Below are 72,089 nucleotides of genomic sequence, written 5' to 3' on the forward strand. Positions count from 1 at the left end.
CTCGTTCAGCTGACGGCGGTCATTTGATGCTCATTCGCATGTACCAAATTGACCAAACCATTACATCAAACCACATGCAGTACAATGCGTGGGGCGTTCGTGACATTGATGGCTATGGCTGCTTCGTGTTCGAGAAAGATCCTAGCTCCGTTGGGCCAGGCGTATTCAACTGGAGGCGGGTTTACAGCCTCGGCAACCACTCCTTGTTCCTCGGCCTCAATTATCCGATCATCCAACCAATCATCGATCATATCACCGGCGATGATTACTGTGCTATGCAACTTCCATTCGCGAGGGGGGGCTGTGTTTACACATCATACCATGGGTTTCATGAATCACCATATCCGGAGATTCGTCGACACAACTTGTTGCCAGATAATCTTTAGTGTGTGAAAGGCATCAAGCTTCCATGCGATGGATGGCTTTTGCAAACCCGACATGCGGCGATGTGGTTCATGCCAACAGCAAATATGCACAACTTGATTCGTGCTGATATCTAGACTGAGCCATGTATTCTGCTGCTGTAGCACGACCCTCTTTTGTTGGATATTATGTACTGTTGTTAGTTTGAAGCACTCCTCTAGTTTGAAGGATAGATACCTTCCTGGGATCAAGTATATATATATATATATATATATATATATATATATATATATATATATATATATATATAAGTTATGGTTCAAGTGCGTACTTGTTAGTTAAACCTATGTATAAATTGTGACACTAAATACGACTAGTAAGTAGTACAATAGCAGTACTAGTATACGTCGGTCAAATTATTGATCATGTCCACACATTGAATTGACGTGACAACACGCTGCGCGTGAGGTGACACAAGAATCCCGGCGGCGTGTTCGCGTATTCTAGACTTCAATTTGGAGTACCACTTATCTTTCGAAATTTTTCATCATTCACTTAAAACAGTCAATTGATCATACATTGAGTACCATATAACTGGAATTACCGATGCAAGTCGAAGAAGGATTGGCCGGTGCTGCCGGCTGGCGTCAAGTTCGATCCCATGGATCAGGAGCTGATCGAGCACCTTGAGGCCAAAGTGAGTGCTGACAGCGCGAGATTTCAGTCTCTCATCGATTTGTTCATACCAACCATCGACAGCGAGCACGGCATATGCTACACCCAACCTGAGAAACTTCCAGGTAAGACACCGATCGGCCGTCTACTTGCACAAACATATTCCTTTGTTTATAGCTCTATTTTTCTTTTTAGACGCAGACCTGGTGAAGCAATTAAAATTTGACAGTTAATAAAAAGTGAAACAAGTGACTACAACATGCCAAAGATGTTATGAAAATGCCAACTAGGTACACTAAAACCTGTATTCCACAATACTGCAGGTATCACACTGAGTGGCCTAAGGAAGCATTTCTTCCAGCGCAATTCCAGGGCGTTCAAAAGGGGCACGTGGATGCGTTGCAAGATACAGTCGGAGTGCGGCATGCACGCGATGTGGCACAAGACCGGCAATACCTTGCCGGTGATGGTCAACGGCCGGCAAGACGGGCAGCAAAAAAGGTTCTGGTGCTGCACACCAATAAGAACTTCGACCAGCAGAGGACCAACTGGGTGATGCACCAGTACCACCTCGGGGTCCTGGAGCAAGAGAAGGAGCGGGAGCTGGTCCTCTGCAAGATTTTCTACCAGACGAACACTAGGGCCAGGAGTAAAAAGATTATAAGTTAGTTTGGTATTGTTAGTTGTACTACCTTGTCGTCCGCAAGTTGGTATTGTTGTTAACGATCTTTTGGTATGAACTTGCATTTGCTTCCAACCATCATGCCGAGGGTCGACGTGGATATAAAGCTGAATCATTTGTTTCGAAACGAATTTTTAGGCACCTGATTTTTATTTGATGGGTAGCATAAGCACCCGCCGTTCGAATTCCCAGTTCTCCAATTTTTTCGAAACAAGTGCATGCACTTATTATCACGATAAAAAAACAATATCCGTGCTGCATCCCAGTTATCAGTCTGTACTTGCAGAATTCCCTCGTTTATTGAGCACGTATATTGTTTTTTCAGGTCGAGCAAGTTTCAACTGGGCTATAGACTGCCCAGGGTTGGTTTTGTTTTTAACAGGCCCAACCCATGACGACAACGGGGCACAAAGATCCAGTAGGTATCTACTGGCCTTTGGCCCTCCAGCGTTAGTTATATTTTGTCTTACAACATCCGCAGGCAGTTTTTTTTACTGAATCAAACACACAGCCCAGTTCTACTTTCCTCTTGAAACGCATGTCCTACATCCGTTTTCTAATCTCTACCTATAGTTTTACTAGTTCATATACACGTATCATTATATTGAAAACACATAAAATTCCCTTTTCATATTTACATCCTTATTTTTGTTGTTTTTCCCACCCAGCGCTGATTTTTTTACCACTGGTTTTTCCTTAAACCAACTCAATTGTCCCACGTCTTATTTGCTTACAAAAACAAAACGACTTTTTTGGCAAATCAATGAGTTCTTAAAAAATGTTTATCATTTCGGGATTACAACAGTTCGGACTCCACAGAAATATGCAAAATAAGGTTGAACTTTTTGACCGTGGTCCTGGGCAGAAAATGGGTTGTAATAAATTACTTAAGAATTAGCAAATGGGCTGCAAATTATAAAAAATAGCAAATGGGCTTTATGTTGTCTGCCACAGATTTGGAGGCTGACTTGTGGGCCTACTAAGTGCATAAGTACACAAGGTTTCTCAAAAAAGAAACTTAGTCAACAATCGACTCTACCAGCGTCAGACCGTTGGATGTCAATCTAACGGCAATCGTGCTTCTTCAGTCTCTGATCTTCCTGCCCTAGCCTCCCAAACCAGCGCCATCGGAACCGCCTGCTCCCGCCTCCCGTGGCCGGCAGTGCTGCCGGGCAGGCCTCACGGCCCCATCATACTCGCATCCCTGGCCTGTCTATCCCTCTACTCACCCACACCTCCTGTTATTTTCCGGCGACGGCAGCCGAACCAGTCAACCCTCGTACTCTCCACCGCGTGGGCAGCCACTGTCGTGTCTTCCCCGGCTCCGTGTCGTTCCCTTTGTAGGCCTTGCCGTCGTCCACCGCCCTGGTGCTCTCGGCGCGGCGTGGTCAACGATGTCCATCCAACGGCCGTAGTGCTTCTTCAACCTCTGGTCTTCTTGCCCCAGCCGCCCAAAGCAGCGCCAGTCGTGCCGCATGCTCCTGCCTCCCGTGGCCGGCTGTGCTGCCACGGAGGCCTCACCGTCCCCATACTACTCCCACTGCTGGCCAGGCCATCCCTCCACTCACCCACTCCCCCTGTTATTCTGCGGCGACGGCAGCCTCACACCGCAGCCGAACCACTGAACCCTCGTACTCCTCTCCGCGTGGGCATCCACTGCCGCGTCGTCCCCTTCCTAGGCCTCGCCGTCGTCCACCGCCGTGGTGCTCTTGGCGCGGCGTGGTCAATGTGGTCAATGACCGACTTCCATCGGAAGAGTACTGTACGTGGAGAGGCTGACAGCTGGGTCCACGGCAGCCGCAAAGAAGTGCCTCCTTATTACGCGCAAAATAATTATTCCTCCACCTGACAGCAGGGACCCACCGGACGGGCCACCAGTATTTCACGGAAAAAACGTTTCCCCCTGACTGCTGGGACCCACCGGACGGGCCACCGTATTTCGCGAAAAAAACGTTTGCCCTTGACTGCTGGGACCCACCGGACGGACCACCGTATTTCGCGAAAAGAACGTTCCCCCCGCTATCAGCTCGGACCCACCGGAAGTGCCTCCTTATTACGCACAGAAAAATGAATACTCCCCCTGCTAGCTGGGACCCACCATGGTGGGAGGCTGACTTGTGGGCCTACTAAGTTGACGGGGACGGAGGGCTTTGTCAACTTAGTCAATATGAACGATTTTAGCTCCAGTGACTGTACGATGTCCATCCAACTTTCATCGGAAGAGTACTGTACGTGCAGAGGCTGACAGCTGGGTCCACGGCCACAGCCCAGTTTTTTTGTGATTTGCCAAGTAAGTCGCTTTGTCAGGCCTGTTGGGATGCAAATCTTTCAAGACGGGGAGAGCTTTCATTCGGCTGGCCGAGAAAATGGCCCATCAGTAATGAGAAATGGGCTGTACATTTTTAAAACACATCAAACCGGCAATTAGTTTCAAATATCTTTTTTTTAATTTCGAGATTTTAAATTACATTAATTTTTATGCGTGAAGAATTTGTTGGATTTTATATTGATATACATTTATTTTTAAAATCAGTTTGAATGTGAGTCAAAATTTCGGGATTAAAAACAGTTCGGACCGCATCGAAATATGCAAAATTTCATATAATTTTTTAACCGTGGCCACAATATGGGCTGTAATGCTAACAAAAAGAATATGGGCTCCAAAAAAACCTTAATAATTAGCAAATGGGCTGTAAATTATTAGAAATAATGGCAGATGGGCTGTATGCTGTTTTCCACAGATTTGAGGCTTTCCTAAAAAAAAGGTTGACGCACAAGCAGTGACTATTGGATGGCCATCCAACGGCCGTCGCGCTTCTTCAATCTCTGCTCTTCCTGCTCCAGCCGCTCAAACAAGCGCCGGCGGGACTGCCTGCTCCCTCCTCCCCGCGGCCGGCTGTGCTGCCGCGCAGGCCTCACCGCCCGACCGTACTCCCATCGCTGTCCTAGCCATCCCTCTACTCACCCACACCTGCTGTTATTCTCCGGCGACGGCAGACGAACCAGTAAACCCTCGTACAGTTGTACTCCCCTCCGCATGGGAAACAACTGCCGAGTCTTCCCTACCTCCGTGTCGTTCCCTTCCTAGGCCTTGCCGTCGTCCACCGCCCTGGTGCTCTCGGCGCGGCCTGGTCAACGTGGTCAACGACCGACATGCATCTGAAGTGAATTGTGCGTGGAGAGGCCGACAGCTGGGTCCACGGCCGCACGCAAGGAAATGCCTCCTTATTACGCGCAAAATAATGATTCATCCACCTGACATCAGGGACCCACCGAAAGGGCCTCTGTATTTTGCGAAAAAACGTTACCGCCGCTGACAGCTCGGACCCACCAGCTATATCTTCGCACGCAAGGAAGTGCCTCCTTATTACGCACAAAAAAATGAATACTCCCCCTGTTAGCTGGGACCCAGTATAGTGGCAGGCTGACTTGTGGGCCTACTAAGTTGACGGGGACGAAGGGCTTTGTCAACTTAGTCAATATGCACGATTCTAGCTCCAGTGACCGTATGATGTCCATCCAACGGCCGTAGTGCTTCTTCAACCTCTGGTCTTCTTGCTCCAGCCGCCCAAACCAGCGCCGGTCGTGCCTCGCGCTCCTGCCTCCCGTGGCCGGCTGCGATGCGGCGGAGGCCTCACCGCCCCCTACTACTTCCACCGCTGGCCAGGCCATCCCTCTACTCACCCACACCCCCTGTTATTCTGCGGCGACGGCAGCCTCACACCGCAGCGAACCAGTGAACCCTCGTACTCCTCTACGCGTGGGCATCCACTGCCGCGTCTTCCCCGGCTCCGCGTCGTCCCCTTCCTAGGCCTCGCCGTCGTCCACCGCCCCGGTGCTCTCGGCGCGGCGTGGTCAACGTGGTCAAGGAACGGCTTCCATCGGACGTGGACTGTACGTGGAGAGGCTGACAGCTGGGTCCACGGCCGCAGCAAGGAAGTGCCTCCTTATTACGTGCAAAATAATTATTCCTCCACCTGACAGCGGGGACCCATCGGACGGGCCACCGTATTTTGTGAAAAAAAATTCCCCCTGACTGCTGGGACCCACCAGCTACACCTTCGCACGCAAGGAAGTGCGTCCGGGCAAAAAACAAAACGATTCGCCCCCCTGACTGCTGGGACCCACCAGCTATATCTTCGCACGCAAAGAAGTGCCTGACAGTCGGGACCCACCTAGTCGAAGCGTACATAGCGTTGTCATTCTAGTCGCGAACGTGTACGTACATATATACTGGTGGATGTAGAGGTGCGCACGTGTCGTAGTAGAGGCGCGTACGTGTCGTAGTAGAGGCGCGCACGTAGCATGTACACGTACGTACAGCGGCCAGGGTGCAAGAAAGAAAATACGACCACGTATGTGTACATACGGGCGGGGTCTCGAACGCCTACTCGCGCATACGTACGGCCAGGGTTCGTGTACATGGCTGGGTCGGAACGGAGAAACAGCGTCGTCGTCGTGTTCATGGGGAGGCAACGGAATGCGTCGTGTTCATGGGGAGGCAACGGAATGCGTCGTGTTCATGGGGAGGCAACGGAATGCGTCGTGTTCATCGGGAGGCAACGGAACGCGTGGGAGCCAACCGGCTGGGTCGGAACGGAATGTGTGGTCGTGTTCATCGGGAGGGCTTGGACGAAACAGGCGATGGAAACGAGGCCTGGCGTACCGCAGAACGGAGGAAACGAACCTCCTACGGTCGAAACGGGGGTCCTGTTGATCGGGAGGGGTGTGGCGTACCGCAAAACGGAGGAAACGGACCTCCTACGGTCGAAACGGGGGTCCTGTTGATCGGGAGGTGTGTGGCGTACCGCAAAACGGACGAAACGGACCTCCTACGGTCGAAACGGGGGTCCTGTTCATCGGGGGGGTGTGGCGTACCGCAAAACGGGACTCCACGAGATACTGTTCATCTCCACCGTCGACCTCCTCCAGCCTCCACGGGCTACTGTCGACCTCCTCCAGCCTCCACGGGCTCCTGTTCATCCAGCCTCCACCGCGCGCTACTCCACTGGCTACTGTTCAACCACCCCTCCACCGTCTACTGTTCATACAGCCCTCCACACCACGGGGTCCTGTTCAACCACCCCCACGGGCACCCCTCCACCGTCTACTGTTCATCCAGCCCTCCACACCACGGGGTACTGTTCAACCACCCCTCCACGGGCACCCCTCCACCGTCTACTGTTCATCCAGCCCTCCACCACACCACGGGGTCCTGTTCATCCAGAGGCAACGCCACCGCTCACTGTTCATCCACCCCCCCCCCCCGCAACGCTCACCGTTCATCCCAGAGGCAGCATCGATCGGCTTCAGTTAGCAGCAGTAGCGAAGGAATCGCTCGATCGGGTTCAGTTAACAGCCATCGATCGATCGCTCGGGTTCAGTAACGCGTAGCCTGCAGTGCAATCGCTCGGGTTCAGTTAGAGCCCAACGCCTCGCTCGGGTTCAGTTAGAGCCAACGCCTCGCACACACGCGCGTACGTGTACAAGAGAAACGCGCATCGCTCGGCCCCCGACCTCCCACCGTAATCGGGAACTCCCCGAAATTTTCCTCGCCCTCGCTTCTACCACGGTTTTTTCCGTCATGGACCGCCCAAAGAATGTCATGCAACTGCGTCTCCGGCCCGCCCAGGACGAAAAGCCCATTTTCTGTCATGATTTTTTGTCATAGAAGTAGGAGCCCACCACATCTATGATGATACCGGGTTTTTTCACAATTATCGTCATAGAAGTGTCACATGTATGACAGAAAAAAAATTGTTCGGCCCAAAATGTCACGGATGTGTCTTTTTTTTGTAGTGCCTCCTCGTCGGCTCCTCCGCGCTTCGTCAAGCCAAAGACGGAGCCGGGGCTCGCGCCGGTGAAAACGGAGCCGGGTCTCCCCGCCATGAAGACGGAGCACGACGACGTGGAGCTCGACGACGACGCGGCCCTGGAATGGGCGCGCAAGGCCTCCCTGAAGATGGCGAGGGAGCGCCAGTGCGCCGCCCTGCGGCGGTTCGAGCAGCGTCGCCGGGGCCGTGACGAAGGAGGAGTCGTCGTCATCGAAGACAGCAACGACGACGACGCGCCGCCGCCACCAGTCCGTGTTGGCGACGCCGGTCAGGGGTCCACCAGGGACGGCCGCGTCAAGGAGGAGAAGGCCGACGATGACGACGGCGGCGAGGATGGCGGCGACGACGGCGACTACTCCGCGTTCAGCCAGTTCCTTTTTTAAATATATTTGCTATGTAAAAAGCCGCGAACATGTCTAATATATGTTAACGTTTGCCGAAATTTAGATGTGTTTAGCCGAACTTCGCCGAACGTTTTCTTTTTTGAAAAAATTTAGACGCGTCTGGGGGCAGCCCTAGGGCCGGCGGCTGGCGGCCCTGGGGCCGGCGGCTGGGACCAACTCGCCTCCAGTACGTTTTTTTGCGTCGGCTCATCCCCAAACGGCGATTTTAGGCACCCCTGAGGGGCCAACGGCTGGAGATGCTCTGAACTTGGAGCTCCCTGCAGAAATAGAGGTTAACGCATCAGTCCTTTGGAGAGGAGCAGAGTGCGGTTTGTCCTCCCAAATGGAGGGTTCGACCGGCAACTCGCCGGCGGCGGCGCCGGCCGCCTTCCGGAACAGGTACTGGATCCTCCGCCACGGCCGCAGCGTCCCCAACGAGCGCGGCCTCATCGTCTCCTCCCTGGTACCACTCCCTCCACCCCAGCTCGCCGTCTTCGATTTCCCTCTTGCCACAATCGCTAAATCCAATCGGAAGCTTCAGTTAACTGCCCTGACCCTGGCAGGAGAACGGCACGAAGCCGGAGTTCGGGCTGGCCCCGCAGGGCGTCGAGCAGGCGCGCTCCGCCGGCGAGTCGCTCCGGAAGGTACGGGATCGAGCTCGAATCTATGGCTTCTTCTTGGATGGGGGATATGATTCTGTCCGTGCTTGGGGGAAGTGACCGATTCCGTGCGCGCAGGAGCTTGAGGAGATGGGTGTGCCGGTGGACTCTGTCAAGATCCGGTACTCGCCGTTCTCGCGGACGACGGAGACGGCCAGGGTGGTCGCCGGCGTGCTGGGCGTCCCATTTGAGGGTCCTAGCTGTAAGGTGAGCGGCTTAATCTGTCTGGAGGACGTAGCATTTGGATTCGTTTGGGCATGATATGAGTTACCTTTCTCAAGTAAGGTTTATATTTGCTAATTTTCCATGTGATGGTAGAAAAAAACATGATGATAACAGTGGTAATTTGTATACATAAGTGATAGGGTCATTATATCCACGCTCGTGTAAGACCAAACTATCTATAATCCGAAATTTCTGCATGCGGAAGTCCCATCTAATGGAAAAACAGAGTATTGGTGTTTCCCGGTGTCGAGAGCTAGTAGTCCTGCCACCTCTTATTTCTGCAGAAATAAAGTGCACAATTTCAGAGAAGTCGCAAGAGGCAGCAAATAGTGGCCATTCTGTAGAACAATTGTACTGTGAACGGAATTTGCAAAATATTGCACTAATAAAGACCTGTAAAACTAACTAAGAAATAAAAACTGCTGCAACTGAAAGCAGCGTTGTCTCCTAGTTGTCGTGAACCCAATTCTATCATTCAGTGGAACATCATGATCTTTGAGATGTTGTCTCCATGGTTAACAATACATAGTTGAGTCCTTCAAAGTTGCTCAAGCATTAGGGAGCACTTTGTTCATAAAATTAATAGTTATGATGTGCATTATTAAGCTCTGTTCTTATGACCATCTAGTCCGCTCATCAGAGTTTCTTTTGCAGGCAACCGTAGAACTTCGTGAACGTTATTTCGGACCATCATATGAGCTGCTTTCACATGAGAAGGTGAGTTTGTACTCATGTATTGGACCCTGGAGATTCTTTCAAGGATTGTAATGATGTGAATAAACATGCTTATCAAAACTCATAGGGGCATCAAATGTGCATATCACAGAGCATCAAAAGAGTACTATTTTAGCCAATAACTTCTCATTAGCATATTGAATGATGGTCTATTCCAACCTACTGATAGATCAATAGCACATAGTGCTCATGTACTGGTTATGTCGAAACTTCTACTTGCATGCCTATATATTGTTATTAGGTGTTAGTCAGTGCATCAATTTGCTTTTTACCCAGCTATTCCATTTAGTGAGAGCTCAAACGATGTTCAAGAGATACCATTGCCATGTATACCAATGATAATTGAGCAGCGATTATATGGGCAATGCCGAGTTGGTTGGTCTGCTGGGCACCATTAAACTTTTGTTTGGACAAGTTGTGTCCTTCAACATTTAAGAGCAAATCCTCCTTTTGGTGGTCCGTGGTGTCCCTTCTGATCTTATCTTATCTGCCAGTTATTAAATCTGACATGATGCGGTAGTATGCAGAGGTATGGGCAATAGATGAAGCAGATCCCTTTCTGGCCCCAGAAGGTGGGGAGAGCGTTGCAGATGTTGCTAGTAGACTTGCAGGGGTGCTGTTTTCTACAGACGTGGAGTTTCATGGGTACTTGTACTTGCATTACTATCGGAATCCAAATGATATATTTGTTTATTCATGTTCTGTTACATGTATTTGGTATTATACCATACCGAATTCTATATAAATGGCTTGCTTAAAACAATCAATATATGTCAGTTAATAAGAAGTAAAAAAAAACTATAGAGTATAAACCGACAGGCTGTAATTCAGTGTCCAGTGTTCTTTTAGTAAAGCACAGTTGCATGTCTTGCCATGCCTTTTCAGTTTTCCATCTACTTTGTTAGAGATCTTATTATCTGGAAAGAATGGTAAGGTTCACAATTTGGTACATAGTGATAACAACTCATACAATTGCCTTAGACAGTCTATTGAGTGCAGATAAGTACTTAAACATGAGGAACCACTAAAAAGGTTTACGTTACAGAGCTGCCTTGGCCAAGCTATCAATTAGTAGTCCAGAATGCTGAAGTTCTAACAGTTCCATGCAGATTTGATGCATGACTTGTTCAAGTTACAGCTTAACATTTCTTTACCTGTGCTTCTGTATATCACGCTGGAGCTGACTTGTATGTTTAACTGTATGCAGCTCTGCTGTTCTTATTGTCAGCCATGGGGATCCATTGCAGATCTTTCAAGCAGTACTCAGTGGAGCCAAGGAAAACCCATCTTTCCTCGATGAGGTAGCTGGCCTGAAAAAGGAAAGCCTGGTAGTTCCATCCGTGTTGTCACAACACCGTAAGTTCGCACTCAACACAGCAGAGCTGCGCCAAGTTGTGTGACCTGACGCAGATTTGATCCTGTACTGCTATATTGTAGATAATTCATGTATCTGTAGATCCTTGTGGACAGTCTATTGCCCCATGCATGATAAGATGGGAAAACTGTTGTTCGATGTTACTCCCTCGGCCCCTTTGTTGAGAAACATCAACGCATTATTTTTGATTGACCAGATTCAAGATCTGCTTGGAAATATGCGATGTTTTATAACGGTGAGAAAAGACATCCACAAGAGATCGCTTTTGAATGTTAATCCAATAGTGTCAATTTTGTGCCACCAGCTCTGCGTGATAGTATTGAGTTGATTGTTGGTCAAAGCTTGATAAACCTCATTATTTTGCCTGGAGGGTATTGCTTTCCAAATGAAATGCCATCGGCCTCAACAAAGCAGACACATCTTAGTTAGATCTTGATTTGGTGTGGTCTAGCTAGATATTCATTGCAACTAAATTGATGCCATTGTGCAGCTTGCCATGGAGACGATGAATGTCGTGTGGCAAACGACCAAGCCACACCATGAATTTGATTGTTTTTCACAAATTGCAAAATATTCATGAATTGAAAACACATTTGCTAATTGGGAAAATTATTCATGAATGTGGAAAAAAATCTCCGGGAATTCAAAAACTATTTGTAAATTTGAAAAAAAATAAGAACTAAAAAATCCAATAATCTAAAAAATCGTGAATTGGAAAACTAGCTAATTCAAAAAATATTTTTGAATTTAAAAAATGTTCACAATTTCTATAAATATTTTTGAGCTTGAAATATGTGTGATTTCAAAAATATATTCAATAATGTAGAAAAAAGTTATAGAAATTTGGAAAAATCATGACTATAAAGAAAAGGACGAAGGAAAAAATTACCAGAAGAAACCAGGCAATATCCATGTTAGCACAAAAATTCTCAAGAGCAAAGAAGAACGATGGTAGTTGTATTTAGCGTCATGGTTGGGTAAAACCATCAGAAGGGTGCGTTAAATTAAATGTGGACACCGCATTTGATTCGGATAGTGAATCGGGAGGATCCGGAGCAATTCTTCGCGAACAAACGACGCTTTCCTGGCTGCCTCATGCAGTCATATAGCGTTTATGGTAGATACAAAAACAGCGGACACTAGAGGACTTTGACATGGCCTCATTTTGACAGGTGACATCGGATGCCACAATCTTGTGGTTAAAGCTGCCTGCATGGGAGTAATTGAGGTGCTGCAGAGTGGTGGAAACTCCCTCGGTCTGGCGGCATGAATTTTTGAGGAATGTGCCTTTTCTCTACTCTTATAAAAAGCCGAATTGGTGATGATGGTGTGCCTGCCATCTTATAATATAGACCGTCCGATCTATATCTGATGGATAGAAAGCAAACTATGGCAATTTTGCAAAAACATACCCGCACCTCTCTCCACATCTATAGATAAGGTCTTCCCTCGTTCATCCTTATCTCCCACAACCTCATTGTTAAGCAATTAAAAGAGGAAGCCTCTTGAACAATCAGGCATGGTGGCCGTTGCCGGCGTCGTCCATCCCCATGCATCCGCTCTATCCAACTACCAATCACCACCACACCCAATCCCCCTCACCTTATCTCTCCTCTTTCTCAAGATATCATTAGTTTTTACACATGGAATTACTCCCGCATGAGTCAATCACAACAGGTGTTTTGTAAAAAAAATGCATCTTAATGTTCCGTGCAATGCACGGGCATCTTGCTAGTTATATCATAATTTCAACTCTCTATTAAGTTTAATCATTGCCCTAGAGAAGCCAATACGGCGGCGGATGTACTAGCTAGCAAAGTGGATGTTTCGCGAACCATTGTATGGAATTCAGAGCCTCCAGGTTTTTTGGTTGATGCTTTATCAAATGTTCATTTGGGAAGAAAAGTTCATCGAATTTTTGTAAAGTTCATCTAATTTTAAAAAAAGTTCATCAAAATTTTAAAAGATTCACCAATTTGGAAAAAAAATGTTCATTGATCCGAAGAAACTACAAATTTGTAAAAAATGTTCATTGAACCAGAAAAAGGAAAAAAGGAAAAGAAGATAGAAAAAAAAATTGAAAAGATGCAACTAATTACTACGGGTTTGTGGTGTTCTGGTTACTGCGTCGTATTATGGTGCATGAGTTCTTGAGTTCGATTCACTCTGCAAGCAATTGTTTGCGGATTAGAAAACAAAAAATATAAAACTACTGGATGGGCCGTCCAGAATGCAGGACGAGGGGGCAGGATGTGCGCGTTTTCCTGATATCCACCGCGTTACGCGGCAAATATGTATTTACCCGCCAGCGATGATGGTTGCTGTAGCAGCCCGGGAGAGAGAGGGGGCAGGACGCAGGAGCAGTCGGACACGGACTCTCCGGACCAACCCCACCGATTCCGATCTGGACTCTGGCGTCGACGACGAATTTTGGATGCTAGGTCGGCCCCATAAAATCGAGGACCCGGCCGGCCTAGCTACTACGTACACGATCAACAGCTAGCCATAGTCGAAGGGAAGCCTAAACGTTGAGTAGCATCTCTAGATCGATCGCCGGAAGGAGAGAAGCGATGGACGTCGTCGTCGCGGATGAGGCGGCCGAGTTGCCGGCGCCGGCGGTGGCCGTGGGGACGAAGAGAAGCTACGAGCGGGAGGAAGGGCAGTGCGACGTGATGATAGAGAAGCGGTACAAGTGCAACTACTGGGAGGACCCTGACTACGAGTGGGAGCTGCAGCGATGGAGCTCACGCCTCGCCCAGCTGGCCGCGCTCGACAACGAATGCGAGCGCTGGGCCGCTTCAAGGAGGGCACGCGCGGGGCGTGCTTGATTTTTAGTTATAGTAGTGTCTGTTCAAATTAGGGCGGCGCGAGCGCCTGCCACGCCGCCCTAATTAACAAGACTCTGATTTTCATCGATCATTTTGATAGGAGTGTATATATAGGCGTACGTACGCCCTGCTTTTCTAAATCCAACCATCGTTAAGCGGCGTGTGCTTGAATTTTAGTTATATATAGTAGTGTTTGTTCATTGTCTCGTCCAGTAGATCTGTCACTCGCAAAAAAAACAATATTGTACATCTGTCATTCAGCCATTGTATCACACGAATTGATTACAATCTCCCTCTTTTTGTCTTTACTCTTTTGCATTTGGTTGAAATTTCTAGTTTTAATTTTAGGCACTCAAACCATGATTAACGCTTAATCAAGAAATCAAATGACATTTGAAAAAATAAGTATTTCTAGTTATAATTAGCTACTAAACAATGTCCGTCATGCAACGTTTAGGCTATACCCAATGTAGCCATTTGACATTTCTAGAGAGGGGCTCCCGACGTCGTTTACTCGTTGTCGGAGGAGGATAGGAGCACCTTGTCGAAGTCATCGTTGGAGTCACGGTCGGGAGGTGTTAGGACATACATAGCTATGCGTGCACACATTCTACAGATGTTGGATGACAAAGGGATCCATGAAGGAGAACATGACATGCATGGAAGCAATTCTATGATTTAACCATTTGGATACAAATTGAATACATAAAAATAGTAGAAGTTGGTTGTCGCACCTAGTTTATAATACAAATGAGTCGTTTACATCATATATATATATATATATATATATATATATATATATATATATATATATATATATATATATATATATGCATACTAATTTTTCTTTTAGAGAATATACACACTAATTTCACTTCATAATCCCCGCAATTTTTTTTCACTTCATTACATGTCGATAACCGGATTTTCACACCACAAACCACCAAATATTGAATAAACTACAAATAAAATTTAGAAAGTACTCTCTCCGTCCTATAATATTAGATGTTATTCCAACCAATGTATGCGACTTTAGGAAGTAACGAGTAAGCTCAAACAATTCTAGAAGTTAATTTAGGATATATATTTTTGCACGCCCACCTCTTTTTCCGATGCATCCACCTCATTTAATTTGGACAAAACATGATTTTACCATATGGTGTATGTGGTAAGCAACCTCAAACAATGTCAAGAACATCATTCTAAACAATTCCGGTCCAACTTGTGGCCATCTTGTGAGATGGCTTCTGTCGGATTCACGCAAGCCAGTGCATTTGGTAAAAGAAGCCCACACTCAACTAAACATTGACGATTCTTTTCCAGAAATCATAATTTTGTTTATTTCTACTTTTTAACGGGTAAAATGGAAAATATGGAAACACTGTAGAAAAGAAAAACTACAAAGATTCAGGGTTCGTCATCTAATTGATGTTTTGGTGCTAAAATTCGTGCATTTATGACAAAGGGGTACGGCTATGGATCCGTAAAATTCCTGTGATTCAAATGCTCGCATTAGGAAAAGGAAAAATAAATAAATTAGTACACAGATTAGCCTATGTTGACAACTTTTTTGTGTTTTTTAGCAACTACTTTCTCTGTAAACTAATATAAGACTTTTCAGATCACTAAAGTAGGCCGCACTGGAATTGTTTGGAGCAGATGATAATGACGTTCGTGACCTGGATGGGAACTTTTGCTTCGTGGGTGTATATACATCCTAGATGAAAAAAAAGTAATTAACTAAAAAATTTAAAAAGTCTGAAAATATTTTTGAAATAAAGTTGACCTTTCATTGTACTTGTATAAGAAAAAATCAACAAAAAGAAAAAAAGACTTCTTTTCAAGAAAAGGACAAAATAATGTTTAATAGTGACCTATAATTGCAAAAAGAAAAAAGAAACCTGAAGTCAGAGCTGGGTTTTTGTTCACGAAAATTTGTACTAGTGCAAAAGAAAGTGAAGTTTATTCCAAAAAATACTTCTTATTTTTTACTTTTTTGTAATTATTAATTTTTTCCTCATATATGGTGTATATACACCCAGGAAGCAAATGGTATTTCCCTTCGTGGCCTCTATAAATAGTAATATGATTTTATCCTTAAAAATCACTGTACACTCTTGGATGGTTAGGTGACAGTGGTATTCCCAGTCGACCAGGGTTCAAATCATATTGTTCTCGTTTATTTGCTGGATTTATTTCAGGATTTTCGGCAATGCGCGTCCAGTGGATGAGACGTACCGTCGACTACGAGGCGCAGGGGTGAAGCCGGATATAAGGTCGCCGGGGTCAACACAAACAAATAACACTAGTGTTTCCCTAAACAAAGGCAATACTATATGGATAAAAAATATGTAGTTCGTATTAAGTAACATGTCCATAATGTTTTTTTAGTAACCTCACATAGATAAAAAATCATAGTTGTAAGCTTCGATAACAAAAGGTAGTTACCTCTCTATGTTTCTAAAAGAAATTCAGAAAACGACAATGGCGAAGACCGGTGGTGGCGTTGGCTGCGGATGCGGCCGGTGAAGTGTCAGATGAGAGGGCGGCGCCGGCGTGATTTGAAGTTCAAATGGCTGGCCGCGCCGCTATTTATAAACCAGAATAAGCCGAGTGTCATTTCGCGACCACTCGGCTTGCAGAGAGGCCAAGCGTTTTCTGATAATAAAAAGGAAAATCAAGAATATAAGCCCAGTATCCCGTGGAGCATACTCGGTTTACACCTACGGTCATCAGGCTAGCCGTTAGGTGCGCCGACATGGCCACGTGGTAACAGACTTTGCCGTCGTTGTTCTCTATGCCGAGTATATTTTCTCGAGCCTGACGGCTTACTCTCCTAAGCCGAGTGTCGCCTGTAAGCCAAATACCTTTTGTTCGTCCTCACGGCTTACTCTGGCGTAACTTCCTCCTGTTTGCCGTGTACATTTTGGTCGACACTTGGTGTATCCTCTCGTAAGCCGTCAGACCGTGTTTTAACACTCGGCTTACTGCATGATACTAGTAATTGTGTGTTTTTCATGCAGTGCTATTACAATAATCGATCAAATAGTTTAGGGACCATGCACTTTGCCGTTAGAGAAAAAAAAAACCATGTCGACGGAGCAGGCAGCTTCATGGGAAAGCTTGGTTAATACGCTGCGCTCTTTCCAGGAACAACAGCACGATCATTTCCTATTCATCTGCAGTTCAAGCTGATTCGTTCAAACAAAAGTCCGAAGTAATTAACAACCGGGTCGGCCGGCAGTTTGACGTCTTCTTTTCTTTAAGTAAGCAAAATTCCATCAAGAAACCAAATCGGCCTTTGAAACCGCACCCTTTTTTTTTCAAAAAAGGGATAGCCCCGGCCTCTGCATAAAAAAAATGCATATGGCCACCTTTATCGTCAAGCAAAATAGTTCGACAGTCGTCTCAAAGTCTCAACAGAGTAAAAAAAAGCTCAAAAAGAGCTAAAGATCAAAAATAAAGCCACCACTGGCTAGCAAGAAAAAGATAGGAAAACTAATTGCCTGTCCTATTACATGACCGCCATCCAAACTGTTGAAAATAATCCGTGCTACCATCTTCCATCAGATAGACCCAGTAACCAAACGCTCCCTGGCCTCCGTCGGAGTGAGTAGCGACCACATACGAATCAACGCAGTGGCTCGGAAGATAACCTGCAAAAAATGAGTATTTGATGCTCTGTTAAAAACCAAATCATTTATGCAATTCCAGATAGCCCATAACAATGCACATATTCCTACACGAATGTGTCTCGCAGTTTGGGGCTCAACCCCATCAAGCCACGTCCCAAATAACGTGTTGATATTATTCGGAGGAGTAATATTAAAGGCTATGTGTACAGACTGCCAAAGAATTTTTGCCAAGGGGCAATCGAGAAAGAGGTGTTTGATGGATTCATCCCGATCACAAAAGCTACATCTAGTGGATCCATGCCAGTTACGTTTTATCAAGTTATCTTAGTTAAAATGACTTGTTTGTGTACAAACCACATAAACACTTTAACTCTCAAAGGTACTTTGACATGCCAAACATTCTTCGAGTTAGGAATAGAGCTAGAGTTAATAACATCCAAATACATGGATTTGACCGTAAACTAGCCATTCCTAGTTAGCTTCCAACACAACTTATCAGATCGTTGAGTTAGTTGAACATCCATCAATCTTCTCACAAGATGGAGCCAAACTTCCCAACGGTTTCCGGCTAGCGCTATCCTGAATTGAATATTAAGAGGCGTGGACTGACATACTGTCTCAACGGTTGTATCTCGCCGTTGAACAATGCTATAAAGAGAAGGATATTGAAGCGCGAGGGGCGTCTCCCCTAGCCATGTATCCTCCCAGAATCTCGTAGAAATACCGTTTCCAATAACAAACTTTGTCCAATTAAAAATGACTGATTTAACTCTCATCAGTCCTTTCCAGAGAGGCAAATCCATCGGCCTCACTGTCACCTGGCCTAAACTAAGCTTTTTCTTAAGTTCAGTAGCACGTCGTTAGCTTAGCTTGAGAGTATTCTCGGTAGCGCGTGCTCCTCGCAATTTCTACGTACTCGTTGCCAGGAAAGGGGGGAGCCGGGCTAGCCATGTCATGACGTGACGCTCAACCGTCCGGTACTTCCGTCATGTGCCCAGCAAAGTTATAAGAGAGAGAGAGGAGAGTGCATTTTCTACCATGCACGGTATATACCGTGCATTGATCAGCCGCTTAATTATTTTAGGGTCCTAAAGAAATTACAATGTACTAACCTGCTGTGGGTCTTACTTTTCTTCACCTTTCTGTCACAAGGTCAGTTTGTGTGTGTCAGCCTTTTTTAAATAATGTTCTTCCGTTTGGATGCATTCCCCTTTTGCAACTCTATCCTAAAAATATTTTTTTTCTTTCTATTCAAAGATTTGGATGCTTGATATCTTCTGAAATAAAAGTTTGTGTTATATTCTATTTGGACAAATGTGTTTATGCAGACGAGATATGTTAAACAAAACTTGATCTATAAAAAACTCGATGAAACTTGGTACATACAATAGTTTTTTACAGTTCCGTAAGGTCTCTCCATGTTTCATATTTGAATTTTAAAATTTGTGAAAATATATTCAAGAGTGATCTTATTTCAATGTTCTCTTCACAAGGAACATACATTTGCAAATGTATCATAAATCAAACGTACGGTTCAAAAGATAAAACAAATTTAATCGTATGAAGAGAAAACCCTGAGTGAGTGTAGTACTACTCGTCTCTACTTTGTGAGTGAGAGGAGAGATATTGCAGGTAATAACTACGGGGAAAAGTTGTCAGGAGAAATAGTGACTGATTGATATGACATAGGTTAATAGAACAAGGGGTCATAAATTGAGGTTAACTAAGCAACACAAAGACTAGATGCATGCAGGACCCGAATCTCAAAAATAACCGGTGGCTGATACATGCACGGTATATACCGTGCATGATAGAATGTCTTTTCTCAGAGAGAGAGAGAGAGAGAGAGAGAGAGAGATGGAAGCGACGGCGGTGAGCTTTTGGCGAGGTCCGTGCTGGACGGCGTGCTGAGCAGCGCGGGCTCTGCGGTCGCCGACGAGGTCGCGCGGCTCCTGGGCGTGCCCAAGGAGGTGGACTTCATCCGCAACGAGCTGGAGATGATGCAGTCCTTTCTTAGGGTGGCCTCGGCGCGCCCGGACGCCGCAGCGCGCAACGACAGCGTGCGGACCTGGGTGAAGCAGGTGCGCGACCTCGCCTACGACGTCGAGGACTGCCTCCTCGACTTCGCCCTCTACTCCGCCACCGTCTCCTCGTCGACGTGGTCGTGGCTCCCGGGGCCCCTGGCCGAACGCCGCCGCATCGCCGCGCGGATCCGGGACCTCAAGGCCAGCGTCGAGGAGCTGAACCAGCGCAACCTGCGATACCACGTCATCGTCGACCACTGCCCCACGACGCGCGGCGCCGAGGTGGACGTTGTTCAGCAGCAGCTGATGCCGGACCAGGACGTGCTCTCCGCCGCAGAGGTGGCGTTCCAGGAGTGGGACATCATCGGGCGAAGCAGCGAGAAGGCTGAGCTCAAGGACAAGATCTTGGGTGGCGACGACGCTAAGCTGGGTGTCGTCTGTCGTGTCGGTGTGGGGCATGGGCGGCATGGGCAAGTCGTCGCCGGTGAGCATCGTGCGCAACGACCCGGTGCTCCTCAACGCGTTCGACTGTGGCGCGTGGGTGACCGTGCCGCACCCGCTCGACAACGCCGACGATTTCAGGCGGTGCCTCAGAAAACAGCTCCAGCTCGGAGCGGCAGCGCACGACGAGCCGGCGGACGCCATCCGGGTCCGGGAGCACCTCAAGGACAAGCGGTACGTGATTGTAGTCGATGATCTGCTCTCGCAGGAGGAATGGACGCATGTATGGCAAGTCCTCAACTTCCACAACGGCAAGGGAAGCCGTGTAATCGTCACGACGCGCCGCCAGGACGTCGCCCGGCACTGCGTCGGAAACGTTGGTGAGGGGTATGGCCTTGTCTACGAGCTCAAGCCACTTGGGGATAATGAGTCCATGAGTCTCCTGTGCAAGAAGGTGAAGTCCTCCCACTTTTATTGAATCTAATCTTAAATTATTGCATCACTTTTGTGTTGTACTTTAGTGGTGTACTTGTTTAAATTGTTTTACGTAATGGGAAGGCACTTATGTGTGTACCAGTCCGATGATACTACGTGCATCAACATAAATAAGTGCAACAAAACAAATAAAACTACCCAAACGATAAGTGCAACACGTGTTGCACGAAGCAACATGGTCCAAACGCCCTATTATCATCTACTGTATTTTGCCACATCAAACAGATGACATCAGTGAATTTTTTGGGGGGTTTTGAATTTAAAATGTTTTATCTCTTAAATAAAAAATCAATTAAAATTCTGTTTTCATCATTAAATCCGCCTCGAAGAGATCTTCAAAACTAGATCCCATATTGATATGTTTCAAAGTTTTTTTGGCCAAAAGTTGTCATGATGTTGCACTGAAGTTGTCATACTGTTTACAATAAAGTTGCCATGATATGTTTCATCAATTTTTTTCTTCTAGATTTAAAGCTACCATTGTATTTCGACTACTTTTAATGGTAAATTTGATTAATTGATGACGACAATTTTTAGTAATTAACCACGGCAAATTTAACTCATGAATCATGGCAACTTTTAGTAATTCATCATGGCAAATTTAGTTTACAGAGGCAATTTTAGTATTTTGACCATGGAAATTAATTTTTGTATGAACCATGGCAAATTTTAGTGCATATATCATGTCAATTTTAGTTTCTCGTTCATTGCAAATTTGAGTTATCGACTATGCATTTTAAAAGTAATTGACGACGGATTTCTTTTTACCTATGAACCATTTTAAAAGTAATTTTAGTAATTCTTCATGGCAAGTTTAGTTCCTTAATTCACTTTTCTATAACATGTCAAAATTTACTTTAAACGTAGAAGAAAAAATAGTTATAACATATCATGGCAACTTCACTCTAAACACCATGGCAATTTATGTGCAATAGAAATGGCAACTTTTTACTGCCAAAAAATATCGTTGAAACATATCGATATGAGATCTAGTTTCGAAGTCCTCCTCGCCGCCGATTTAATGGTGAAAGCGAATTTTCAATCGGATTTTTCATTCAATAGATAAAACATTTTAAAATGTTTTAAAGTTTGAAATATACAAAATATTCCTGCTGACATCATCTGTTTTTGTCTGTGTTTGCATGCATGTGTGAAAGAAACAAAAAACTGACATGTCACAATGAGTGGCTAGAAGGGAGTTTGGCCTGACCTCCTTGAGCCCACACGTGTGGGCAGAATTCCTTCGTGCCACCCGTGCGGCACTTACCAGGGTCCTAAAACTATTGCAAAAGCAAATGTAAGGTTGTTCTCCGTTTATATTTTGAAACAAGAAAACAACAAAGCATCTAACAAAACCATGTATAAAAAACTTTTTGATTGAATTTAACAAGGTGCCATTTTTTAACAAAATGTGAAGCATGAACCACACAGATTTGCTATGAACGTCCAACAAATATACCGTCCATGACCACACGAAAAATATTGCAAAACATTTGACTTATGATTGATAAGCATGATTTGTTGAGGTGGCATGGTTACATGGATAGACTATTGCCATAATATAACTTATGACTACATGCATTTCTTACTTATGTGGGCATAGCAACATAGAGTGGAAACAAAGCTAGTGGGTTACAACATTTAGGAATAGATAACAAATATGAGACCGAAAAGTTGGGTGCTAGAAAGCAATTAATTATGGCGCTATAGTGCTACCAACTTGCGGTAGAACTATCGACCATCGAGGTGTTATGAAAGTTTCTAAACTCATTTCTTGGATTATTTACAAGCGGTATTCAAGCTCTTATTTTTCAACATTAGCCGCAGCCTATATAGGTGATTCCATGGAGGGTCATTAATGTCGTATGTGAGCTGGGTTTAAAACGTCGTGATACAGTTCAGTCTATATCCATCTTTGATAATATTGGCATAAGATGTATGTATGATGTTAAACTAATTATATTCATTATTTACCAATTGAGCACGGTTTTCCTAAAGAGGAAGGGAAAATATACTATTCATTGAATACCTTTTCCTCTCATTAATGTGTGTTATGGTTATGAGCTAAATTTTGATGTATGTTAGATTATGTTATAGTCTATCTACCCAATAAAGTTTTAGTATTTTGTTAACTTTTGAGTAATCCCATCATGCATTATTAGCATGGTAGTACAAAATTATATCACTGTAGCTAGTAAGGTTCAAGTGGCCTCTGCATAAGCCTGCTAAATCCATTAGTCAAAATCAATTGAGCTAACTCCATCAAACTCAAGTTGCAACCAGAGAACCAACATGTGCCTGGGTGGTTAGTACCGTGGTTAGACCCCAACCTAACGGTGATCAAACCCTATATTCTTTTGGTAGGAGGTCATATTACCCTTGATGGAGAGTCGCCTATGGTCATTTTGTCAAATTTGAAGCTCCGCGGCTTTGGACTTTAGTAGGCGCTATGTGGTCTTGGGTGTATGGTGGTGGTGCACATGTATGTGTGCAATACGATGTACTTTATGCCTCTACAGTAAACTAGGTTACTTTGTAGTACTAGAGTTGTTCTCGCATAAGAACAAATAAGTGATGTAAACAATAAATGTTTGCGAGGATTAATATTGATAAAAGCGTTCACGAATTTGCTAACTTACAATTACTTGGTTAGTAGTCAAACCCAATTTATTTCCATTTTTATCGATTAGACCGCGTCTTTCTATTTCGCAAGCATCCATCTATTACACAACTCATGAAGTTAGTCATTCGATTGTATCTTTCCTCTTTGGGTAGTGAATACAAGGAAGTTGGGCTAGAATAGAAAGAAGATCTAATAGAAAAATAAAAGTACTCCAAAACTTGACCGTTTTGAAACGAATAGTAGGGTATTTAAATTGATTCAACACAGTACTTTACCAAAAGTGAAATTTTGGAATATTTTTTTCCTCCATGATATTTGGGAAACAATAAACTAGAGTTTGAGAGCTACATATTTATTAGGTCCGACAAGGTACCACTGCCATTTAGGGACATAAATTCTGAAGTTAATCCATAATATACAACTTCTCACATTGGCCTATACATGGTTTATTTTAGTGAGGCAAAGATATATAAATTTAGGTTAATGAGAAAGTACACTGCCTATAGATGTGATCTGGTTAAAATGGTGTTGGTTGGTTCTAAAAAAGATCTATTCACACTACATATAACAATGTGTCTAAATACTAAGTATCAACATAATATCATAGTATCAGTAAAATATCATACAGTAAAGTACATATCTACCACGTGAATTTGAAGGACGCTTCAAAATTCAAAGTGTTCACATTCTCAGCTCTTGTTGGATAGTGAAATTGCTAGGGCATGAATCCACCAATAAGGGTTCATATCCTATTAGATTGGAGGGATGGATGAACATCATCTAACCTGATGTGGATGGACATAATGTAGGGAGAGAGAGAGAGAGTTGAGGCCCTAGGGAGGCCAAATAGGCAAATACAATATATAGGACAAACAACTCACCAATCTCTACCCTTCCACACCAGCAAATGAGATGTTGAAAAACGAAACCACCATATCCTCCATCAAGTGCCAACATTATATGATCTTTGCAGCTTTGTTTTGTCGAATGCTTGTATAATTTGAATGCATGTGATGTCACTCGTGCTCCCCTATTGCTGAACATAGCGAGTGGTATATGTGATTGACAAACCTGAAATTGGAGTTCTAACTTGTTAGGCAGTCCATAAGAAATTACACGATGTTATTAAGCTGATTAGTCTACATGATGAATTGGTATCTGCCTCTTAACTACTGCAATATAATTTCTACATAAGTGTTCACACCTTGCGACATGATAAAGAAGTGTTTGAAACTGGAAACCTTCCCATTAAACTACTAGGACATGTGCATGTCAATTGACAAGAATTGGATACCTAGGTCCTCAGTTATCCCACAGTTATTTCTGGTAGAATAAAAAAATCCATTATATAGCACACAGCTGCCTACTGTAGCTTTTAATATATTTATTTTATTTTTTAGAATACTAAGAATATGTTATGTTTGCATCATTTGTAGGTCTATAATGCAAGTAATTTTAATTTGCCTGTTGAAATGGAGGAGCAAGCCAGCCGTATTTTAAAGAGATGTCGAGGTCTTCCACTCGCCATTTCCACAATAGGTGGTCTCCTAGCCAATAGGCCGAAGACAAGCATTGAATGGATGAAGATGCATGAACACCTTGGAGCAGAGTTGGAGTCTGATCTTCGCAACATCACAAAGGTGATTGTCTCAAGTTATGATGGATTGCCGTACCATTTGAAATCAATCTTCATATACCTCAGTATCTTCCCTGAAAACCAAGAGATCAGATGCACCTGCCTATTGAGGCGGTGGATGGCAGAGGGCTACATAGGAAAGAACCGTGATATGCCCGTGGAGGAGGTAGGGGAACGTTTCTACAATGAGCTTATCAATAGAAGCATGATCCAACCCTCAAAGAAGAAGATTATCCCTGGTGCGAGAGTTGCTCGCTGCATGATTCATAGTATGGTGCGGCAGATCATCCTATCCAAGGCAGTTGAGGGAAACCAACTCTTCCTCGTTGAGAAGCAGTGCAATGAGGTACCACAGAGTAAGATACGCCACTTGGTAGTATCTAGGTGGAAAGGCAGGGAGGAGAAGCTAGAAAACATAAATTTGTCATATATTCGATCATTGACGATTTTTGGAGAGTGCCCTGTTTCCCTCTGAAAGATCGTGGATGTCGCCTAGAGGGGGGAGGGGTGAATAGGCGCTTTAAAATAATTATGGTTTAGGCTTGAACAAATGTGGAATAAACCTAGCGGTTAATTTGTCAAGCACAAAACCTACAACAACTAGGCTCACCTATGTGCACCAACAACTTATGCTAAGCAAGATAAACTACTAGGTGATAGCAAGATATATGACAAGAAACAATATGGCTATCACAAAGTAAAGTGCATAAGTAAAGAGCTTGGATAAGAGATAACCGAGGCACGCGGAGACGACGATGTATCCCGAAGTTCACACCCTTGCGGATGCTAATCTCCGTTTGGAGCGGTGTGGAGGCACAATGCTCCCCAAGAAGCCACTAGGGCCACCGTAATCTCCTCACGCCCTCGCACAATGCAAGATGCCGTGATTCCACTAAGGGACCCTTGAGGGCGGTCACCGAATCCGTACAAATGGCAACCCTTGGGGGCGGTCACCGGTACCCGTAAAATTGCTCAGGGCGATCTCCACAACCTAATTGGAGACCCCGACGCTTGCCCGGAGCTTTGCACCACAATGATTGAGCTCCGAACACCACCAACCGTCTAGGGCGCCCAAGCACCCAAGAGGAACAAGCTCAAGGGTATCAAGCACCCAAGAGTAATAAGCTTCTCAACTTGTAACTTCCACGTATCACCGTGGAGAACTCAAACCGATGCACCAAATGCAATGGCAAGGGCACACGGAGTGCCCAAGTCCTTCTCTCTCAAATCCCACCAAAGCAACTAATGCTAGGGAGGAAAATGAGAGGAAGAACAAGAAGGAGAACACCAAGAACTCCAAGATCTAGATCCAAGGGGTTCCCCTCACATAGAGGAGAAAGTGATTGGTGGAAATGTGGATCTAGATCTCCTCTCTCTTTTCCCTCAAAAACTAGCAAGAATCCATGGAGGGATTGATAGTTAGCAAGCTCAAAGAAGGTCAACAATGGGGGAAGAACACGAGCTCAAAGGATTAGGTTCATTGGGGAAGAAGACCCCCTTTTATAGGAGGGGGAAAATTCAACCGTTATGTGCTCAGCCCGCACACGAGCGGTACTACCGCTCCACGAGCGGTACTACCGCTCGGGCGGAAGAAGCAGGGAAAAGGAGCAACAAAACAAGAACCTTGGGGCGGTAGTACCGCCGATAAGCAGTACTACCGCTCACCCCAGCGGTACTACCGCTGGAGGAGCAGAACACGGGATAAAATGAGGCAGGACAGAGCAGAGTACGATGGCAGTAGTGCAGTAGCGGTACTACCGCTCGACCGGAGCGGTACTACCGCTTATAGGCGGTACTACCGTGCCTTACTGCCGCGCGACTACTGCTGAACCCGACACGAAAAGAGCAGACCCAAAATCGAGGCGGTAGTAGAGCAGTACTGGAGCGGTACTACCGCTTGATGCTACAAGCGGTACTACCGCTGCCACCGCGGTACTACCGCAGGGAGAAAAACAGAACTGCCAAAACTTCTTCATATGAGCTCCGAATTGAGCAAACTCAAGCTTGTTGGATACAAGAAGACGAGTAGCATCAAAACAGCGGAGTGAAACCTCCAACAGAGAAGAACCGACATAACCTCCAACAGAGAAAACATCATAGAAGATGCGAGTGAACTCCGTTTTCGATGAACTCGAGCTTGTCAACAAGATGACCAAAAGCTCCAAAACTCACAAAGAGAAGAACCAAACAAGAACCAATAAAGATGATGCAAGGATGCAATGGTTTGAGCTCTCTACGAACGATACGATCAAGCTACTCATCGAGAGCCCCCCTTGATAGTACGGCAATGGATCCTATAACCCGGTCTCCCACAACTACCATGAGACCAATAAAATAGAAAACATATCAAGGGCAAACCTTTGCCTTGCGCATAGTCCGCTTGAGCTGGATGATGACGATCTTGACTCCCTCAAGCTGGACCACCTTTCTTGATTGCGTTGGCTCGGTGAAGACTAGTGGATTGCTCCCCCATACTCCACTATGGGTGAGCCACTCTTCGGCACATCTTCACAAATTCATTGTCACCACAATGGACGACAAGCTTCAAGCATAAGATCTCTTTATGATGATCCTACTTGAACTTGCACACCACAACCTAACCCCACAAAGAACTCTCACGAAGACCATGAGTTAGTACACAAAGCGTAATTGACAATGCTTACCATACCATGGGATCGCTTGATCCCTCTCGGTACATCTTCTATGCTTTGTGTGTTGATCAACTTGATTCACTCTTTGACTTAGTCTTGATCAACCTTGAATCTTTTCAACTCTCTTCATTTGGATGATATTTTGAAGGTAAACATGAATGATCACACACTCTTCTTCTTCAAGACATGCTTGCAATTAAGCTCAACCCTCACAAGACCAAACTTTGGATAATTCCTTAATAGCACCTTGGTCATCACGAACTCTTCTTGAAACCAACAAATGGACTCCAAGAAAAGCCTATGGACAAACCCTTCAAATATAACTCAAGGCAACCATTAGTCCATAGAGATTGTCATTAATTACCAAAACCAAACATGGGGGCACCGCATGTTCTTTCACCCTCATCTCTCCTAAAATGCGGCTTCTGCGAGTGCTGGACCTAGAAGACACAATCAATATGAGGAATGAAGGCCTTAGGCACATTGGGGAGTTGCCTCACCTTAGTTACCTTTCCTTGAGAGGAACAGAGATTTCAAAGCTTCCATCTTCTTTGCAAAAACTTCGTTACTTAGAGACACTAGACATTGAAGACACAAAGGTGACAAAGCTCCCTCATGGAATTTTTAAACTTGATAAGCTACGTTATCTTCTTGCTGGAGTGAACTTCTCAAAAGATCTATTGCAAAAGCTGGTGCAACCAGAGATGAATAACAAAAACACAAACCTGTTGGGAAACATGGCACCTTTTCTATGCTGCAATAGAATGGATTATTGCAATATTTCCAACATGGACCAACTTAGTGTAAGGGCTCCTGAAGGCATCGAGAAGCTAAGGAACTTGCATATGTTTGGTTCATTCAATGTTGGCCAGGGCAATTGTGTAGGAGGGAGGCTCGGGAAGCTGACTAACCTGCAAAGGTTAGGGGTCACAGTCACAGGTCTCATTGAGGAAGAAGGCCAGGAGTTGTGCCAGTCAATAGAAAAGCTTGGTCGACTGCAGCGACTTGAGGTGCGATCTCATTCTCTTGAGTTGCTTGCGAAAATGGATGAATCATCAACACCGAAGCATCTAGCTTCACTCAAGATGTTAGGCAATCTATTCATATTGCCCAAATGGATTACGTCGCTCAATGATCTGGCCACGGTGAAGATGGTAGGAACAAAACTACAACAGGGACAAGTTGATATCCTCGGAAACTTGCGCAGTCTCGCTGCCCTTTGCTTGTGGGAGAGATCCTACACAGGGGAGTCATTGTGTTTCAGTGTTGGTAAGTTTCCAAAGCTCAAGTTCCTTGATATTGATTGGCTAGAGAATATTGAAACTATGGAAATCAAGGATGGTGCAATGCCTGAGCTTGAGCGTCTTTGGGTGAACAATTGCAAAGCACTATGTGACAGTGGTGAGGGCTTGTCCGGAGTGCCGTATTTGCCAAACTTGAATGAGCTTCTTGTGAAGGAATGTGGCGAGAAGGAGAAATTGATGGAGATACTGCAATGGCAGGTTAGTGAACACAGGAGGCGCCCTAAGTTCCTAATTGGCAAGTCCATTTTACCTACAAGCTCAAAGCCAAGCACAAGTGCATCAGATGTACAGTGAGGATCGAAGGCCTTTCAAAAATATATTTTTTGTTTGTGCATGTCAATTATGTAAGCTCCTTATGTTTTTCATTTTAACTTGGTTGCAACTCTAAGAATATTTCCTGCAAGCTTGAGAAAAATGAAGTGTAATATTTCTCTGTTCGAATCTACTTATTTAGTTCAACAGAAATATGGGTGGACGAGATATTGACACACTCTTTACGAAAACCTAGAATAAAGAGAGGGTGAATGCATGTTATATTGCCTTATGAAATTCAAGTTCAATTTTTTTTTGTTTAAAAATAAAAATGGTAATGTGGAGGGTTTGCATGTGCTTGATGATAAGGATGGCTTGCATGTGATGGAAAGTGAAAAGTAGAAAGTTTGCCTGCGCTTCATGATGTGGATGACTTCAGGTGCATTTAAGCAAGTGATCTCATTCCGACTATATTCGTTCGATGGGGGAGCATTCTTGTCGACTACGAGCCGCATGTGATGACTTTGTCAATCTCAAGATGTTATGTCGGCTAAGTATCTTGAAGGTGCTCATAGGATAGAATGTGCATGCTTATGTTTATAGGGATGAGTGTATGCACTGACAGAGCTTTTCTTGGGCAAGGTAGTGTGCCGCCCTACCTTGATGGCGTATACATGTTTATATGGGTGGAAGCTCATGTTCGACGCCTTAAGCGCTGAACAATTCCTGGCGCTCAAGTGCCCCTCCGTCGTGAGCCAGCCTAATATGAAGACGATGGCTCGTTCACGATTGACTGTAGACTTTTCAAGAAAATGTGAAAAATTTGAATAATAATCCAAAAGAAAATTTTCCCAGATTAAAAAATACGTGTTAACAAAAGTTCACGAATTTCAAACAAGTACATGAACCCAAAAAAGTTCATGAGCTCAACAAAAGTTTGTGGGATTTAAAAAAGTTTATGAACTCAAAAAATTTCACAAATTTTAAAACGTGAGATTTGAAAAAGAGTTCCCGAAGTCAAGAAAGTTCATGACTTCAAACAAAGTTCACTGCATTTGGAAAACTTTCGTGGGATTTCAAAAAAAAAAATCCGTATTTGGAAAAGTTCACAAATAAAAAAAATCACAAAAAAATGTAAAGGAAAAAAATGAATAGGAAACCAAGATAAATGGATGGAAGCTTGTAGAAGCTTCCCAAAACCACCTGGAAGCTTCTAGAAGCTTCTCACAACTGGCTGAGACTCTACAGAAAAAATAAACAGTGTCGCACATGTGGGATTCCCTGATTCACGTGCAAAAAGTGTGCATGCCCGAAAATAAGGTCGAACGAAAATAGGAAAATGGGCCGAGCTCAATATGGCAGGGGTGTAATCATGTATTTATATTCAGTTAATCCAAGCATTCGAAAAAAATGTTAAACAAGTATTTGAAAATTGGTAATCAAGCATTTACAAAATGTTAAATATGTATAGAAAAATGTTGACTAGGTACTAAAAAATATTAAACTTGTTGTGAAAAATATTTAATAAAGCATTTGAAAATTACTAAATGTGTACAGAAAAAATGTTGACCATGTATTAGATAAATTTTAAATTTCTACTAGAAATTTAATAATCAAGGATTTGAAAAATTGTAAATGTGTGTAGAAAAATGTTGACCATGTATTAATATTTTTTAGTCTAGTATTTCGAAAATGTTAATTGAGCATTTGTAAAATGTTAAATGTGTACTGCAAAATGTGGAGCATCTATTTAAAAAGTGTAAAACTTGTATTAGATAAATGTTAAGGATTTGAAAAATAATAATTAAAATGTGTGTAGAAACAAAGTTGACCATGTATTCAATTTTTTTAATTTGGTATTTAAAAAGCTGTTAATCTGGTATTTAAAAAATGTTAAATTTATATTGAAAAATGTTACAATGTATTCAATATTAGACATATACCAAAAAATATTAAACACATATTAGAAAATGCTATTAGACATATACCAAAAAATTATATATAAGAACAAATGAAAACCAGAGAGAACACACAAGAAAACCTGTAAAAATGAGAAAACAACAAGTAAAGCCAAAGAAAAATGTAGTAAAAATCTAGTGAAAACAAAGAAAAAACAGTAAAAACAATGAAAAGAAAGAAGAAAAATCGGTGAAACAACAACAACAACAACAAAAGAAAAATAACCTGAAAACCAGTGGAAACCCCACCCTTTTTATTCGTTGTGACCTACTAATTAAAGACGAACCAGTTGGTGGCCCAGTGGCTAGCAGTGCAACGTTGCAGCCTCGCCAAACATGCTTTTGATATGGATTTTGACACCATGTGTGGCTCATTAACCCTTCAAATTTGAATTGTATCCCTATGAACGTTAATCAATAAAAGAAGTGTGTTTGGACTTAAAAAAAGGAGATCGCGGGATTGATTGCTGTGGGACCCTTTTTCTAGTGTATTATTTTAACACGAATGGGCGAGCCCGCAACAGTAGACGCTTCAGGTGAGGCCGAAGAAAAACTCGCCATAAGCGAGATAAAGCCTTTGCGCAAGCTAATAACTATGGCTGGAAAATAGCTAGATAAAAGATAAGGCCCTTCGTTGGCTCAGCCATGCTAGTTGAGCTCGGCCTAACCAAGTTTTTTAAGCAACTGAGCCTAACCCCTCCATTCCTTAATGTAAGGTATATAATTTTTGGCACGGTGACCAAGGCACATAATTTTACACAATTTAGGATGAAATTAACCTTGGCTAAATCAATGATTAGCATCAAGTAAATCATTTAGACTTGGAGAGGAAGAGATACACGTAATCTGGGAAGAGATACTTTCCTTTTCTTCACTATAGTTAGAGATATATGCAATCAGAGGAGAAATTCTTTCATTTCTCTGGAGGGCTAAAGACGAAGTTACGAGGAACTACAAGAAATGCACCTTACATTGTGAAATTTTATCAAGAAATAAATACACCTTATATAAACGAACGGAGGGAGTAGTTTCGAGCGATGAAAATAACAAATTTTCTCTCTAGTATGTGGATTTTGGGACATAACTCTATGCGCACCCATTTAAATAATTTCATTTTTTAATTCTTAAAAAAGTATTTCATTTTTAATAGTAAAAAAAACTTGAAACTTTTTGGTGATAAACATAGTATAGCATAATAAACACATTTAAGCTCTCAGGACAAAATGAGTTATGTAGTATTCTGAGCGAAAAAAGGATAATTGCAGCTATAAAACTGTGAGCTGTAGCGGTTATATAGTATTGGTTCTATCGTATTTTGCTATGAATATGGGAAAATAATTTTGTCCCAAAACTTGTTTTTTGCGGGAACCCGAAACTTTAAACATGAGTATTATGATTGACATTGTATGTTGCCAAAAAGTTTCAATTTTTTTACTACTTTTATTATTTTTCTTTTTTTTTGAGTTCAGGTGTGTGCACACATAGGTTTCACGATGTATTTTGTTTTCTCTCAAAGAAAAATAAAACAAGAACACATCGAGCCAGCCTCGGTGACTATCCCTACACACACGCCAAGAACCAAGCCAGCCAGCAAACTTCGGTGACTGCGCACGCCACGAGCCGAGCCAGCCAGCCAACCTCAATGGCTCGTAGTGTCAGCAGCGGTTAGGCGGACAACGATTGACGGCGACTAAGAGCAACTCTAGCGCACCCCGCATCCGATGCAAACCTGTATAATTCCGGCATTATACGGACTCGGCTCATTTTTCTGGCCAGACCAAAGCCTGCATCAGTGTCCGGCCCGTAAATATTTTTGCCGCAGCTCGCAAACGCAACCCCCGAGCCACTATAACTGCGGGTTTGCGGGGCAGATGCGGGTCGAAACTCTATCCGCCGCAGCCGCGTTCCCCTCCAATTCCCCACCGCGCCGCTCGATTTGTCGCCGCCGGCGAGCCTTGGACCGCCATGGACGACTCGGGGGATGAGGCGGAGCGCCGCCGCCGCGCCAAATCTGACGCCGCGCGCAAGCGGGGGGCGCGTCGGTGGCTCAACCACGGTGCGCGGCCGCCGCCGACATTCAACCGCCGCGAGCTCAAGGAGTTCGAGCTCGAGCGCGGCCGTCGCCGCCGCGCCTCCTCCGGCAACTGGTCCGCGGGGAGCTCATCCGGCCATGGTTCCGCGGGGTGCTCATCCGCGGGTGCATCGAGCTCGCGGCTCGTTCGCGTGAAGAGGGAGCCGGAGGAGGCCGTGCCCGATGCGCCGCCGCGCCGAGGCGTCATCGGACCCGAGGACTACCTCCCCCGGGGCAGGAGGAGCTCCTCGAGCACGTCGTCCTCAAGCGGTCGGCAAGGGATCAGGAGGAGATGGAAGAGCGCATCCGGTGCGAACTCGAGTACGAGCGGCTCTTCCTCGAGACGGGCGTCACGGCATCGCAGCGCACGCATCGAAGGAGGCTGACCTGCGCGTGATGAAGGCGGAGTAGGCGAAGCTCTACATCTAGGTCGACTTCGACTCCGACTGATCGCCGCCGGTGGGCAGCTACCGCAGGAGCTCCGGTGAGCTCAATTTTGTTGTAGTGGTGCGGTAGCGTAGGCCCTGTCTAGCATCTCTGACCTTTAATATGTATGTATGTGGCGTGTACGAACTTATTATGCAAAGAAGAACCATCTATGCGAGCGAGCTCCGGCGAGCTGCTGCTTAAATTTCTCGCGTGAAACAACTTTTTTTTTTCAAAATTACGGGTTTGTTTGCGGTTTCTAGTCTGCCGCGGCAATTTTCAGCCTGCATAAGCGCCCCCGTGCGACCTGCAAACACAGTTTACAGGTCGGCAAAATGCGGGGTCTGCTAGAGTTGCTCTAAACAGGCCTACAGACGCAGTTGTGGAGGACAACGATTAGCGAGCAAGCGAGTGCAGTCGCATATTTTGTTCCGAGTTAGACACCCAAACTTAAGGAATATTTTCAAAGGTATGTAGCCCCAAGACCGATTGGGGGTGAGCTTCCCCCCTCCCGTCCCTCCCGCGACGCGCCCGCGCGCGCCGGGGGGGGGGGGGGGAACCCTAGCCGCCGCTCCTCCCGTTCCCCTCCCCCTTCCTCCCCCGCCGCCGCCGGCAGGCGTTGACGGGCAAAGCCCGGTCGGCGCGGCGGCGGCGGGGCATCTCCTTCCTCCTCTACTCCGGGGTCCGTCGCGGGGCGGAGCTCGCGGGTGGCGGCGCTGGGCTTCGGCAGGGCCCTGCGGCACGGTGCCGGTGGCGAGGGCCGGCGGTGCGGCCTTCTGGTGGCGGCGCGGCGTCGGTGTGTGCCCCGGTGATGGTGCGGCGGCTGCTGGGTGGTCCAGATCGGGTGGCGGCGCGCTGGTGGGCGTCGGGCCAGATCCGCCCGGATCTGGTGCCTGGGGTCTGGCCGGCGGCGCTGGGAGGTGGTGGGAGCTCGCCTGAGCTCCCGTGTGCTGCCGGTCGGCGGCGTCTCGTGCGGGGCAGCGGGGGGCTGTGGCGGCCGGCAACGCGTGATGGTGGATGCGTGTCCAGCCGGGGGATTTCGAGCTCCCTGTTGGATGGCGCGGGCTGCGCTGGCCTTGGTCTGCGGTCGGGGGCCTCCTTCATCTCCGGGGAGGCAGCGGCGTGGTGGCGGTGCTGCCCTGGGGGGAGTGTGGCCGGCGGCTCCGACGCGGGGGCTCACCGGGCGGCGCGGGTTGGGCAGTGGCCGGGGTGGTCGCTGCTCCGACCGTGGTTGGCTCCACGGTGGCTTGGCAAGTCGGCTTCGGCGACGGCTGGCACGTCCTGGCGTCGGTTCGTCCGTTTGCGGCTTGTATCGGCCTTTGACCCCTCCTCCTCGTCGTCCGGTCACTACGTTCGGCGAAGGGCTGGCCTTCTCCCAGCTGCGGTCCATCACTCGTCTCGCGCCCGGTGCGCAGGTCCGAGCTCGTCTCGCGCACGGTGCAGCAGGACTGACCTTGTCTCGCGCACGGTGTTACGGGACCAAGCTCACCTCGCGCCCAGTGCTGCAGGACGGGTTGATGGAGGCCAGGTGGCCGGCCTATTGGGTCTCGGCGCTGGGGGTCGCCCAGGGGGTGCGAAAGGTGGGACCTTTCTGCTCGTCTCTTTGGTTGGGATAGCGGCAGGTCTCGGGTGAGGTGGTGTCAAGGTCTTGGATGCCGGGGCGGCGGCCCTGGTGGGGATTGCGCGGTGCTCTCGGGCGGAGGCCGTGGCTTGGTGCTGCCCGATGGCCATGGCCGTGTGGGCAGCGTGGTTGCCGGGGTGTGGCGTTCGATGGCAGTGAGTGTTGGCCGAGGTGAAAACCTGTTCTATCTTCGGACAGACCGGCGGCGGCGAAGATCGTTCCCTTCCTGAAGGCGTCGTCGCGGCTCTCGTTGTCCGTCATGTGACTCTAGGGGAAACTCTGATCCTTGGATCGGGCGGTGGCGGCGCTCCGGTGCCGTACCCTTCCTGAAGGCGCCGCCTTGGAGTGCATGGTTCGTCATATGTGGCTACTTCTCTTAGTGGTGGTAGTGCTAGGAGTGGTGTTGTTGCGCTCAGCGCCTATGTATCCTGCCCTGGGTGTGTGCGTGTGTTGCGGTGGCGTGCGTTTGTACTGGATGCTTGATGATCGGTGCTTTATATATAAAGCGGGGCGAAAGCCTTTTTCGATAATATTTTCAAAAGGAGAATAGAATACTATCATTGCCCTATTCTTCTAGATGTTATTAAAGCTTTATCATTGATATGTTGTTGTTTGTTTGTATTTAAACTAGTAAGTTTGCACGTGCAATGCACGTGTAATGTTAGTCCAAATTTTTCTTGTTCATCATAGTTAGGAGGCACATGTATTCAAATTGCGTCATTTAATTCTTCTCTTCATTCCGACAATTGTGCTCACGTATTGGCCAATGGAAAATTCAATACTACAGATAATGCACTGATTGATTCCCGGCCTGACTTAACTGAACTTCTGAAGGGGACAACAACATACTTGCCTTAGTCATTGCCGCTCGCGCTCTAGACGGCCGAATGGCGACCCAACGTGACTGAGAGCTGCCCCCGTAAAGCAGCCGGCGCTGCCCCCGTAAAGAACCCCATTAAAAATCATAAGCACATTTGACATGAAGAAATACACAGCAAAAGAAAAAAGCAGACAACGAAACAACACATGAAGAATACATACCAAAGTGGATAATTATAAACTCGTGAGTTTGGATCCTCTTTTATTTTACCACTATTAGCATAAGTAGATCCTCTTTTAGTTGGCTACTATTATTGTTAGCTTAATTTTTTAACACGATTGGATGCATGCCCCAACTGCCGAAGAAAAAAATAGTTGCTGCAGCGAAATGTTGCAACTGCATCTATACATAGAACAGAAAACAAATAATCTGATATTTGACTACTCAGCTCTCCTCAAACTGAACAAAGATGGAATGGTGATGGGCATATCTTTTCCCGATTAACAGGTTCAAATTATCGGCAATCCTAGGACGAAATGCACGGACAAATTCATGCCAATAGTTGTGAATCAAAAAAGAAAAAGACTCACCTGCTTGTGCAACGAATGACCGAGAATACAGCTGCAAATACTCATGTGAATCAAAAAGGAAAAATACTCACCAGCTTGTGCAAGCATGGCGTCATACACGATTTATCCAGTGACAGCTGGTGTAGGAACTAATTCTGAATTCTTTGAAACCCAAAGAGCAATCTAAAAAATAATTTATTCCGATCTAGAAATCTCGTTCAGTTTGAAAACAGATAATTAAAAGAAAAGAACACATATGTATCAGACAGAGGGAGTTTTTTTTCACAACAATGGGTGGAAAATATAGTGCTACATCCCTGTAATAGCATCTATATATAATGGCCATATAGAGATATGAACAATAAAATGGATGATAAAGGGAACTGCACGGAGCAATGCACTGCTATAAGATCCTTGAGCAAAGTAAATATATGTACGATCTTCAATCTTGCAGTCACATAATGTGTTGGCTTTGTTTGTCAAGAGTTGTGTAGGTCATCTTAGGAACATCCGGCTTCAGGCTTTCGACTCTTGACCTCAAACCATTTTCCTTAGTAAATAATCTGCAAATAAATCGACATTGAACTAAGATGAGATAAAAATAAGACTGAATTATGCTTATAAAATCAAACCAAAGGGTGAATAAATCAATTCTGATTTCTATGTTACTAAAATTGGATCTAATCCAGATGCATCTCACTTCGAGGCAGGTTAAGTCCCAATACCATGTATTTGTCTATGTGAAGAGCATCGTGCAAATTAGGATTAACCATCATGGTTGGGACAAGCGTCTTACATCCCAGGTTGCTGGAGTCCTATTGGTGCTGGTACGAATGGCCAAGATTTGGCGCGGTGACGGTCGGCCTCGGTGATGACCCCGTTAAGCTCATTTCGAGGCTAGCGAGAGCAGCCTTGGTGGCAGCCCGTCCTCTCAGCCGGCGCAGAGATGGTTCCCCCTAGTACCTCAATGGGGTTAGGTGCCGGCGTAGGTGGTTCCATCTAAAACCTCGCGGCGAAAGAAAACAACATAAGGAAAAAAGCAAGGTTTGATTTACATGCTCATCCCCCTCCTGGTTCCTCGGACGCATAACATTTCAAGAAAAAAGTCAGTATGTACACTAAGCTCCCAAACCTGGCGGCTTCAGCCTCACCATCTGAAGCATTTTCCATTCAGCTCTCTAAAAAAAAGAGGTGAACGGCTGAACGCAGTTGTAATATTTAACATCTTTGGGCTATTTAGAACACCGCACAATTCATACTATGAAGACATACATTGTTGAATCCTTTATGGGTTCATTTCTATCCAAAATTTAAGATGCGTTGTGAACATTGTCATCAAATAAAATGGAACCACTCACCTTTTTCTCCAAGCTCAATAAAATTGATCTCTGCAAGACAATCTCTTCACTTCTAGTATATGCACAAAATAACATTCAGACGTGTTCAAAAATCTTCCTCCTGTCTCCATCATTGTATTTCTGAAATAATCATGCTGCACAAAGAAACACTAAGTTATGCGGTCATTCAAAGTACACCTCGAATCGGATCTATCACCTATTGTAAACAAAAAAGCATCATCCCTCAAATTGTGTCATTTCGTTGAACTACAGAAACTGCGAATAGTAGGATGGATTTATAAATAGACACGATCGACACTCCTCCCCAATTATGATGATCCGGTGGCATAAAACCTTTTACTTTTGAATCATCTTTCATATCCCTCACATAAATGATGAACGTTCATATTGCCTTTAAAGGGTCATGCTTGGAAATGAAGGGAACATGAAATCTTGAATATTGTTGCCAACGCCATGACTCGTTTGTGAAGATGTGCCATGGTCAGTCCAGTTCTGGTATGAATCCATGGTCCACACTTTTCCCAATGATCCCAAGTCTGAAACAGACAAAATAAGGAATCCATAGTCGACACTTGTACATCTGTTTTTACACAGGACTAACTAGAGCTTGTGCCTGATTCTATTTGATTGCTAAAGTAACATAGCTAATAAAATGAATACAACATGAGAAAAAAAATATACCGAAGCTTGCAGTTGATTACCATATATTGAGGCGCTACAGATTACACTAAAACTGTCCAAGAAAATAGCATAGAAAGGTTGCTCAAAATAAATAGTATGGCACAATGGCATAGAGGAATGTCACATAAGAATATAGTAAGCCCTGCAGTTTAGTTTCTATGCTTCTCTAATACTGAAAGCAATACCAAATATAACTGTATAGTTCTTTGAGAGTCATATAAAATGGCGGGGTCGCTTCAATATCCAATCATAATGCACGTGCCTCACTCAGAATTGCTACATGATTAGGTAATTATGCATGTAACCTTCGTTGTCCAGAACACAGGGGGCTGATGCCTATTAGAAATGGAATTGGCAAGATGCAGAGCCGCCTACTTGCCAACACCATCAAATGTGACATAAAAAATACAGAATAGAATCTTCATGAAACAAATCTGCAGACAATACCGAAACAAGAAAAATATCGAGTGGTGATAGAACTTTCGTTATATTTTGTTTGTACTTAAATATATCTGCACTTTCATTGTATTTTTTTTGGATTACATAAAGAAAGTTTTGTGTGGGGACACATAAAAATATTAGTGTGCATTGTTATACTGACCGACTATTTTAGTTATTTTTGTTCTGCATCAAAGTTTTTTATGCTTCAAAGTCCGCCCAACCTTAAAATTATTTTGTCTCTCTGCCACTGAGTATCTGTGCCTGTACTTGTTAAAAGAATCCTCACCCCTAAAAAAAAGGCAAACCCTAGCCCCACCTCACCGCCGCCGCCGCTTCGCCACGGACGAGGGCGAGAGCCGCGACTGGGCCGGGATGTAGTCAGACGCGCTCTCCACCGTATTCGGGAAGCTGGACGCGGCCGACCTCCTCACGGGAGCCAGGCAGGTCTGCCACGCCGCGCGTGGCGCCGTCTCGCTGACAGAGACACCACGCTGTGGCGTCGCGTCGACATGACCCACCATGGAGATATCCTGAAGGCCGGGGCCATGCCTGCGCCGCTGGCACCATGAAAGCCTTCTGTGCCGACACCTTCGTCACTGACTGCCTCCTCCGCTACATCTCCGACAGGTTGCGACATCTTTCCTCTTCACATGGTGGCCCAAATTGTTGCCATCTGTAGTGAGCTACAACCTACGAGGGGAGCAACGGCGTTTTTTGCTAGAACCAGGCTTCGCGGGTGCTTGATCCAGCGAATGCGTTTTAGCTAGATCGTCGTTGTCTTTTTGGTGGAATGGAGCGCCGTCCGACGACAAGGCGGCGAGCGGGGCTCTGGTTGTCCAATCCAAGCTGGGGACGGGCGGGTGTAGCGGCGCGCTGAGGCGCTACCACTAGTAGAAAAAGGGCCTTTAGTCCCGGTTCATAAGGGACTAAAGGGTCGTTACTAAAGCCTCCCTCTTTAGTTCCGGTTCTTACACGAACCGGAACTAAAGACCCTCCACGTGGCCGCTACCTTTTGGTCCCGGTTGGTAACACCAAGCGGTATTTTTTGTTAAATTTTTTTAAATTGTCAAATTTCTGAATTATTTTAACCTCTAATCTTTAATTACCCCTCATCATTGCTCAATTTAACCTCTAATTTCTAATCACCCATCATCATTTCAAATCATCTAACTTTCCGGACGGTCACCCATCCTCTCACTATTCCAGCCTGAGCACGCTTAACTTCCGGGTTCTATTCTCCCTCATTTCCAAGTCTGCACTTATTGTTTTCCTGACAATAATAAGATGTCAATCCTATTAACCCTCAGGAATTTAGCTTGAGCATTAAGTCACACATTTCACTGTTTGAGTTTGAAACTATTGTTCTAAAAAACAATAATTATTTAGTAACACTAATATTTCTTGAATAATTAGTTTGATCATTGTTTGACCACAGTTTGACCAGATTTGACCAAAATTTGAAAAAACTAAAATAATTATTTAGTAACACTAATATTCTTGAATAATTATTTATTAACACTAATACTTCTTGAATAAGTAGTTTGACCATAGTTTGACCAGATTTAACAAAAATTAAAAAAAAACAGAAATTTGAGCATATTTTTTTCCTTTTAGAATTTGAAGATTCTAAAAATTTGCAAACAGGCCATAAGCTGTCAAAATCAGATGCGGATTTTCGTGCTGAACATTTTGATATATTATACGTTTTTTCTGACATCGTATGCAAAAGTTATAGCCGTTTTACATTTTCCCTACACCTTTTGCAAAACATGTCCAAATTTAAGTTTTTAAATTTTCCTAACTAGTACATGTAGTAACATAACTACATCTGGAAGGATTTTAATTTTTGAAGTTTTTATCATTTTCTTTTGCTTTTTACAAAACTGAAAAGGCGATCCACTGGGGGGTAGAGTTTGAAAATGGGACCTTTAGTACCGGTTCGTGCCAGGAACCGGTACTAATGCCTCAAACCCCATTAGTACGGGTTGGTGGCTTGAACCGGGACTAAAGATCTAACCTTTAGTACCGGTTGGTGCCACGAACCGGTACTAATGTGCATCGCACCCTTTAGTCCCGGTTCGTGGCACCAACCGGGACTAAAGGTCCCATTTGAACCGGGACTAATGCCTGTACGGTGCCCTAGCCGCTCGAACCGGGACTAATGCTCACATTAGTCCCGGTTCGTAATGCAACCGGGATTAATGCTCTTTTCTGGCCGAACCAAAGCCTTGTTTTCTACTAGTGTACCGGCACCTAGCGCTGCCCTTTTACAAATGTATATGTATTTTATTTCATACTCCCTTTGTTTTTATTTACTCTGCATATTAGATTTGCTGAAGTCAAACTTCATGAAGTTTGACCAAGTTCACAGAAAACAATATAAACATTTACCATAACAAATTTATATGATGTGAAAGTACATTCAACAATGAATCTAATAGTATTGATTTGTTATTGTATATGTTAATACTTTGGTTTATAAACTTCATCAAAGTTTATAAAGATTGGCTTTGACCAAAACTAATACGCGAACTAAATAAAAAACGGAGGGAGTATTTATCAATGCCAAATCTCTTTAAGGGAAAATTTAGCAATGCCAATTTGATGGTACCTAAATATGTTCGAGGGGCACAAATCTGTTTCTATATTAGCTGAGAAAAAATTGTTTCACTTCTCTTTCTCCCCGCTTACTTTTCTCACCTAAGGCCAACTCTAACGCACAAATCCAAACGGGCGTCTGTTTTATCCCGATTTCGTCCGTGTGGGGGTGGCAAATGGACACGCTTGTCCGGATGCGGTCGTTTGGCCGTCAGTGCACCCAAGGCCGCCGCATCCCAAATTGTCCTCCAAAAGGACTAGCAAATTTCACCCAAATCTATCCCGAATAGACATTGCAAAATAATTTTAAAACCTTAAATATTCACATAAACCGCCCAATTCTAGTCCAGCACATTCTTAAACATACTTCAAATTAAAATGACATAAAAAAACTAGAAGCACGTTGCCGCCATGGCCGCCGTTGCCTTCAGTTGCCGCCGCCGTCATCGTCCTCGTTGCCCGTGAGGTTGATGTAGGGCGGCGGGGGTGTCCATAGGTGGGGCGGCAGCCCCTGCCATGCGGGAGGCGCGGACGGAGGCGGGTGCAGAGGCGCCTGCACCACCTCTTCCTGTGGTAGGGACGGTGATCGGACCTCAGCGTGCATGGGCCGGCGGTCCCTGCCAGGCGGGAGGCATGGGCGAAGGCGGCTGCACCACCTATTCTTGTGGAGGGGACATTGACTAGGCCTCGCCGTGCACGAGCTCCTGTGTGCACGGGACCGTCTCCATCCAGAACCACTTCTGGCCGACCAGTGTCGGGTTCCATTGTGCGGGCTCCTCCTCCTCCTCATCCTCCTGCTGCACGTCTTCCATGGCCTCCTCCTTCACCACGACGTTGAACTCTGAGGTGACGACGTCGCCGGCCGCGGAGAAGGCTATCATGTGTTCGAGGCCCTGCCACTGGGCCTCGTCGTGGGTGTGGAGGGAGTCCTCCATGACCCGCCTCACCAGCTCCTCCTCCTTTTCGGCTATCATCTGAGCGGGTGGTGGCTGGGACGGCGACGGGTATATGGCGTTGGTGTCATGCCGCAGACCAGCCTAAATCCACGTGGTTGGGGAGGGCTGGCAGTGGCGGGGCGGGGCTCGGAGCATGACTGACAAAGAACGATTGCCGACGTAGATCGTGCTTGTCGCGGAGCCACGTGTCCCACAGCGGGGAGTCCACGGCGTACTTCCAGTCGTTGACGAGGTCCGACGGCAGGCAGGCCTGACGGCGGGCGATCTCCTAGTGCCGAGTGTGGCCACTCACCGGGATCGGTGGGATGGGCACCTGATCCGCGGAGAGATGCCAGTTATTGGGGAGGTGCAAGTCACGCCATGGCAGTGGCGTGCCCGACTCCCAGTAACGCTTGCAAATCTCCGCCTTCACGTACGGCCTCATGCGAGGTCAGGCCACCGACGACGCGATGTGGAATGCGGGTGCCGGAGGTGAAGGTGGAGGTGAAGGGGTGGAGCGGCGATAACGGCCGGAGGAAGAGCCGGCCTCGTGGTCGTGCCTACCCTTGCTGCCGGAGATTGAATGCCATCCGATGGTGGCCGGCGGCGAGGTGGAACTAGGGTTTGAAGAAGGCGAGCGTGTCGGTCTTTGAGGAGGCACGCATCGCCGGGAGTGAAAGTGTGGAGTCCCACCAGTCCACGGCTTCCACATTAAAAGAACCACCCGCGCGTGCGCTATAAATGTGGACGGTGGAGGTAGGTGGACGACTGCCACGCGGGCCTGAGGCGGGCGCGCAGGCATCCGTTCGACGTCCGTGTGAATGCAAACTAGACGCAAGTTTGCGTCGGAAATAGAGCGGGCCAGACGCCAAACAAATAAAAAAACGGATGTGGTCACGCGTTGGGCCGTGCCGTCTGTCCGTTCGGGCCCGGATGAGGCGGTGCGTTGGAGTTGGCATAACCCCCAAGCCGACCACTTGCCTATTCTTCCTCTCCTGGCAAACCCTAGCCCCACCTCACCGCCGCCGCTGCCTCGCCACCCATGGAGGAGGAGGAGGGCGAGAGCCGCGACTGGGCCGGGATGCAGTCAGACGCGCTCTCCACCATATTCGGGAAGCTGGACGCGGCCGACCTCCTCACGGGAGCCGGGCAGGTATGCCACGCGTGGCGCCGTCTCGCCGACAGCGACACCACGCTGTGGCGTCGCGTCGAGATGACCCACGATGGAGACGTCCTGGAGGCCGGGGCCATGGCCTGCGCCGCCGTCGACCGCGCCGCTGGCACCATGGAGGCCTTCTGGGCCGACACCTTCGTCACTGACCTCCTCCTCCGCTACATCGCAGACAGGTTGCGACATCTTTCCTCTTCCTCCTGTTACATACATGCCCATTTCTTTCTTGAGATTGCAAATAATTTCGTTGATTGGCTCTGATGACCAAATTTATATGTAAATGCGAGTCTCTGTTAGTTAGTACCTTTTTTGATCGTACTCCTCGTAAATTAAAACGCATATCTGTATCTTCTTAACACATAAGCTGCTGGTGATATATGTTTGCACTTGCTTAGAAAATGGACCTTTCTGTTGTTTGATTTGACAACCCTTCTGCATCCTTTTATTTCTGCAAGGAATTTGTTCTCTGTTTCATCCTCAAACCTTGTGGTGGCTTCTGATGTGAACCGTTGGTTTATCAAATTGGGGTTCACCAACACAAACGAACTTGTCTAAAATTTCTGAAATTGTGCAAGTGGTAATCAGTATTTCCTACAGAAGATTAGGTGTTGGTTAGGTTAAGATCAAATGGCATGCTGATAGCACGGGTGGGTTAATCGGCGCAAGATCAGTATATAGAGTATGTAAATATCCTTTCATTTCTTATCTTTTCTGACAATTCTACTTTTAGTACCAAAAAAGCCTTTTGTAATAACCTAATAAAATTGGAGGGAGTAAAATGGCACTCAGCAGTAAAATGCTTAGAATATATCGTGCGAGTCTCTAGTGCTGTGTCTCAGTGTGACTCAATGTACCTTGGTAAACGCTGCTTGGCGCGTAGCTCGGGATAAAAATGGGAGCAACCCAGAAAATGTATATAGAGTAGAATAGTGAAGGTTTGTCATCCCAGAGTGAATTGACCTGTTCCTACTACTCTCTGCCAAAGTGCCAATAGCAGGATTGCTGAGACTTACAAATATAGGGATTGATCCCTAAAACATACAAGGGTAGGTGCGTTTCAGCATGGAGACTTCACAGGGCAAAAGGCCATCTGAATATTTTTGTTGGTTGACAGCAAATTACCTTCTCCTGTTGATTTACTTGCTGTAAAGATCCAAGTATTCTTGAACTGTAGACCACAAATAATCACTTTAATGGTCTGAGCTGCATGGTTAACTAGCATTATATGTTATTAAATGTTTTTGAGTAGATGATAAGAGTCATACAGCTGACATGGTACATGTTCTACCTTCTGTATTAACTGGAGTGTAGAAGGAACACTTCAAAATAAAGATGTAGGTTGGCTCTGTGCTGATTGTGTGACTTCTGTGTGCAAAATAACCATTGTACTTAAAGGCTGGACGTTTTAGTGAGCCTGCACATTTCATTTAGTTAACTACACACTCGAATTGGTTCATATTTGTTGCACTGGGCCTCCTCTTCAACATTTCCTTCATACAAATTGTTGAAGGCCCTTTGCTGAGTGCACATTCCATACCCTTTGTGTAAATCTGTATCATGTAGTAATAACAATCAGTCAACAACTATGTAGTGAACAAATAAATGTGTAACTGCTAACTGTTAGTAGCTACTTTCTGACATGGTATTGCAACTTCTATATCCCCTCTCTGAAGCAAGAAGCCTAAGCTGACCATTTTTTTTAATATTCTTGTGGCCATCTTTTTATTTATTTTTTTGCGAAAAGGGTATGATTTTATTCCTCTGAAATAATGTTACAGTCCGCTAATACAAAGCAACCATCTTTTTGCTTGGTAAGCGTAGTGCTAGTCAGAGTTCATATTTTCTTTTCGTTGTGTTGATCTGTTGGTGCATTGAAATAAAGTGATCTCAGTTTTATTGATGATGATTGAATTTGCTGGATATACCAAGTTCGATTTCTACCAGAAGCATGGTGTCATAGGCTTGGGGTATAAAGGTTTTGGTTGAGCGAAGATTCTGATTGTGGCTGATAGGACTATAGGAGGGACGAAACTGTACACCTCGTTTACCCATGGTTTTTGAGCAGAGAGAGAAAGAGCGCCCGGCATGATAGGAGTAGAAAGTAAGGAACTCTCTTCTTGGACCACACGTCATTAGCGGAACCTAGTTTAGGCTTGAATTTGCGCCTGCTGTAGGGCGGACGCGACCTGACACATGTTTCATTGCCCTCTTCTGCTCTTCTTCTCATCGTTTGACTGAATGTGATATGTAGAACACACAGTATCAAGTCATGTGGTACTTTGTTAGAACTGCACGTTAAAGTTCATTTGCATGTGACTGCAGTTATCAACCTTTTTGAAGATTATGATGAGTCCAACATCATAGAATGTTTTGTTTTCACATGGATTTCAATTGGTTATGTTGTTCCAGTGATATTTCTCATTGTAAGCTTGGAAAGCATGTTTCGATTTGATATAGCTTAAATGTTTGGGCTGGTTAAAAACTTGCCATGTCTCAATGCAGATCATTCTCATTGAAGAGCCTTAAAATCAGCTTTTGTGATAAAGTATCTGATAAAGGGTTGGCAGAGGCAATTAATCTCCTTCCTCAGCTTGAAGAACTGGATATTTCGTTCTGCTCATTGTATGGCAATTTTTGCGAGTTAGTTGACAAAAGCCGCTCACAACTGAAATGCTTTAGGCTAAATGAACGCTGGGCTGATTTTCATAAGCGGTTTGATGCAACCTATGAGCGCATGGAGATTGACCCAGAAGCATCATGGATTGCTAACAGTATGCCTCGTCTCCAAGTCCTTCAGTTGATTGGCAGCGAGATAACTAATGATGGACTGATGGCAATCCTTGACCATTGCCCTCACCTTGAATCACTTGACATACGCATGTGTTACAACCTCCAAATTGATGATGCAATGAAATCAAAGTGTGCTAGAATTAGAAACCTTAAGCTTCCTCATGATTCCATCTCTGATTTCAAGTACTGGGCCTACGTTGACAGTGAGGATTACAGTGAGGATTACTCTGGTTCTGATTTTGAGGTTGATATGCACGATGATTTGCTGGATGTGGTCATGGATGATGATGATGCTGATGCTGATGGTGAATTCAATTATGTGGATGATTATGATGATGTCGGCTCAGAATCTGCCATGTATGATGATGTCGATGACACCTAAACGGTGACCATGGGCTTTCACTTTGGCGGGATTTGGAGCTGAAATGATGTGCTGTTCACCTGTTGTTGAATGAAATCCTTGAAGTGGGGTTCGAGCACTCTGTTATGTGTGATTCTCTTGTGTTCGTGTCACCTGTTTGTTTCTCACATTTTTTGCAAGAAACTAATCCATCCTCTTGCTGTGAGACTGGGTTGTTCAATTATCACTCTTTTGACTTGTTGTTTGTGCTGCCTTGTGACTTGTCATGGAATTGGATTCTTGTAATGAAGTATGGCACCCCTGTTATGATTTAGGTTTCTTTGTGTTTGCCCCCATCGTGGCCACTGAATCCTCTCAAAATGGCGCAATGCCATAGACGTCGGTGGCCAGCAAAGACCGCAAGCTCGTCGTAGTTGCTTGCAATAATGGGATGTTGTCTCGTGCGCTCAGTCGCAATAGGCAGCCATTATTTGGTTTGTCACATGGAGTAGCTCAAGTGGAACACTAGAAATGGTTATTATTTGATTTGGAATATATCTGTGCAACACTAGAAAAGGTTGACGTTGCACATCCTTTATGCTAGATTGAACCATGTAGTTAGAAACATACTTATCTCCCATGGAGCGTTTCCTTATTTGCCCTGCCTCTTGGCTGACATAATAGGCGGGCGTTTTTGGATGGATTAATCCTAGTCTAGATGGTTAGTAGAATAGTAGAATTCCTGCCTAAAGCTTGTAGAGATCAAACATATTCTGTGTGTCACCAGTCACTTGCGGAAGGCAAAGCTGATTTAACCATGCGCGTGGTTCATTTTCTCATATCGAGATGTTCTCAGTTTAAGATATCTGATATATGTTCATCACAGAATCATAATTTATCAAAATATCATTTGTTTAAGATATCTGATGTATGTTCATCACAGAATCATTATTTATCAAAATATCATATGATCGACCATAAAGGATAATCAGGTTCGAAAATACACAAAAAAACATACTAAGTTGATATAACCCACATGGATTGCTCAGAACATATGAGCTGCACATAAGAATCCTACCAAGACCTCCTCTTACTTGGGGTGAAGATTAACATAATCACGGGGACCATATACCTCAAATAATTCAGCTAAAATGCTATTCTTCCTTCTCGGGTTGCATCCCATGTCCTGACATAGTTGATCATTGTACCAGATGTGAAGTAGCCCAATACAGGACCTCCTGAAGTAGACACGAGAATAGCGCTTCATGAACTTCTCCCACTCAAGGATATCACTCTGCATTGCTTTCACACTTGGTAATTTGAATCCACCATCAATGAAATGTGCCATCCATTTGGCCCGAATTTCTGCAGTGTACAGATTCGCCAAACTCTCTGAATAACCGAGGACCGCGAGCTGTGGAATCTTAGGATGTATGCACTCCCTGAATAAAAAAAATGAAGAGTATATTCAATAACCTGATCTAGATTGGAAATCAGGTACACATGTACACAAAAGCCAGGTAGCAATAGTAAAGTAACCTGTAGAGAGGTACCGTCGAGGATGTTGGCCCAACTGCAATACTCTGAAAGTATTCTGAAGTAAACATGTTTGTGATCTTTTGGTCTCCCTTGAATCCCGTTCCGAAGATCACTATATCGCTCTTTATCGGCGATGATTCACCTTCAACAAGTACACCTTCCTTGCAGAAGCTAAAGGTCTTGGACTTCTTCAGAACAATGCTGCCTTCGTCTAGTCTCTTGTAGTGATCCTTTGGTGTAATGGCAATCAAGCATGTCGCTAGTGCCTCAAAGAAGCTATGCTCAGGCACCATGTCATGCTTCTTCATGGGGATGGAGTAGTAGCTCTCAGCAAACTTTGAGAATAACCACCTCTATTCATATACAAACAAGAATTAAGCGTATGCCGATTTAGTTTGAAACCTAAGTGTAAATTACATCAACGCAAAATAACATGCTGACTTTCAGTACCAGGGGAGTCAAGATGGTGGCCAAGAGCCATAGGAGGAAGCCCTCGCCGGGCTTGTGAATGAGGAATTCAGAGAAGCGATTTAGATACAAGTTTGATATAGGAAAACCCCAAGCATAGTAGCTTGGTATGATCCAGTGCTTTGTTCGGACAACCATTGTACACAGATGTTCAGTACCTGCAGGACCAGTAAGTTTTATCTAAGTTCTCATCCAGGATAAATGTTAGAATTCAGGCAATGTAATAATGACAGACAATGTACACAATTTCATCGAATTGCTAAAAACGGCCCTATTGTTTGTCATACCAACAAAAATCGTGAGAACTTATAGTTACTTCTGCGCAAGGGAGAAATAAATTATAGCCGTAGGATTGTGTACCATTTACATCTGCACATTCAGCGGCTACGTCAAGGGCTGATTTCAAGTAGCCAATGACAGTTACGCGCTTGCCCTTTAACATCTCATTAGCTTTCTTGGTGCCCATTTTGGCATAATCCATGGTGTGGATCACCTGCCCATCAAATTCTTCTGGACCTTTGCCCGGAGGGAATGTGGGTATGTTGGGCACACCGCTAAACCTCCCAATACAAAGGACCACAAAGTCTGCCACGTGTATCTGGAGATAGGAAAAATATGATGCATCTAATATATCATTATCTTCACTGATTGAAAAGGGACATTACAAGCTAGGGGTTGGAAAATTGATGGAAGCAAAATGGTTTTGACTTTCAGTTTCAGAAATCTTTTAGCAACAACAGTGATATCGGTTCGCATTTCGGTTAAAGGACTGAAACAGTAGGATTTAACCAAATTTTTTTGTTGAAAAATATTTAATAAGATATTTGAATTGATGTGTACTACTGAAATTGCTTATGTATTTTGGCCGAAAGCTAAATATTTCACTTTCTACTAAAATTCAATTAATTTCATCTAAATCTCATTGACCGTGAAAACCATACAAACACGGTCGACAGAGGCATGGATGATGGATCAACTAGGTAGTACTTCATCTAGAAAAACTCTAGTTCGTCGATCAATCCATATATGTACCTCGATGTTGCCCTCGGCGTTGGCCACGTTGAGACGCCACTCACCCTCGCCAGAACCAAACGCCTCGCCGCACCCGGCCCACTCCTCCCACTCCACCACCTCCTCCTCACCGACGCCGACATACTCCATTCCGACCACCCGGTGACCAAACCTGACGCAATCGAGCACACCGAAGTGGCGGGCATAGGCGTCGAGGTAGTCGGCGACCTGGCGGCGGTCCGGGAAGACCTCCGTCACGGACTCCGGCCACGGGAAGTCGGAGAACTGGTACATGGGCCGCTCCGACTGCAGCGACGTGCAGTCCGGGGCGCGCGCCCACACGCCGCCCAGGAGCTTGTCCGCCTCGAAGACCGCCGGCCGGCAGCCGCGCTCCAGCAGGTGCTTGCACGCCGTCAGCCCGCTCACGCCGGCTCCGATGATGGCCACCCTCTTCTTCTCCATTGCGGCCACTGCTAGTTTACGAGTAGGAGCGTGTGTGTTTGATGGTGTGGCTAGATGGTGGTCATATATGTGGCCAGAGAGCAGTTTTGCACCACGTGCTTTGTTGAAATTCTTGGATTTGGATAACACATTTAAAGCACCGCGCCATTTGATCTGACGTGTTATTTTTGTTATCATTCGTCCCGAGTCCACTCTTAGTCTTTGCTGAGCAAATATGGCATCAATTGTCCAGCCACAATGATAGGCCTTGTCGCTGAAGAAACCGTGGCACGTGTATACGTTGCATGTGTTGCATGTAGCACGTACCAGGCCACGCACATGTCTATATACGTGTACGATATGTAGCGCACTCGAGAAATTATCGATAGGCAGTGAGTGCTCCACAGTGCAGATTAAGCTATTAAAAAAGTCTGTCTAGGACAGATGTATCCTAATTATTGCACATGAGAGTGACTCAATCAAAAATAAAATAATAAAATACCCACACAGATTTTCGCATAAAATCAATGACATATAACTTAGATATGTAACACCTAGAACACATCTAGATGTGCTTTAACAAAATTGATAAGAAAAAGAAACGAAAAGCTATGAGAACTCTTTAGATCATGAATTTAGTACGAAAAGATGCATCCAGCACACTGTAAACTTATTCTTTTTAAAAAGTAGAGTAAGCCCTGGCCTCTGCATTGAGCGATGCACCCAGTCATAGTGCACTGTAAACTTATAAACTCAAATTTGTTCGACCCTTCAAGAAACATAAACGATAAATCGCTTGGTGAAAAGTAGCTAAGTTACAACTTCAATAAATATTGATTCAGTTCTTAGTTTTACTCGATGTTCAGTAATGTGCCGATCGATTTAGATTTCAAATTTTATTGATGGCGCGGTAATCAAAACTAACGAGGTGGAAGCATGGGAGTACTATACTTCTAGGACCCTGATAAGTGTCACACGTGTGGCATGAACACATGGCAACTTCGGAATTTTTTTTATGGCAAGTTTAGTGATCCCAATTCACGCAATTCTAGTGCTCGATCTGCCACTGAAAACTGTGGCGGCCATGGGTGCGGCAAAGCGGCGGCTAATGGTGGAAACTGTGCACTTGCTAGGGAGTTATCTTTCAATGAAAATTGTGGCGGCCATGGGTGTGGCAATTCAAGTACATTAGTTAAGACGGCGAAAAGAGTTGGCATATAGCCATGGAAGGAACTCGAGATTAGGGTGTCGGATGATCAGTGACATTAGTGAAGACGGCGACAAGACTTTGCATAGGTGACGGTCATGGTACGCTGTTTTGGGAGGATCGTCGGAATGATAGCCTACGAATTGAGGAGCTAGCTCCGCAGATGTATGCCATAATTGCATAGCACGTGCGATCGGCAAGAAATGTTTGCATTGCTCCTATGAAAGGAGCTTGGGCGAGGGACATTCATCCCAATATGAAATTGAGCACATTGGCGGAATACTTGGTACTATGGCAAAGAATTGCCAACGTGCGGCTACACACTAGGGTTGCCTATACTATTCGTTGGGCTTGGGAGCTGGATGGCGTTTTCTTGGTCCGGTCCGCACAGGCTGCCAAGTTTACAGGGCGGGAGGTGGTGCCCACCTTGGAGTTATCATAGAAACTGAAGGCCCTGTTGCAGTGTCGATTCTTTCCTTGGCTATCCCTAAAGAATAGATGTTGTACAGGATGCATGCCTGTTATGTGATCAACATGCTGAAACCATCAACCACATCCTACTTGGTTTTGTATTTGAGAGAACTCTGGGGACGGTTGTGTGCACCGCCTTGGGCAAGCAAAAGTGGGTACCGCCGGCGTATGAGATGCTAGGCAAATGGTGTTAAGCAAGGATATATAGGGGCACCTGCAGAAGAAAATCCGCGCCATCATTATTATTGGTTTGTTTGAGCTGCAGAAACATTAGAACATGATCATATTTGAGGGTGCTACACCATCACCGAGATTTTAGTGTACATGACTGAGAATGAGGGCCGCGCCTGGAAGGAGGCAGGGTTATTAAGGGGAGCTCTGGACCACTTCTTTGGGGCGATGTCGATGTGCAGTGGTGGAGCTATTGATACGTCTCCAACGTATCTATAGTTTTTGATTGTTCCATGCTGTTTTATTATTAATCTTGGATGTTTTATAATCATTTTATATCATTTTTTGTTACTAACCTATTGACATAGTGCCAAATGCCAGTTGCTATTTTTTTCCATCTTTTTTACATCGCAGAAAATCCTTATCAAACGGAGTCCAAATGCCACGAAACTTTACGGAGAATTCTTATGGACGAGAAGGAAGAAGTTGGGCCCTGGTTGCACTTGGGGGGAGTCCCGAGGAGGGGACAACCCACCAGGGCGCGCTAGGAGGCCCAGGTGCGCCCTGGTGGGTTGTGCCCACCTCGGGTGCTCCCCGGACCGCCTCTTTGCTCTATAAATACCCCAATATTTCAGAAACCCTAGAAGCGTCGATGAAATATTCATCCAGCCGCCGCAAAGTCCAGAACCACCAGATCCAATCTAGACACCATCTCGGATGGGGTTCACCACCTCCATTGATGCCTCTCCGATGATGCGTGAGTAGTTCTTTGTTGACCTGATACGCCTCCAATGTATCTATAATTTATGAAGTATTCATGCTGTTATTTTATCATTCTTGGGTGTTTTACAATCATTTTATAGCAACTTTATATCATTTTTTAGGACTAACCTATTGACCCAGTGCCCAGTGCCAGTTGCTGTTTTTTGCTTGTATTTTACATCGCAGGAAATCAATATCAAACGGAGTCCAAAAACTACGAAACTCCATGGACATTTTTATGGGCCAGGAGACAACCATTGGGCCAGAGCAGCACCTGGGGGGTGCCCCGAGGGGGGCACAACCCACCAGGGCGCGCCCAGGTGGGTTGTGCCCACCTCTGTGGCCTCCCGCACCCTCTCTTTGCACTATAAATTCCCAAATATTCTAAAACCCTTCGGGGTTAACCTAGATCGGAAGTTCCGCCGCCGCAAGGCTCTGTAACCACCGAAAACCAATCTAGACCCTTTCTGGCACCATTCCAGAGGGGGGAATCATCTCCGATGGCCATCTTCATCATCCCGGCGGCCACCACGATGAGGAGGGAGTAGTCCACCCTCGGGACTGAGGGTTTGTACCAGTAGCTATGTGTTTTATCTCTCTCTCTCTCTCTCTCGTGATCTATATCATGGGCTTTGTTAATATAGTCGGATCATATGATGTTTCTACGCTCTATACTCTTGTTATGATGAATTGAATCTTACCCTTTGAAGTTTTGTCTTGTCGGATTGAATATTCAGAGATAAGAACACATGATATGTGTCTTGCGGTATGAATACTTGAGGTGACAATTGGGGTATCTTATTGATTCACTTGATATATGTTATGGCATTCAACTCGCGGATTCCCGCGGTGATATTGGGAATCTATGCATAGGGGTTGATGCACGTTTTTCTCCGATGGAAACTTCGGGGTCTCTTTATAGTTCTTTGTGTGGATTGAGTATTATGAATATGAACTTGCTTTGGTGTTATCTTAGTACGAACTCTAGGATAGATCGAACAGAAAAATAGTTTTGTGTTATTTAGTACGAACTCTTGAATAGATCGAACAAAAAGAATAGTTTTGAGGTGGTCTCATACCCTACAAATTTTTTCTATCTTTTGTTCTCCGCTAATAGGAACTCGGGAGTGATTCTTTGCTGCACTTTGAGGGATAATCATATGATCCAACTATGTTGGCACTGTTGAGAGATTGCACTAGCGAAAGTACGGACTCTAGGCCTTGTTTTCAAGCATTGCAACACCATTTTTGTGCCCGTTTACTATTTGCTACCTTGCTGTTTTTATTTATTCAGATTATAAAAATATATTTCTACCATCCATATTACACTTTTATCACCATCTCTTCGCCGAACTAGTGCACCTATACAATTTGCCATTGTATTGGGTGTGTTGGGGACACAAGAGATTTCTTGTATTTGGTTGCAGGGTCATTTGAGAGAGGCCATCTTCATCCTACACCTCTCACGGATTGATAAACCTTAGGTCATCCACTTGAGGGAAATTCCTACTGTCCTACAGAACTCTGCGCTTGGAGGCCCAACACGTGTCTACAAGAATAAACTTGCGTAGTAGACATCAAGCTCTTTTCTGGCGCCGTTGCCGGGTAGGTGAGTGCTTGAAGGTATATCTTTATATCTTGCAACTGAATCTTTTAGTTTCTTGTTTTATCACTAGTTTGGTTCATAAAAGAAAACTAAAAAGAATGGAATTGAGGTTGCATCATATTATTGATCATCTTTATAATATCTTTCTTGAAAATGGTGGTTCAGGAAATTGTGCTCAATTGTTAGAAGAAGAAATCGATAAAATGTTTGGCACAAAATATTTGAATGATGAGCATGATTACAATATTGTTAGTATGAATTCTTTGAATATTCTAAATGCTAATGATGATAGCACAAGTCATGACAAAAATGTTTCTTATAAGCATGTCACTTTTTGTGGAGTTAATTGGGAGTGCCTTTGCACACTAAAAAGGGAAGATAGATTTTGCAAGAAGCATAAATATTTAGAAACGAAAAACTTGCAAGAGAGGCTAGATGATTGTGCTGAAAGATGTAATTTTTTGGCCATCCTTGTGAACTTTGCAATGAACGTGGTCATTTAAATCTCCAATGCAAATTCTTTCATGATCAAATTGTGTCCAAAAATTGTGTAACTTGATTACCCTTGAGCATCATAAAGAGCTTAGTCTTCTTTTGGGGTATGAAGAAATGAAACGTATAACTAAGGGTATTCCAAAATTTAATCTCGAGAGATTTCTTGATTTTGATCTAGAAGAATTTTATATGTTTTGTGTGGTAAATTGCATTGAGAATCCTTATATTGCCAACTGCCTAAAGAAAAGAAAACAAATGGAGTATGAAGAGAGTACTAACACTACTAGGGAAAACCCTAGCAGTAGCGCGGGTATTTTGCTTATCAGTAGCGCGGGACGATGCACTACTGATAAGGCGCTACAGCTAACGTGTAGCAGTAGCGCCTGTCGTCCCATGCTACTGCTATACATGGCTAGCAGTAGCGCGCTTTAGTGCAGAGCGCTGCTGCTAATATATGCAGCGCTTTTTAGCAGGAAGCGCTACTGGTAAGGGAGCGCTACTACTAACTTTGTTCCCCTCGCTATTGCTAGTTTGATTAGTTTCTGTTTTTTTCCTGCATATTTGTTTTGTATTTGAATAGGCTTTATACAATAATCTTTAGCATATCATACACATACAAATGTAATCATAGCATATACATACAAATAGTCTCATCAAATCATGTCATCATCATTATCATCATCCAACACAAAGTGGTCTCTTGTCATCATCTCGAAAATAGCGATACAAGTCTCGATTACTTGCAACTACATCGTCATCCATCTAAACAATGATATACGCGAGAAGAGCTATCACTTTGAGTGAGAGCGGAACTATGTAGTACATGAGTTCGTATCCCTCTCTCGCATTAGCGTGAACCTAAACTAACTACTGGTTGTCGCTCGGAAACCGGTACACCTAGGCCTGACATTCCGGCCACTCGTTGTATACTCCTGGCGTAGCACTTCTTCGCCATCGATGATCTATACACCTGCATCGTCACATGAGTCGATGATATGCAACATATATAGTTGAGCAACAGAAAGAGACAGACTTGGCAAAAATAGAAGCAACATATCATAAGCATAAATAACAAAGTTCATCGTACCCAAAATGCCCTAACTAGAGTGATCTTCGCTAGTCGAGGAGGAAGGTTTAATTACATCACAAATAAAGTTTCGTCGTGCATAACTCAAAGTTTCGTCATACAGATAGTATGGACTAAACGGACACATTGTCATATATCGACAATCACTCCAACATGTCGTGCCATCCATCCAAGTCAGGGAGATAGTCCCCGAGCTTAGTGAAAGGCTGCAGGTCGAGACGCTGAGCGGCTATGCGTGTTCAGACGTCTTCCCGTGACATTTGTCCTTCTTCGTAGAACATCCCTGTTTTTCCGACGACCTCCTTCATGATGATTTGGGCAAGTTCGCGCTGGATGTGATAGAACTCAGCTCGAAGTCGATGATCCTCGATATCTCCTAAGTTCTTTGCCCATTGCAGAATATGGGCATCGTCGAATCTAGGTGACATGCGAAGGTTCTGGTGATCCCGTCTGTACTCTAGCATGTGGTGTAGGACATAGAATCCATCATTAAGAGAATCACTCGGTTGCTGGATGCAGCAAAAGTCGGTCTTATGGCCGAAGGCGGGCCTGCAGTCCCTTTTCTTCTTGTCCTTGACCTCTCCACCCCGTGCGCCGTAGTAAAACATAGCATTGTCAAGAACAGACTTGATGTGGGTGTAATCCTTTTTGTTAATGTTCTTCAACGAGTCCAAGTAAAGAGCGTGGGAGTATTGGGGGTAGAGGATGATGAGGACGGCGTGCCCGCCGCTCCACAAAATAAGTACACCTCAAATTAATTAGCCTCCACCGTGCAAATGAATGATTGAAATCAATGGAAGGATATCCACGCGGATGACTTACAGGGGATGATAAGGCACGAGAATCGCCTCCTTGTCCTTATTGGCGAGCATGAAATTGGCGATGTATTCCCTCGCGTATTCATGGTGCTCTGCGCAGACTCCCAAGCAGCCCTCGTGCATGAAGTACGGGTCAGCGACACAAATATGAGGTATCTGCTCAACCCCGATGAGGTAGTTCATGTGCAAGGCATAAAGGCGGACAAACGTAAAATCCAGCTTCTTCAAGTGAAACATGTCGAAGATGTAATCGAATCGAAGGAAGAACTTCTCCGCGGGGAATGTGTCGACGTACGACAATTGCCGCGGCACGTTAACCACGTAGAGTGGGTATGCTGGATTTTTTGAGGCGATGAGGCCTTTCTCTATCCGTAGCACATCGTCATGAAGTCTCCTTAAATCGCCGAATCTGGCCCCTAGCGTTGCTTTAGGTAGGATTGGTTGACCAGGGATATGCCATTTTGCTGCACCGGGGATATCTATATGGTCTTGAACCCGAGGCTGCTGAGGCGGCTGGATCATAGAAGCAGCTTTTTTGCCTTTCCTCGATCTCTTCCTAGACTTCTTTACTACTCGAAGGTTGTCCATAATACGTTCAGACTCCGGAGGCGGCAATTCAGGCACCGACTCATGACGCTCATCCTCATCTAAGTAGGCGCCAGTATTGACATACTGTTGAGTGTCATCGACATCCTCATCCTCATCTATGGCGATGTCGCCAGCGACTAATGGAGCCTCTTCCTCACCCCCTCCGCTATCACCCAACACAACAACCGACACTAATTGGGTAGGTGAGGTGTTGATGTTCATACCTAACTGCGTGCTCGTGGGTGTGCTCCCGGCCGCCTCCAGACGATGCAGACTCTTTGGCCACAACAGGACCCACCCATTGCAACAATCACCAAGCCGTCGCGGGGTCTCGTCGTCATCCCCCACTATTACCAGAGGAGCCAAACCTTGAAGACGTCTGGGGGGACCGGCCGGCTGTGGAACAATGGTTCCTTCGGCTCCAGTATCGCCGCCTTCCCCACATCCACCTTCTGGTTGCCGATGGTGTACAATATGGTGCACGGGGTTTCGTCGGCCTGCAAAGAAAAGTCTGCGACGTGAGACATCCGAAAGGCAACAAAAACGGGAGATTATACATTTATTGAAGGGGGCCGGTGTGACAGATACCGTGAGGGCATCGAGCTCAGCCAAAGACGAAGCACCGCCGAGCACGTCCGGTGCCGGAGCTGGTGCCAGAGCAGGTGCGGGAGCAGGTGCAAGAGCCGGTGCGGGAGCAGGTGCAGCTGCAGGTGCTGGTGCAATGCTAGTCGAGCTGCTCCCGAAGAAGTCAGCAAGGGGAAAGTCCGCTGCATTTTCTCTCTCCGGATTTTGCCTGCTCCAATTGAAAACGGCCGGAACCAAGGTAGTAGGCATATCTACAAGCACCTGTTTTGCGGCAGCTACCGCTGTTGCGACCGTCTCAGATGATTTCTTCTCAACCGCAATCTCAACCTTCTTGTCGAAGTTTTCTTCAGTTAACCTCCGTCTTTCCTTTCTCTCCTCCGTGGTCTCACGGTAGTACTTCTTCCACGTGGCGCCGTCTCCGACACCGTGCACGTGTCCATACGACGGTCGAGTCTCCACCGGGAGTCCTTTCATTATGTTCAACGCTCGGTTGAATGGAGTGTCCCACTTGGGCCTCGCCAACGCCTCAGACGGCGAGTCGCTTTCAGCCGCAATCCTGTGCTGCTCTCTCTGCAAAAGGCACAAGGATCGTTTACAAATATGACTAACGTGCATTCGAATTGATCAGAAACTAAAATTACCAGCAGTCTCATGAACTCCGTCGTGACCGCGTTTGTCTCGAAAACCTTCTTCACTGGGTCCCAATGGTGCCGGGCCCTGAGGACGTCACGCTCCTGCGGGACAGTGAACTCCGCCAAGGGGTCTGGGATGCCTAGACTCGCGGCTTCCGCGTCCTCCTTGGCCCATATGGACCTCTTCCCGCCGTAACCACGGCTTCCGAGGTGGTGGCACCCAATGTTCCTCTGTTGAAGCCCCTTCATGTACTTCGACTTTTTTTGGCAGCTTCGGCCTCGCAAGCCGCCTTGAATATTTGAAAGTGCTCTGCCGTGATTGTCGGATTATCCTTTACAATCTCGGAGTAGGGTTCCTTTTTGTTGACAATCCGATATTTCACCCTTGATTTCCAGGCGGCCAACGCATCGCTAAACTTGGTCATGGTGTGTTTGTTTATCTTCTTCATTGCCGGGTCCTTATCTGGATCTTTACAATCCTTTTCATTCCGGCCCGGGAACACGAATATCTGGTGCAGCTTCTTTAGGAGGGAGGGCCTCATATTATCTATCTTCTTTAGTTTCTCATCGTTGATGGTGGCGGTTGTCCGTATGATGCAGCCTATTTGATTGCCGTAGCACGTGCGCGCTTCCTTGGGCGCGTTTGGCTCAAAATTGCCGCCGTCCACCTCCGTGACCACCAGTCTAGTAGTCCTGAGCTTGTTGGGAAGCCGTTGCCTCTTTGCTTTCGGTTCTATACCTGCTCCGCTAGTCTCGGCGCCGGTCTCAGTCTCAGCGCCGGTCTCGATGCCGGTCTCAGTCTCAGCGCCGGTCTCGATGTCGGTCACAATCTCCGTTGTGACAGGTGGACCCAGCAACATCAACTCTTGATCGTCGGCTTCCCTCAAAATTCTTTTGCCGCCAGGTAGACGTTGTTGCAGTCACCAGAACCCTGTCCTTCATCGTTGCTAGCCATGTTTCCTACGATTAAATCTAGTCAATTAATTCTAGACCTAATAAAATTAATAATGACATAAAAAAGGCCTATGCTTTGCTGGAACATTGACTCCTTCCCGGTGCGGCAAATCCCGGGCACTCGATATGTCCTAGTTTGTAGCACAAGTCATGCCGAAATTCACGGAAAATTTCGGCATGACTTTTGCTAAAAAGTGGACAAATCGAGAACCTGAAATTTGATGGAACGTAAATGAATCAACATTCTGGCAAAACATAGGCCACTCGGCGTCATTCCCTGGAAACAACAAAGCCACTTGGGCACAATCAAACCACTTCAATGAAAAGATATAACATGAGCAAACACTTGATACGTCCATTTTGCATCATGCTTTTATATCGATATTTATTGCATTACGGGCTGTTATTACACATTATGTCACAATACTTATGCCTATTCTCTCTTATTTTACAAGGTTTACATGAAGAGGGAGAATGCCGACATCTGGAATTCTGGGCGGGAAAAGGAGCAAATATTAGAGACCTATTCTGCACAAGTCCAAAAGTCCTGAAACTCCACGGAAGTTATTTTTGGAAATAATAAAAAATACTGAGCGAAGAAAATACCAGAGGGGGCCCACACCCTGGCCACGAGGGTGGGGGCATGCCCTACCCCCCTGTGCGCGCCACCCTGCCTCGTGGGCCCCCTGTTGGCCCTCCGGTGCCCATCTTCTGCTATATGAAGTCTTTCGTCCGAGGAAAAATCATAAGCAAGCTTTCGGGACGAGACTCCGCCGCCACGAGGCGGAACCTTGGCGGAACCAATCTAGGGCTCTGGCGGAGATGTTCTGCCGGGGACACTTCCCTTCGGGAGGGGGAAATCATCGCCATCGTCATCACCAATGCTCCTCTCATCGGGATGGGGCCAATCTCCATCAACATCTTTACCAGCACCATCTCCTCTCAAACCCTAGTTCATCTCTTGTATCCAATTCTTGTCTCTAAGTCTGAGATTGGTACCTGTAGGTTGCTAGTAGTGTTGATTACTCCTTGTAGTTGATGCTAGTTGGTTTATTTGGTGGAAGATCAGATGTTCAGATCTTATATGTATATTAATACTCCTCTGATTATGAACATGAATATGCTTTGTGAGTAGTTACGTTTGTTCCCGAGGACATGGGAGAAGTCTTGCTATTAGTAGTCATGTGAATTTGGTATTCGTTCGATATTTCGATGAGATGTATGTTGTCTCTCCTCTAGTGGTGTCATGTGAACGTCGACTACATGACACTTCACCATTATTTGGGCCTAGAGGAAGGCATTGGGAAGTAATAAGTAGATGATGGGTTGCTAGAGTGACGGAAGCTTAAACCCTAGTTTATGCGTTGCTTCGTAAGGGGCTGATTTGGATCCATATGTTTCATGCTATGGTTAGGTTTACCTTAATACCTCTTTTGTAGTTGCGGATGCTTGCAATAGGAGTTAATCATAAGTGGGATGCTTGTCCAAGTAAGGACAGCACCCAAGCACCGGTCCACCCACATATCAAATTATCAAAGTACCGAACGCGAATCATATGAACGTGATGAAAACTAGCTTGACGATAATTCCCATGTGTCCTCGGGAGCGCTTTTCTCTATATAAGAGTTTGTCCAGGATTGTCCTTTGCTACAAAAAGGATTGGGCCATCTTTCTGCACTTTATTTACTTTTGTTACTTGTCACCCGTTACAAATTATCTTATCACAAAACTATTTGTTACCTATAATTTCAGTGCTTGCAGAGAATACCTTGCTGAAAACCGCTTATCATTTCTTTCTGCTCCTCGTTGGGTTCGACACTCTTACTTATCAAAAGGACTACGATAGATCCCCTATACTTGTGGGTCATCAAGACTCTTTTCTGGCGCCGTTGCCGGGGAGTGAAGCGCCTTTGGTAGGTGGAATTTGGTAAGGAAAGATTTATATAGTGTGTTGAAATTTACTATCACTTGTTACTATGGAAAGTAATCCTTTGAGGGGCTTGTTCGGGGTATCTTCACCTCGACCAGTAGAGCAAAGAGTTGCTCCTCAACCTACTGAACCTACTGAAAATGAAAATGTCTACTTTGAAATTCCTTCGGGTATGATAGAGAAACTGCTAGCCAATCCTTTTGCAGGAGATGGAACATTGCATCCCGATTTACACCTAATCTATGTGGATGAAGTTTGTGGATTATTTAAGCTTGCAGGTATGCCCGATGATGTTATCAAGAAGAAGGTCTTCCCTTTATCTTTGAAGGGAGATGCATTGACATGGTATATGCTATGTGATGATATGGGATCATGGGACTACAAACGGTTGAAATTGGAATTCCATCAGAAGTTTTATCCTATGCATCTTGTTCATCGTGATCGTAATTATATATATAATTTTTGGCCTCGCGAAGGAGAAAGCATCGCTCAAGATTGGGGGAGGCTTAAGTCAATGTTATATTCATGCCCCAATCATGAGCTCTCAAGAGAAATGATTATTCAAAAATTTTATGCTTGGCTTTCTGACAACAATCGCTCCATGCTCGATACTTCTTGTACTGGTTCCTTTATGATGAAGACTATTGAATTCAAGTGGGATTTATTGGAAAGAATTAAACACAACTCTGAAGATTGGGATCTCGACGAAGGTATGGAGTCAAGTATAACACCTAAGTTTGATTGTGTTAAATCTTTTATGGATACCGATGTTTTCCGTAAATTTAGCACTAAATATGGACTTGACTCTGAGATAGTAGCTTCTTTTTGTGAATCTTTTGCTGCTCATGTTGATCTCCCTAAGGAGAAGTGGTTTAAATATAATCCTCCCATAGAAGTAAAAGTAGTTGCACCTATTAAAGTTGAAGAAAAGACTATCACTTATAATGATCCTATTGTTCCTACTGCTTATGTTGAGAAACCACCTTTCCCTGTTAGAATAAAGGATCATGCTAAAGCTTCAACTGTGGTTCGTAAAAGTAAGATTAGAACTTATACACCCCCTGAACAAGTTAAAGTTGAACCTAATATTGCTATTGTTAAAGATCTATTGGCTGATAATATCGATGGGCATGTTATTTACTTCTGTGATGAGACTGCTAGAATTGCTAAACCTGGTGCTAAAGATAAACATAGACCTGTTGTAGGCATGCCTGTTATTACCGTTAAAATAGGAGATCATTATTATCATGGCTTATGTGATATGGGTGCTAGTGCAAGTGCAATACCTCATTCCTTATATAAAGAAATTATTCATGATATTGCACCTACTGAGATAGAAGAAATTGATGTTACCATTAAGCTTGCTAATAGAGATACTATTTCACCAATTGGGATTGTTAGAGATGTTGAAGTCTTGTGTGGAAAAACTAAATATCCTGCTGATTTTCTTGTTCTTGGTTCCCCACAAGATAGCTTTTGTCCCATTATATTTGGTAGACCCTTCTTGAACACTGTTAATGCTAAGATAGACTGCGAAAAGGATGTTGTTACTATTGGTTTGGGTGATATGTCTCATGAGTTTAATTTTTCTAAATTTCGTAGACAACACCGTGAAGAGGAATTTGCCTAGTAAGGATGAAATTATTGGTCTTGCTTCTATTGCTGTGCCTCCTAATGATCCTTTAGAACAATATTTGCTAGACCATGAAAATGATATGTTTATGAATGAAAGAAGGGAAATAGATGAAGTATTCTTTAAACAGGGACCTATTCTGAAACACAACTTGCCTGTTGAAATCCTAGGGGATCCTCCTCCACCCAAGGGTGATCCCTTGTTTGAGCTTAAACCTTTACCTGATAATCTTAAATATGCTTACTTGATGAAAAGAAGATATATCCTGTTATTATTAGTGCTAACCTTTCAGAGCATGAGGAAGAAAAATTATTGAAAAATCTGAAGAAGCACTGTACTGCTATAGGATATACTCTTGATGATCTTAAGGGCATTAGTCCCACTCTATGTCAACACAAAATAAATTTGGAGAAAGATGCCAAACCAGTTATTGATCATCACGACGGTTAAATCCTAAGATGAAAGAAGTGGTAAGAAAGGAAATATTAAAGCTCCTTGAGGCAGGTATAATTTATCCCGTTGCTGATAGTCAGTGGGTAAGTCCTGTCCATTGTGTCCCTAAGAAGGGAGGTATTACTGTCGTTCCTAATGATAAAGATGAATTGATTCCACAAAGAATTATTATAGGTTATAGGATGGTAATTGATTTCCGCAAATTAAATAAAGCTACTAAAAAAGATCATTACCCCTTGCCATTCATTGATCAAATTCTAGAAAGATTATCCAAACACACACATTTTTGCTTTCTAGATGGTTATTCTGGTTTCTCTCAAATACCTGTGTCAGCTGATGATCAAGCAAAGACCACTTTTACTTGCCCTTTCGGTACTTTTGCTTATAGACGTATGCCTTTTGGTTTATGTAATGCACCTGCTACCTTTCAAAGATGCATGATGGCTATATTCTCTGATTTTTGTGAAAAGATTTGTGAGGTTTTCATGGACGATTTCTCCGTTTATGGATCCTCTTTTGATGATTGCTTGAGCAACCTTGATCGAGTTTTGCAGAGATGTGAAGAAACTAACCTTGTCTTGAATTGGGAGAAGTGCCACTTTATGGTTAATGAAGGAATTGTCCTGGGGCATGAAATTTCTGAAAGAGGTATTGAAGTTGATAAAGCTAAAGTTGATGCTATTGAAAAGATGCCATGTCCCAAGGACATCAAAGGTATAAGAAATTTTCTTGGTCATGCCGGTTTTTATAGGAGGTTCATTAAGGACTTCTCAAAAATTTCTCGGCCTCTGACTAATCTATTACAAAAAGATATTCCTTTTGTTTTTGATGATGATTGTGTAGAAGCATTTGAAATACTTAAGAAAGCATTGATTTCTGCACCTATTGTTTAGCCTCCTGATTGGAATTTACCCTTTGAAATTATGTGCGATGCTAGTGATTATGCTGTAGGAGCTGTTCTAGGGCAAAGAGTTGATAAGAATTAAATGTTATTCAATATGCTAGTAAAACTCAAGACAGTGCCCAGAGAAATTATGCCACTACTGAAAAACAATTCTTAGCAGTTGTATTTGCTTGTGATAAGTTCAGACTTTATATTGTTGATTCTAAAGTAACTATTCACACGGATCATGCTGCTATTAAATATCTTATGGAAAAGAAAGATGCTAAACCTAGACTTATTAGATGGGTTCTCTTGCTACAAGAATTTGATTTGCATATTATTGATAGAAAGGGAGCTGAGAACCCCGCTGCAGACAACTTGTCTAGGTTAGAAAACGTTCTTGATGACCCACTACCTATCGATGATAGCATTCCTAATGAACAATTAAATGTCATAAATGCTTCTCGTACTACTCCATGGTATGCTGATTATGCTAATTACATTGTTGCTAAATTTATACCACCTAGTTTCACATACCAGCAAAAGAAAAAGTTTTTCTATGATTTAAGACATTACTTCTGGGATGACCCACATCTTTATAAAGAAGGAGTAGATGGTGTTATTAGACGTTGTGTACCTGAGCATGAATAGGAATAGATCCTACGCAAATGTCACTTCGAGGCTTATGGAGGACACCACACTGGAGATAGAACTGCACACAAGGTATTGCAATCCGGTTTTTATTGTCCTACTCTCTTCAAGGATGCTCGTAAGTTTTTCCTATCTTGTGATGAATGTCAAAGAATTGGTAATATTAGTTGACGTCAAGAAATGCCTATGAATTATTCACTTGTTATTGAACCATTTGATGTTTGGGGCTTTGATTATATGGGACTGTTTCCTTCCTCTAATGGATACACTCATATTTTAGTTGCTGTTGATTACGTTACTAAGTGGGTAGAAGCTATTCCAACTAGTAGTGCTGATCATAAAACTTCTATTAATATGCTTAAAGAAGTTATTTTTCCAAGGTTTGGAGTCCCTAGATATTTAATGACTGATGGTGGTTCACATTTTATTCATGGTGCTTTCTGTAAAATGCTTGCTAAGTATGATGTTAATCATAGAATTGCATCTCCTTATCACCCACAGTCTAGTGGTCAAGTAGAATTGAGTAATAGAGAGCTCAAATTAATTTTGCAAAAAGACTGTTAATAGATCTAGAAAGAATTGGTCCAAGAAACTTGATGATGCATTATGGGCCTATAGAACTGCATATAAAAATCCTATGGGTATGTCTTCGTATAAAATGGTTATGGAAAAGCATGTCACTTACCTCTCGAACTAGAACATAAGGCATATTGGGCCATTAAAGAGCTCAATTATGATTTCAAAATTGCCGGTGAGAAGAGGTTATGTGACATTAGCTCACTTGATGAATGGAGAACCCAAGCCTATGAGAATGCCAAACTGTTTAAAGAAAAAGTTAGAAGATGGCATGACAAAAGGATACAAAAGTGTGAGTTTAATGTAGGTGATTATGTATTGCTATACAACTCTCGTTTAAGATTTTTTGCAGGAAAACTTCTCTCTAAATAGGAAGGTCCTTACGTTATCGAGGAGGTCTATCATTCTGGTGCCATAAAAATCAACAACTTCGAAGGCACAAATCCAAAGGTGGTGAACGGTCAAAGAATCAAACATTATATCTCAGGTAATCCTATAAATGTTAAAACTAATGTTATTGAAACTGTAACCCCGGAGGAATACATAAGAGACACTTTCCAGAACGTTTCAGACTCCGAAAAGGAATAGGTACGTGGTACGGTAAGTAAATTGACTCCAAAAAAATTCTAATGGCAATTTTTCTCCGTTTTGGAATATTTAGAAAAATAGGAAAATAAGAAGCAGTCCGGGAAGGACACGAGGCCTCCATGAGGGTGGAGGGCGCGCCCCCTGCCTCGTGGGCACCTCGTGTACTCTCCGGACTCCGTTTTCTTGCACGATACTTCTTTTGGTCGGTAAAAATTCATTATATAATCTCCCGAAAGTTTTGACCACCGTATCACGCAAATATCCTCTGTTTTCGTTTCAAGCTGTTTTTCTAACAGATCTAGATCATCATGACGTCTCCAAGCGCCCCCAAGGACAAGTTCTTCGAGAAGGTCATCAACCCTTACCTCACGGAGGTGCTGCAACACCCTCAAACCATTGAGATGCATGATGGGTTGCTGCACATCCGTGATGTTGAGGGACCAAGGAGGAACGAAAGCGTGGAGACGAGGCTCGAAGCAATGGAGCAACAAGTTTTCAAGTGCCAGGGGATGGTGGAACGTGGACTCAACACCAACCAGATGATGATCGCGAGTTCACCAACAACCACAAGCTGGATGCCAAGAACATTGGGGAGACCATCTTCAAGCTTCACGAGAAGATCGAGCACCTCGAAGCCCAAATCTATGACCTGCAAAACCAAAACTGTGAGTATGAATATAGATTCAAGAGGATGAGTTTGGCTGTAGATTTGAGGATCCCGGAGACTCGATCATCGTTCTATGATGGTGAGCCTATGCCTTGGAAGATGGACGACAAGCCCACATCATCAACAACTCCACCATCTTCTTCACCAGCAAAGGAGATATAATCACATGGGTATGGCCACTCCCCTTGGCAACTGCCAAGCTTGGGGGAGGTGCCCCGGTATCGTATCACCATCACACTCCTATCTTACCGTTTTTTTCTTAGTCCGATCCTTTTAGTATTATCTTGATCTAGTAGAATAAAGTTTTTGGTATGATCTAGTTTTGAGTTTTGCTTTATGATCCCTCTATGTAATCGAGTCCGTGAGCTATATATAATAAAGATTAGTGTTGAGTCAAGGGCTTGATTATCTTGCTATGATCTTGAGGGAATAAAAGATAAGAGAAAGAATAAAAAGAAATAAAGAGATCATATTGATCTTATGGAAAGTAATGACTTCACATATAAAGAGTATGATGATTAAAAGTTGTTGAGAGTTGACAAACGTAGTTTTGGTCATCGTTGCAATTAATAGGAAGTAATAAAGAAAGAGAGGCTTCACATATAAATACATTATCTTGGACATCTTTTATGATTGTGAGCACTCGTTAAAATATGACATGCTAAAGAGTTGATGTTGGACAAGGAAGACAACGTAATGGGTTATGTTTTCTTATATCTGAAATAAAGTATATTGTCATGGATCATCCAACATGTTGAGCTTGCCTTTCTCCCTCATGCTAGCCAAATTCTTTGCACCAAGTAGAGATACTACTTGTGCTTCCAAATATCCTTAAACCAAGTTTTGCCATGAGAGTCCACCATATCTACCTATGGATTGAGTAAGATCCTTCAAGTAAGTTGTCATCTGTGCAAGCAATAAAAATTGCTCTCTAAATATGTATGGTTGATTAGTGTGGGAGAAAATAAGCTTTATACGATCTTGTGATGTGGAAGAAATAAAAGCGACGGACTGCATAATAAAGGTCCACATCACAAGTGGCAATATAAAGTGACGTTCTTTCGCATTAAGATTTTGTGCATCCAACCCTAAAAGCGGATGACAACCTCTGCTTCCCTCTGTGAAGGGCCTATCTTTTACTTTTATCTCTTACCCTTATGCAAGAGTCATGGTGATCTTCACCTTTCCTTTTTACATTTTATCCTTTGGCAAGCACATTGTGTTGGAAAGATCCTGATATATATATCCAATTGGATGTAAGTTAGCATGAGCTATTATTGTTGACATTACCCTTGAGGTAAAAGGTTGGGAGGCGAAACTATAAGCCCCTATCTTTCTCTGTGTCCGATTAAAACTCCGTAACCACAAGTTGATACGTCCATCTCTAAACATGTGAAAAGACTAAATGATAGTTGAGTATGTGGACTTGCTGAAAAGCTCATACATAGACTCTTTCTGATGTTATGATAAATTGCAATTGCCTCAATGACTGAGATTATAGTTTGTTAGTTCTCAATGAAGTTTCTGATACATACTTGACATTGTGAATAGATTATTACTTGAGCATAAGAAATCATATGACAATATTCATATATGTTGCTGTTATAAGAATGATCATGATGCCCTCATGTCTGTATTCTATTTTATCGACACCTCTATCTCTAAACATGTGGACATATTTATCGTTATCGGCTTCCGCTTGAGGACAAGCGAGATCTAAGCTTGGGGGAGTTGATACGTCCATTTTGCATCATGCTTTTATATCGATATTTATTGCATTATGGGCTGTTATTACACATTATGTCACAATACTTATGCCTATTCTCTCTTATTTTACAAGGTTTACATGAAGAGGGAGAATGCCGGCAGCTGGAATTCTGGGCTAGAAAAGGAACAAATATTAGAGACCTATTCTGCACAAATCCAAAAGTCCTGAAACTCCACGGAAGTTATTTTCGGAAATAATAAAAAATACTGAGCGAAGAAAATACCAGAGGGGGCCCACACCCTGGCCACAAGGGTGGGGGGCGTTGATACGTCTCCAACGTATCTATAATTTATGAAGTATTCATGCTATTATATTATCCATCTAGGATGTTTTATATGCATTTATATGCTATTTTATATGATTTTTGGGACTAACCTATCAATCTAGAGCCCAGTGCCAGTTTATGTTTTTTCCTTGTTTTTGATTTTTACAGAAAAGGAATACCAAACGGAGTCCAATGGACGTGCCAATTTTTGAAGATTTTTTATGGACCAAAAGAAGACCCCGGAGCAAAAGAGTTGGGCCAGGAGAGTCCCGGGCTGCCCACGAGGGTGGGGGGCGCGCCCACCCCCCTAGGCGTGGGCCCCTACCTCGTGGACAACCCGGAGACCCCCCTGACGTGAGACCTATGCCAAAAAATCATATAAATACAGAAACCTCCAGAAAATAACCTATATCGGGAGTTCCGCCGCCGCAAGCCTCTGTAGCCACCAAAAACCAATCGGGACCCTGTTCCGGCACCCTGCCGGAGGGGGTATCCTTCACTGGTGGCCATCTTCATCATCCTGGCGCTCTCCATGACGAGGAGGGAGTAGTTCACCCTCGGGGCTAAGGGTATGTACCAGTAGCTATGTGTTTGATCTCTCTCTCTCTCTCTCTCTCTCTCTCTCGTGTTCTTGAGGTGGTACGATCTTGATGTATCGCGAGCTTTGCTATTATAGTTGGATCTTAAGATGTTTCTCCCCCTCTACTCTCTTGTAATGGATTGAGTTTTCCCTTTGAAGTTATCTTATCGGATTGAGTTTTTAAGGATTTGAGAACACTTGATGTATGTTTTGGTGATCAACTTGCGGGTTCAGTGACCTTGTGAACTTATGCATAGGGGTTGGCACACGTTTTCGTCTTGACTCTCCGGTAGAAACTTTGGGGCACTCTTTGAAGTTCTTTGTGTTGGTTGAATAGATGAATTTGAGATTGTTTGATGCATATCATATAATCATACCCACGGATACTTGAGGTGACATTGGAGTATCTAAGTGACATTAGGGTTTTGGTTGATTTGTGTCTTAAGGTGTTATTCTAGTACGAACTCTATGATAGATCGAACAGAAAGAATAGCTTCATGTTATTTTACTATGGACTCTTGAATAGATCGATCAGAAAGGATAACTTTGAGGTGGTCTCGTACCCTACAATAATCTCTTTGTTTGTTCTCCGCTATTAGTGGCTTTGGAGTGACTCTTTGTTGCATGTTGAGGTATAGTTATATGATCTAGTTATCTTATTTTTGTTGAGAGAACTTGCACTAGTGAAAGTATGAACCCCAGGCCTTGTTTCAACGCATTGCAATACCGTTTGTGCTCACTTTTATCATTAGTTACCTTGCTGTTTTTATATTTTCAGATTACAAAAACCTATATCTACCATCCATATTGCACTTGTATCACCATCTCTTCGCCGAACTAGTGCACCTATACAAGTTACCATTGTATTGGGTGTGTTGGGGACACAAGAGACTCTTTGTTATTTGGTTGCAGGGTTGTTTGAGAGAGACCATCTTCAACCTATGCCTCCCACGGATTGATAAACATTAGGTCATCCACTTGAGGAAATTTGCTACTGTGCTACAAACCTCTGCACTTGGAGGCCCAACAATGTCTACAAGAAGGAGGTTGCGTAGTAGACATCAAGCTCTTTTCTGGTGCCGTTGCCGGGGAGGTGAGTGCTTGAAGTATATTTTTAGATCTTGCAATCGAATCTTTTAGTTTCTTGTTTTATCACTAGTTTAGTTTATAAAAGAAAACTACAAAAAATGGAATTGAGTTTACCTTATACGCTTCATCTTTTTAATATCTTTCGTGAGTATGATGGGAATGAAAATTGTGCCAAAGTGTTAGAAGAAGAATGCATTAAAATGTTTGGCACTAAATCTTTGAATGATGAGCATGATTGCAATGTTGTTAGTATGAAATCCTTCAATATCCATAGTACTAATGATGATTGCACTAGTTATGATGAAAATGTCTCCTATAAACATGTCAATTTTTGTGGAGTGCATTAGGTTTGCAAGTACACACCAAATAGGGAAGATAGATATTTCAAGAGGCATAAGCATTTAGAAACTAAATGGTTACAAGGGAGGCTAAATGTTAGTGCTGAAAATTTAAAATTTCGTAGCCATACTTGTGAACTTTGCAATGAACATGGTCATTTAAATATCAAATGCAAATTGTTTCATGATCGAATCGTGTCCAAAAATTGTGATGACTTGATTTCCCTTGCACATTATAGTGAACTTAGTTTGCTTTTGGGTTATGGAGAAATGAAACGTCAAACTAAGATTATTCCAGAATATAACCTCGAGAAATTCTTTGATATTGACCTAGAAGAAATTTATATGTATTGTGCGGTGAATTGCATTGAAAATCCTTATATTGCCAATTACATAAAGAAAAGAAAGCAAATAGAAGATGAAGAGAATACTAATGAAAGGGAAGAGGCTTCCCAATATCCTCCTATTATTTCTTACGATGAATCAGGTAATGAGGAGGAGCTTTCTATTCAACCAATCTCATCAATAAGGAGCTCAAAAAAGAGGAATAAACCCGCACATGATGTGAAGAAGAAAAATAAAAAAACAGAGAAGCAAAGGTAAAAAGGTATCCTTCCAAAATGATGTTGCTCCTACTACTCACTGTGATGATGATAATTGCTATACTATTGGTGCTATCCATACTATTAATGATGAGGATGATTATGCTTATGATATGAAAAGGCCCAAGCTTGGGGAAGCTATGTTTGATGAGGATGACATATTTGAGAATATATTTGCTGAAATTAATGTTTGTCCCAAGCTTGGGGATGCTACGTTTAATGAAGATGATATTTTTAGCCTCCCAAGTTTTGATATGCAAATTTATAATGATGATAGCATGCCTCCTACTTATGATGATTATATTGTTGAAAGTGGGTTTGGAAGAGTGTCAACTTTAGGAAGTAATGATCCCACTATTTTGGAGGATGTTGAATCTTATAATATTTATGAAAGTGGATTTGGAGAGGTCATGACTTTATTTAGTGATGAATCGACTATTTCGGAAGAGGTTTCAATCGATTATGATGAGAACAAAGTTGCTACTTATGATGATTATTGTGATGAAACTTATGCTATAAAAAGTAGTGATGATTATATTTATAAAACTTGTCATGATTATGATTACCCTTTTTCTGAATATTACTCTGTTAATGTGGAAACAATTTATAGTATTCAAGTCTCTTATGATACT

The 72,089-nt window shown here is 44.2% G+C and overlaps 3 protein-coding genes and 1 pseudogene across 3 annotated transcripts; 3 read left to right on the forward strand and 1 right to left on the reverse strand.

The window, feature by feature from the left end:
* Window positions 1-8,195: 8,195 nt before the first annotated feature.
* Window positions 8,196-11,207, forward strand: LOC109768990 (uncharacterized). The gene is made up of 6 exons (XM_020327726.4): window positions 8,196-8,400; window positions 8,501-8,581; window positions 8,675-8,803; window positions 9,476-9,538; window positions 10,077-10,201; window positions 10,764-11,207. Exons 1-6 carry the CDS (start codon window positions 8,281-8,283, stop codon window positions 10,954-10,956), a joined length of 711 nt encoding a protein of 236 aa, XP_020183315.1. The 5' UTR covers window positions 8,196-8,280; the 3' UTR covers window positions 10,957-11,207.
* Window positions 11,208-19,251: 8,044 nt separating this feature from the next.
* LOC109738316 (disease resistance protein Pik-2-like) lies at window positions 19,252-30,336 on the forward strand (annotated as a pseudogene).
* A 12,928-nt stretch (window positions 30,337-43,264) lies between these two features.
* LOC109738318 (F-box protein SKIP19-like) lies at window positions 43,265-46,933 on the forward strand. The gene is made up of 2 exons (XM_040401482.3): window positions 43,265-43,645; window positions 45,972-46,933. Exons 1-2 carry the CDS (start codon window positions 43,341-43,343, stop codon window positions 46,639-46,641), a joined length of 975 nt encoding a protein of 324 aa, XP_040257416.1. The 5' UTR covers window positions 43,265-43,340; the 3' UTR covers window positions 46,642-46,933.
* Window positions 46,934-47,528: 595 nt separating this feature from the next.
* Window positions 47,529-50,118, reverse strand: LOC109738317 (probable flavin-containing monooxygenase 1). The gene is made up of 5 exons (XM_020297419.4): window positions 49,639-50,118; window positions 48,967-49,204; window positions 48,589-48,764; window positions 48,139-48,491; window positions 47,529-48,041 (listed from the first exon to the last, which is right to left on the reverse strand). The coding sequence occupies exons 1-5, from the start codon at window positions 50,077-50,079 to the stop codon at window positions 47,690-47,692; spliced, it is 1,560 nt and encodes a 519-aa protein (XP_020153008.1). The 5' UTR covers window positions 50,080-50,118; the 3' UTR covers window positions 47,529-47,689.
* Window positions 50,119-72,089: the final 21,971 nt, after the last annotated feature.

The sequence above is a fragment of the Aegilops tauschii genome, chromosome 2, assembly GCF_002575655.3.
Source record: "Aegilops tauschii subsp. strangulata cultivar AL8/78 chromosome 2, Aet v6.0, whole genome shotgun sequence".
NCBI lineage: Eukaryota > Viridiplantae > Streptophyta > Magnoliopsida > Poales > Poaceae > Aegilops > Aegilops tauschii.

Bases quoted from the DNA above. Each gene is read 5' to 3' on its own strand.
- LOC109738318 (XM_040401482.3), top strand. From the start codon at position 43,341: ATGGAGGAGGAGGAGGGCGAGAGCCGCGACTGGGCCGGGATGCAGTCA. The intron at 43,646-45,971 runs GTTGCGACATCT...GTCTCAATGCAG, and splicing joins CTCCGCTACATCGCAGACAG to ATCATTCTCATTGAAGAGCC.
- LOC109768990 (XM_020327726.4), top strand. From the start codon at position 8,281: ATGGAGGGTTCGACCGGCAACTCGCCGGCGGCGGCGCCGGCCGCCTTC. The intron at 8,582-8,674 runs GTACGGGATCGA...CCGTGCGCGCAG, and splicing joins CCGGCGAGTCGCTCCGGAAG to GAGCTTGAGGAGATGGGTGT. The intron at 8,804-9,475 runs GTGAGCGGCTTA...TTTCTTTTGCAG, and splicing joins TTGAGGGTCCTAGCTGTAAG to GCAACCGTAGAACTTCGTGA.
- LOC109738317 (XM_020297419.4), bottom strand. From the start codon at position 50,079: ATGGAGAAGAAGAGGGTGGCCATCATCGGAGCCGGCGTGAGCGGGCTG. The intron at 48,765-48,966 runs GTACACAATCCT...CTGGTCCTGCAG, and splicing joins TGAATGTGCAGATGTAAATG to GTACTGAACATCTGTGTACA. The intron at 48,492-48,588 runs GTACTGAAAGTC...GTATATGAATAG, and splicing joins CCACCATCTTGACTCCCCTG to AGGTGGTTATTCTCAAAGTT.